Raw genomic sequence first — 70555 nt, 5'->3', positions numbered from 1 at the left:
GGGCTGACTGGGTCCCTGAGGCGGGGCAGCAGTTGGACATCCGGCCTACTTGAACTGCAGCGTTAATAAACTTAGTGTCTGTCTGCTGTCAATGATGGTGACGTCCATTTTTTGACGCGAAAGCTATACTGGCCGCGAACTTCCAATTTCTCCGTGGCGGCGCTCCGAGGAGGAACACGACGTCACAATGAGCCCCTCACCGCGGAGCCGAACCGGTCTCGCCGGGCCGGTGCCGGCTCGTGCAATCGGCGCGAAATAGAGACGTCCTCCAAGTCTCCGCCAGTGCTCAGAGTGCGCAAAGCCGCCGAACGCGTCGGCGGTCAAGCGCAGTTTTGAGTATAGAGGGTCTCGCTTTGCCCGACATGACGTCGCCGTGCAGCGCGCGCGTTTCGCCGGACAATAAATGTGCCTTAACAGAGCCTGCGCTTAACCGCTAACCAACGTATTCGGAGGCGGCATCTATAGGAGCAACCCCCCGCACACTAACTGAATGGAAAAAGCCCTATGTCGAGGCTCGCAATCGAAGCAGTGCCTTTGGCGTTTGATTCGCAGACGCTACCACTCCGGCACGACTGCTCAAGCATAAAACATGAATAAAGGTGCATCTAGTGAATGCACTCTTCCGATGCAGAAGTCACCGCGCTTTCGCTACGTATATCATGGCCTAACAGAGCTGGATCATCAGCAATTTTTTTCTTATTGCTACTTGCTGCTAGTAATAAGTGCCGCCACCTGCAAATGCACTCGTGTGGTGTAAATTATGGTGAATTTGTAACAAATCCAAGAGGCTATCATCGAGAGGGAGAGCTGTAGGCTGAGGAAAATTCAAGAGCACTCCAACTCAGACATTCCGGGGATATAAAAGCTGAATCATAAAGGAAAGAATGTTGAAAACAATTGCATTTACGCACCGCACACAGAGTACATCGTGCCTGTAACCTACTCGGTTTGGGTCTTACGTAGCCACAGCTACAGACTTGAGCAAGATGGCTAAGTCTGTACCTTACAATTGGCGCCGTAGGAAAGGGCTAGTTTCGTGGGCAAGGTCCGCGAGCAGGGCAGTTCTAGTTTACAAGAAAAGCTGAACAGTTTTCAACCCGATGTAGTTAACTTGCTGCCAGATCTTGGCACACGCCGTATTTTGTAAGTGATCCTCGAAAGATGTGATGAAAAGGGAAACAGGTTGCTAAATGACAATTATTTACACAGGAGATCTCTCGCTGACACTTGCAATGACCGTCAAATTGATATCAAGGGCGAGGACTGGTTAAATATTAAGCAAGTATTCACACGTTGCTAACCATATTACGGATACCAAGCGCAAAAGCTTAGCTGAGACGTAGCGGCAACTTTACATCAGGTCGCTCATAGGTCACTCTACAGTTGTAAGCGAATGATCACTAGACATATCTTCTTGGATGCCCACAACGTCACACACTTTCTAAAAAGTGGGAATGGAGATATTCCGACTTAAATATTATATAAATTATACAGTTAAAACTATATATATTTGTATAACACACACACACAAACAGACACACACACGTATTGTAAGACAGACAATTGGGCTTTGATGCCCCAGCGGCCAGTGCCGACGAAGGAGACAAAGCAGACCGAAGACGAAGCTGACGAAGTTCAGTTTGGCGCTCACGAACGCTTGACTATTGAGCTGCGCTGTGCTAACAAACAAGAAATGTGGACGGCCACAATCAGTCTTTGTTAGCACAGCGCAGCTGAGTACTGAAGCGTTCGTGAGCGCAAAACTGAACTTCGTCAGCTTCGCCACACTTCGCCAAACCGCCAGCACCGCCTCGCCAGCACCGTCAGCACCGTCAGAAAATTACCCGCGCCAGTTCTATCTGTCTGCCACCGGCCTACCTTCCTGAGTCCTTGGTTTGGATTTTTGTGCCCTCCTCCAGCCTGGGCCAGTCTACAAAACTGCTGAATAAATGCCAGTGCCCCCATTGCGTAGTTCAGCAACCATCTCCAGTTAATTATCTCGCCGAGCCTCTCCTGCCTTCGCCTGATCATCGCCGCCACGGCCGTGAAATTGTCCACTTTGGCCGCCTGAAACCCTACTTCGACCCCACTATCATCTCGTGCCTTTAGGCCACCAAGATGGCGCCTTTTAACCCCGGTGCTATTATAAGACACAATTGGGCTTTGATACATCAGTGGCCAGTGCTGACGAAGGAAGCAAAGCAGACAGAAAACGAAGCTGACGAAGTTCTGTTTTGGCGCACACGAACGCTAATCTACTCAGCCGTGCTGTGCTGACAAATATTGTGGCCGTCCACATTTCTTGTTACATTTGCGTCTTTACACTATATAGATAGTTATATTATATACTGCATATAATAAAATTGCACATCTGGAGCATTAACCAACTTTTGTCTCGTGTTTCCGTCTCCACCGTGATTCTGTGTTCTATGTTCGATTTTGGCGAAACATGACGATTTATGATTCGTCGTTTCTTCGATTTCATTGCAACAGTGATCGTTGTTTCGTACAGTTATCGCAGGCTTACACCAACTTGCCTTTGGATTAATTGATGGATATGTCAAACCAGTCGGCAAGATATTCCTAAACAATTTAGACACTTCGCAGTTCACATATCCAGATGGCCACTCGTCAATTGGTAAAGAGGGGTTTGTTGAGATGTGTGTGGAAGTGTCGCCGACTTCTTTTTGAAGCTGTTGTCTCTTTATAACATCACCATTATTTCATGTTGGGACACAGAATGTATTCCCACAGGCCTAAACTCTGCAGTTTTTCCGAATGGCACAAGCTTCTCTCGCAGTTCTCTATGAGGCCGCGTCCTCTATATTATCTCTCTAATCATCACCCTCTTGTAAATCAGTCTGACTAATCCCAGTTAAGAGCAACGGCTTCTCTCATATACCTCAAACTAATCGTGTCGTTTGACAGGTTCGGCCACCTTATCTCCGGAACCTACCTAATCTCATCTGCCCATCTGATTTTCTGCCACCTGTTTCGCTTGCTTCTTCCTACGATCCATTGCTACCACTTATGACCAACGGTTATGTGCCTTCACATCACACCTACTTTCAATTACATTTCTCCTAGATATCAAATACGCATTCATTTGGCCGAGTTTGTTCTCTGGCCAATTCTCATCTCTTCCTGTGTCTTAACGTTGCATCTGTCATGTTATTTCTATTGTCCGCTGTGCTGTCCGTAACCTAATTCCAAGACTTTTCGTAACAACAGGCACCTTTCCCGCTTCAGAGTAAGTACGGGCAAGGCAAAAGTGTTTAATGCTTTCGTATTGAAGGGTGTTGGGAATTTCCTATTCATGACCAGAGTGTGCGTGCTAAGTGGCATTTAATCTCCTTTTATTTTGATCCCATGGTCATAATCAGCGACTATCTGCCCTAAGTAGATGCATAAAATATTCATCCCTTTTGAGGCTATTGAATTAACTTCACACTTGGAAATACTTTGAACGATCACCTTGCCGCCGCAGTGGCTCAGTGGTTATGGCGCTCGGCTGGTGACCCAAAATACGCACGTTAGATTCCGGCCGTGGTGGTCGGATTTCGATGGAGGCCAAATTCTAGGAGCCCGGGTACTGTGCGACGTCAGTGCACGTTAATGAACACCAGGCGGTAAAAATTTCCGGAGCCCTTCACTGCGGCGTCTCTCATAGCCTGAGTTGCTTTGGGACGTTAAACCTTCTCTAACAACAAACCTTAAACCGTAACATGCATACTCTAGGAAAAACTGCGTTTGCGATTTTTTGCTCACTTGGATGCAAAATGAATTCCCTATATTTATCGCAGGCTTACGCTAGTGTCCCTTAAAGTTTAATTCAGGGTTGAGTTAAACCAATCGGCAAGATATTCCACGACTGTTTCGTCCCTTCGGAGTTCATATATGCTGATGGCCCTGTGTCGCTCGCTGGACAGGGATTTCTTGAGAAGAGCGTGGAAGTGTTGCCGACGCCATTTTGTTGCCGACGTCGTTTGAACTTCTGGAGTTTTCGTGAATTTCAAAAGCATTGCTATTAGGAAGGCCAGCCGCCTTCTTTGGTCGGCGAAAGTGTAAGATTCCTCAAACTTTTCAACGAATACCTTAGTGAATAACTTGCATGCTCATGGTAAATTTTCTGATGCAAGCTGTGCTACTCTTGTATCGAGAAATCCTTTTGTACAGCTTATCCCTCTATATGTGGTATAGGAAATCGATCATGAAATCTTTTATTACCTGTGGTGTTTTTTGGCACTCAGTGCTAATTTCGCGCTCCTTAATGCACGATAGGCGCTGCAGTGAATTTTTGAACAAAAAAAAATTGATAATGATGACTGCCAGCGCCAAAACCAAGAACATTATTGTGTTGTGTTGTGTTTTATGGCATATAGGCAACTGAGGCCATCATGCGCAAATAACAAGGTATAGGAAAAGTCTTTTGTTGAATAATATAGAAATGCAAGAATCATCCCTGCTCTATCGGCCCTCAAACATTATTATTACCCAGTGAACACATACACAAATTTTATAAATGGCCACAAGTTAAAGTTTTAAGAGGGCCGGGTAACCTCAGTAGCCTTCCTTGGCTGCGGAAGGACATTGAGGCTCCCAACCAATCAAAATATAAGCCTCAGCTTTCTTCTAAGGCATGAGAAATTGGCTGAGGCGTACTAAACTTCAAACCAGTGGGTAAAAATTTTAGTCTCTCTTGAGAAATCCTGTTTCGTTAAGAAAGCTAAAAACAAATGATATATTAACAATGGCATCATCTCCTAAAAGCAGTGCGGGATGAAAAGGAATGCATTTATTATAAAATTCAGTAAACTACGTTTTTCTTAGTTCTTCCAGTTCCACACAAGAAAATAAAATGTGGTTAAACGTGAGTTCATCTCCACATTCTTGGCAAACAGGTTTGTCTTGTTTTGTTAGTAGGAAGTTGTGCGTAAGGTGCGTGTGGCCTATTCGGAGGCGGCATAAGATCACTTCCTTGAAACGTTCTTGGTGCACACACCACTTAAATTCACCTAAAACTGGTTTTACCAAGTGTAGTCTATTTTTGACCTCATTGTTTCAAGCCGACTGCCATTTTTTTCTTAGTTTCCTTGCTACTAATTTCATGCAATCATTAAACGGCATATTTAGTTTCATTATTTCCTTTCCACGTGCTTTACCAGCACACACATCTCCTCTCTCATTGCCTTTTATTCCCACATGACTCGGGACCCAGCACAGTTTTATATTTTGTCCTTGAGCTGTGGCAGTTACTATGTTGTGTATGATGTCACCAAGCAGAGGGGAGCTTGCATTTTTAGAATGGAGAGCTTTAAGTACACTTAAGGAGCCTGTGTAAATAACAGCATTTTTGAGGTTCTCACTTAGTATTTTTTCTATGGTCATACATAATGCGTAGCACTCCGCGGGGAAGATGGAGGAACACAGTGGTAGTCTCACTATTTGCTCCGAATTTCCTCGCACCACTGCGCTTCCTACGCAACTATCTGTTTTTGATCTATCAGTATAAAATTCTGTAAAACTACTGTATTTTTCTTCAAGGGCACGGAATTCTTGTAATATATGTTGCTGTGGAGTTCGCTTTTTACGGAAATGTGCAAGAGTGAGGTCACAGATTGCAGGAATATTGAACCATGGAGACAGTGGACCACGTCTTCGAGCAACGCCAGGTAATGCATCGATTACGCCGAGGGTTTTGCACATATCTTCAAAACGCTGGAGAAGTGGCCTTATAGCTAATGGTTTATTGTTAAATAGTGTTCTAGATGGGCACTTTGTGACTGTTTGGTGACTGATATGTTTAGGTAGTGAACAGATTTTTAATACGTACTAGCATGTGAGCAAGGTTCTTCTCTCTTTAAGTGATGGTTCGTAGGTTTCCACATAAATACTGTTTATTGGTGACGTCCTGTATGCACCGGTGGAAAGACGCAAGCCTAAGTAGTGTACTGGGTCTAGCCGTTTAAGGTACGATTGCCTCGCTGATCCATAAACTATGCATCCGTAATCTAATGTAGAATGTACTACAGAGCGATGAATCTGTAAAAGACAAGTCCTATCGGAACCCCAATGTTTTCGTGAAAGTACTTTAATATATTCAGAGATTTAGAAGCTTTCTTTTTGAGTATGTTTATGTGTGGTAGGAATGTGAGCTTTTTGTCATAAGTTATTCCTAGAAATTTGTGCTCATCTTTAATTGGTAGTGCGCCTTCATTTAAATACAGGGAGGGATCAGTGTGCAGTCACCTTCTAAGCGAAAAAAGAACAGCTACTGACTTTTGCGTAGAAAACTTGAAACCGTTTTTGTCTGCCCATGTTGTTAGTTTATTTACTGTCATCTGTATTTGCCTCTCACACGATGTAACGCTAGAGGCTGTGTAAGCAATCTGGAGATCGTCGACGTAGGCAGAATACATGATAGACTTTGGGATTATTTTTGCTAGGGAATTCATTTTTACTATAAAAACCGTGGTGCTTAAAATGCACCCCTGAGGTGCGCCGTTCTCATGAATGAATTTTTTTTATTTGATACTGTGAGTCCCATCAGGGACTGTAACAGGAAGGGCTCTGAATGACAGAGTTGTAGTGCACATGTTGGTAAGTAAACAATTTGAACAATACCATATGGCAAAAATAGTTACAAAATCGGTTAGAGAATTTAATTTCAGGTGCAAATAATAGGCGGCAAACATGATGACAAGCATGCCAAAAAAGGAAATAGGCTGCAGTTAGTGTTATATTTTCAATCTAGGCACAAACAAAACGGTAAAAATATAAAGGGCAGAAAAGTGTGGAAAATGAGAAAAATTACTTGGAAACAAACAGGTGATCTTTAACCAGGCACTGAACGCATCTAATGATGAGCTGTCAGTAATATCTATGTTTAGATTGTTCCATTCTCGTGTAGCTCTTAGAAAGAGTGGCACCCAGACGTACTTAAAATGAACGGTTGGTCAAAAAGTCACTCAAGCATTTTAGCATTCCACCACGGATTCCGAGGTCTCCAATGTCCCGCAGTATGCCAAACCTCCAAGTGGTGTCATAGGCTTTCTCTAAACCTAAAAAGACCGCAAGGCAGTGTTGCTTGTGTATAAATTCTCCTCGGACTGTGTTTTCTAGGCGGACTAGATGGTCGGTTGTAGAGCACGCCTTTTTAAACCCACACTGATGAATGTCAAGAAGATCACGGGATTGTAATATAAACATTAATCTAAGGTTAAGGACGCTTTCGAAGGATTTGGGAAGTACGCTTGTTAAGGCTATAGGTCTGTAATTGCCAGGGGAGGTAGGTACTTTCCCGGCTTCAAAAACGGTACAATAATGGCTTTTTTCCATGCCTCTGGAATATCTCCTGATAACCATATTTTCTTAAAAAATTTCAGAAGCGAGTCTACAGCATGCTCGGGCAAGTGGGAAAGCATTTCGTAATGGACTTCATCTGGTCCTGGTGCAGTCTGTTTACACTAAAAAAGTGCACTGTTAATTTCTTGTAGTGTAAATGGGCTATTATATGCTTCGTGAGCACTGCCCTTTATCGGCCGTCTTTCTTTTTCGGCTGTGTTTTTATATTTTAAAAATGATTCGGTATAGTTAGAGGAACTAGATACAGTGGAAAGATGTTCGCCTAATATGTCTGCTTGTTCTTTTTTATTTGTCTGTACACCAGGGGTGGTCAGAAGAGGAACTGTGAATGGAGAGTAGCGACCATCCATTTTGTGTACTGCCTCCCACATTTTTTTCGAAGAGACTTGGCTGTTTATCGAGGAAATGAAACGCTGCCAGGATAAGTTTTGGCATTTCGACGTATGTACCGCGCTTTTGCTCTTTTTTTTAAGTTTATAAGGTTCTCCTGTGTGGGGTATCGGCGAAATATACCCCAAGCTTTATTTTGTTGTTTTTTTTTTCTTCTTTGCAATCTCGTGTCCACCACATTTTATGGTTGCGTTGTACTATACCTGAAGATTGGGGGATAGCCAATCGTGCGGCAGAAAGAATGCAATTTGTGAACTTTTCATTTATTTCATTTACATTAAGATTTTCTAAAGTAATATTTTCTAACGTGGCTGCTGTTCTAAACAGCTGCCAGTCTGCTAAATTGAGCTTCAACACCGTGGTTTTATCTGGGTGACTGATGGTGGGAATGACAGGCAGATTTTAACAGGGAGATGATCGCTTCCGTACGGGTTCTCTAAGACATCCCATTTAAAATCGTTAAAAACTGAAGGAGAGCTAAAAGACAAATCTCGCAATAAGTAGGTTTACCGGTGTTCAATAAACAAATATTTTTGGATAGTATAAAATCGTCAATAACCTGACCTCTGCTATCGGTTTTCTCACTGCCCCAGAAACAAGAGTGTGCATTAAAATCGCCAACTATCAAGTATGGCTCCGGTAACTGGTGTAAAAGGCTCTCTAATTCATGCTGTCTTACTTCGAGATGTGGTTGAAGATATACGCTACAAATTGTAATGGTTTTGTAACCAACCACGGTGGCTGCTACGGCTTCGAACCTAGTTTTGAGTTTGATCTCTCTAGCTGCTACGCCAGGTTGCACAAAGAATCCTACGCCTCCCGAGAGTCTGCTCGCCCCCTCTCGGTCGCAGCGGAAGAAAGTATACTTCTTTAGCACTTTTGTGTGCTGAGAGCCTAGATTGGTTCCCTGCACACATAAAGCAATAGGAGAAATTGTGTTTAAAATGTCATTTATGTCGTTATAGTTATTTACGAGACCTCTGCAGTTCCAGTGTATTATGAAACCCATCTTAATGTTGTGTGCGTGTGTGCAGATAAAATTAGATTAACTTTGATTTGGCCCCTTGACTCGGAGCCTCACATTTTTTTTATCGATCCAAAGACCTCCGCCGTCCGCCCGATGTGGACGGCACAGGGCTGCCCTGGGTCGTGTCCATCGCATCAGCAGAGGCGCTGGACGACCGTGCAGGATGCACCCTGACTTTTGAGTTAGACCTCGACCTGTGGGAAGAGGTCTTGAGGCCCGCTGACCCGGGGGTCTGTGCAGCCTGCATTGGGGTTGGCGGAGTAGTATCAGCTACTCCACCAGGGGGCGCGGATAGCCCTGCCATAGGCGCACTGCGTGCGGCCTGGACAGGTGCCGAAGCCTGGTGTGATGCGCCGCGCCCACGCATCACATCGGCGAAGGTTGTTTTCGCAGTGAAGGAGAATCGGTTTGTTTCGGCGTATCGCCTTCTCGCTTCCTTGAAAGAAATGTTTTCAGTGGTTTTCAGAGTAATTATTTCTTTTTCTTTTTTCCAGGACGGACAAGCTCTGGAGTATGCAGCATGGTCTCCCTCACAATTTGTGCACCGCGGGGCAGAAACACATTCATCTGACTGGTGGTCCTTGGAAGAGCATTTCGCACAAGTTTTGCGGCCGCAACAACTCTGTGAGCCGTGGCCGAACCTCTGGCAATAGAAACATCTGCGTGGGTTGGGTATATATGGCCTTACATTTATTTTCAGGTGCCCGACTCCAATGCTTTCAGGTAGAGTGCTGGTGTTGAAAGTGAGGATCATGTGTTTCGTATCTATTTCCTTGTTATCCTTCCTGATCTTTATCCGCTGAAAATTTATGACATCTTGGTCGGCAAGGCATTCAAGCATTTCTTTTTCAGAGAGGTGAACAAAATCAATTTCTGATATGACGCCTCGGACTGTGTTCAAAGATCGGTGTGACGTGATGGAGACAGGAATCTCCTCTATCCATACAATGTTTGCAAGTTCGGAGTGCTGGACAGTGTCAGTCTTGCTTGTTGTTCTCCAGCTTTGCTGTGAATGACATGAAATTTTGGGAATGACACTTATTTTTTTTTAAATCTTCGTTCCGCCCTCTTTTTAGGGAGCGATCAGGTGAGGAATGGAGGGAAGCCATAAAAAAATTTAGTTTTTCAGCCACCCAACACGGAGCCCAACAAGGGGACGGGACAGCAATTTGCACGCAAGTCTTGCCCACGTCAGTTGTACACCTCAACTATTACCAAATATGACGAAACCAGGGTACTTCGTCACACAAGGTTAACCCTAGCCGCCCATGAAGAAATGAAAAAACTAAGAAACGACGAGGAGACAGGACAGTAGTCAGAAAGAAGATTGGAATGTAAAAGATGTAGAGGACGACAGGAAAAAGCGACTGCCGATTTCCCCTGGTCGGGTCAGGCCGGAGGTGCCGTCTATTGGAAGCTGGGGCCAAAGTGGTGCGTTGCCTCCGCCGAGGGGCTTAAAGGTCCAAACGCTCGGAATCGGCTCAACCACCAGGATCCCCTTTTCCCCGGACACGGCGATGCCACGCACGGCGAGGCGCGGGTGCTCGGGTCCGTGGTGATGCACTGTGCACCATCATCCCCTGCGGGGATGTCCCTGCGGATGCTCGGGAACCCGTGGTGTCGCCACACACCGTCGCGACGCCTGCAAGCTGCAGGCGCCCCCCTGCTGGGTTATTCCACAGCTGTATCACATCAGGAAAAAAGCAACAGCCAAAGATGCTAGTGGGTGCGAAGCAGGGACGTATTGAGAGATCGTGGTTTAAATTGGCGCCGAGTTCGGCCGCAAGATGCATGTGTATGTTCCGATTTACCTTTATTCCTCACGCAGTATTTGGTACATCACTTTAACTATTGTTTGAAGAATATTATCTTACAACATGTTTTACAAAACATTTATAAAGCTATTTCAAGTGCTCCTCTCAAACCGCTTTTCTGTCTGTAAACCCTGTGCAAAGCGCAGAGTTATGTGCCAGCGGAGTTAACACGCTGAATACAATCCTTCTTTATAAGGAGCTTTATCTTTCTCTCTTTCCCTTCGCCTATCTCGCCTTATGACACTGGAATCATTCTCCCATGTGGCCATAACGTGCATAAGAAGAAAGAAGTGTCACGCGCTAAGCCACGATCATCGTTACTCAGCGTCCTTTATTTATGGTCTTAGCAGCTGAAAGCGCAGTGGAACGCCATCGGTCGCCATTGTTTCGGGGCTACCTGTGCTGAACAGTGGGAAGCCTAATCCCCACGGCGATACCTCCCGGCATCTGGCACACGCCAGGAAGGTATGAAGCAAGACTCGGACGTCCTGTCGGAGGGTGAACTGAGCCCGTGAGTTCCCGAACGGAAAACGTCATGGGCGTAGGATACATCACAAGAGCTATTATGGGGGCTAGTTGGTATTTCATCGTAAGGGAACGTCGTGTGTGTTCGTGTGTGTCCTTTCCATGCCAGTTAGCGCTTTCTAACCCTCACGCAGTATAGGTGTTTGCCTTGGCGTATCATGCAACACAATATTTAATTTCTTTAGGTCTAGGAGGAAGAGGAGGGAAATTTTGAGTGGAGCCCTCGGTCCAGTGCTCCATGTGCGACCGCGAGCCCGCAGGCCCGCTAGAGCAGCTGTCTTTGGTGTTGCGCGTTCGTGCTGGTCATAGCAGTGTTAAAAAGAAGGGCGATCACTCCATAGCCCGCTGGCCTGCGCTATCCTTTCGGCATGCTCGATGAGCCGGCACTGGTGGGTCGGCTCCGTGCTGGACAGGGCATCTTCCCAAGAGGAGCGATGGGGAAGCTTAGGAATTAATGTCACGCAGGAACAAAATGAATGGTAGAGTGTAGGTCGGTGTTGTTGGCAGCTCGGGAATTTGTACGGGTAGAAGGTAGGGAAAAACAAGTCTTTGCAATAGAGTTTAAGATGCGTGTGCAATAGCTTTGTTCTAGGAGAGCGACACTGAATCTTCGCATAGAATATTGTGAATAATCATTGAAAATAATTTTCTGTGGATAGTGACATGTTTTTTAGCGTCAGGAATATAAGATGGGTAGGAAATAAGACAGGAGGGAAGGGCGCTGCACTCGAGGGACTCAATATGTGGTAAGGTTGTCCAGCCGACGTCTTGCTATGTCTCCAGTGGAAACTGCGCATTGAACTCCTTTTCAAAAGCAGTGTTGTGAAGGCGAACCTTAGGCATTTTTACTGCACCATAAAAGAGACGAATAACTTGCCTGCATGCTGATATTGCTTCTGCAGCACCTGCAATGTTATTCCCTGTTATCCAACCAATCAATCAATCAATCACTTTATTTCAGCTTCTTTTGCCATAGTAGTGCTAAGTTTAGTCTGAATTCTAAATGGCCTTGTTGCTGACACAAGGGTTATCTACAATTTTTTTTTTCTCGCTGTATTTTGCCCCTGTGTAAATCTTAAAACCATATGAATGGATGGTGTTTTTGCACGTTTCGAATAGTGTACTTTTTTTTGCTCATACCCATATCTGCTCACAACATTCTCCAAATTAAGGCGCTGTATAAGTACTTAAATGGGTGTATTTAAACAAGAGGTCATGACTCTCAGTCTGCTAGTATAAGAATAAAACAGTTGTATTTCTCCAGTCCACTCATAAGACGCAAAAACTTCGAGGGGAAAATAAAAGCTTGCATTTAAATTTAGGATAGCGCAATGAGCTATGCGAAGGAGAATGGTAGTTATAACGTTAAGAGACAGGGAGAGCGCACAAAAGGTAGGGGAACATACAAGACTTTGTGATATCCAGCTACGATTTAAAAAAAACAATGGCCACAGTATAGACTTGTAATCCAGACGCGAGATAACCGATGGCCGCTGATGGACATAGAGTGCGTTCCAAGGTGAGACGAGGTGAGCAAAGTGATAGTGGCAGAGAATAAGGTGGGCGGAGGAGACTCAGAAGCATACGGAGCCAGAGCAGTGATACCTGACACAGCACATGGTAATTGGAGATATGTAGGAGACACGTAATGTAGGAAAGGCCTAGTTGATGAATTTGGCCAGGAGATGATGATGATGTGGAGACTGTAATAATAATAAATGTGTTCTACGGGAAAGGAAATGACGCAGTATCTGTCTCACATATCGGCGGACACCTGAACCGCGCTGTAAGGAGGGAGTGAAAGAAGAATGGAAGAAAGAGGTGCCGTAGTGGAGGGCTCCTGAATAATTCCGACCACCTGGTGATCTTTAACGTGCACTGACAACGCACAGCACACGGGCACCTTAGCGTTTCGCCTCCATCGAAACGCGATAATAATGGCAGGGAACCAGCCGGTTTGAGTGGAGAATCTTTCATCAGTGTTTGTAATCGTCGTTCTGGTCATGAAGGCGTTCTTCCATGCACACATTTTCTTTCCACCGTCTGTGCACTGAAGCTTCTCGGGAGAAATCCTGAGTGGGGACCAGAAGCTGAAGCACCGACAACCGAACGACGTGCTACCCCTGAGCCTGGCACTCAACCAGGCTGTCGCCCTGGTGTTCCTCGGAGCGCTCGCCTCTCTTGGTGCCTGGCTATTCGCTGAGCCTGACGTCATCGGTGCGCCTCCGCGCAAATGCCTAGCCTGCGAGGTGAGCTTTCCCTATTACGGCTCGTTCAGGGCTACGATAATATTCGTTATTTGACACAAAAGCTGCACGCGAGATGATGTAGACACTAAACGTAAGTGGGACGAGCGTAGACTGTCGATACGAGATTTCTGGAACAGCGCTGTCATCCTACCGTCAAAGAGCGGTAGCACTGTGTGTCTCGTCTTCCCTTCGTCTGTCGTCTGCCAGCGCTAAAATGTTCAGACTGTCGTTTGGGCTAGTTGGTGAAAGATCATGATGGAGAAAAGCGTGAAAAGGTCGAAACACAAAGACAAGAGGGAAGACACCACAAGAAGACACCACAAGCACTTGTTGTGCCTTCCCTCTTCGTGTTTAGACCTTTTTGCGACCAACGGTGCGCATGCGCAGTAAATACTCGTCACCGTCCATAGCGCCAACACCATCATCTCGTGCAACCGAGAAATTTCAACTCCTTATAGAATATATGAAACGAAATCCCGCTGACACACTTGTACGGACTGTGTTCGGATATCTTGGAGGCTTCAAGGATGTCCCGTGCCGTTTGGTCTTTTGCATAGCCGACGAACTTTGTCAACCCGACAAGCGGTAAGCAATCGCTATCACAATATTCGCAGCGTTCTGGTCGACGTTTCTCGGAATTCGATTCCGACGACTTCTCATGTTCTCGTTGACCTTGTTATTACAAGGTACCGTCTGGCCTACATAAACCAGAAGGCAAGTAAACGGAAGCCTGAGACACTGCGCCCGTTTTGCATAACACATGCATATTCTTGTGGTTGATGCCACGTTCGACGTTTCTACTTTTATCTTTATTTGTTAAGACACGCAAATGAGACAACTTGCAGGGTGCGGTTTGCCTCTTCTATGATTAACGTTTCCTGTGAAATTATGCGTCTATCCCCATCGCACGTTTCTTGAGTGTTGGTTAATTTGGGTGGCAGAAAGTGAGGTAGGCGGTTGGTATTAAGAAGTTCGCGGGGATAGGGTGGCCGCAGTTGGAACAGGACAGGGTTATTTGGAGAGATACGGGAAATGCCTTTGTCCTGCAATGGGCGTAGTCAGGCCGAATACGAATTTGAGGTCATAGTTAGAGTCCTTTGTCCTGCTGTGGGTGCGGCTGAGACGGTGATAGGCTCCGCATGCCAGTACCTGGGTTAATAATTCGACATTCTTAGAAGCCTCACTGGGGAAAAAAATGTGTCGTTGGTCAGAGAATTCGCCGATTGGCTGGAACGACGTGACGTGACCACGTCGGATAATTTCCATTCTCCCGAGTGCGTGGTAACCTCATCTGACCGGACATGACATCGCCAGATCGGAAATGACGTCATCTTCGGTGAAAGCATCAGCAACCTCTAATGCTATCGCACTGTCGACACATATTGTAAACTCTGAACAAGAATATGCCGGTTTGAGAGTAAAATGTGGGTAAGCTCCCTTTTATAAAAAGGGAGTGTGCTAGAGGACACCATACTCCCCTTTTACTTCTTTCTTTGCAGAGTGTGTAGACGGCAGTGCGCTAAAGGACAACATGCCCGCTTTTTACTCTTTTCTGCTTAGGTGTCCCAATAAATCTTTTGGACTTCCGTCGATTTCTAGTCATAAGTGTCGTCTCATCGAAACGCAGGAGGCCGAGGCGTTCCTGGACAGGGTGTCTGAGCCGTGGGTGTCGCCGTGCGACGACTTCTACGAGTACGTGTGCGGCCGATGGGGCGCCGCGCCGTCCTTCTAAGCGGCGCTGACGGCCGAGGGGCACCGTGCCCTGCGCGACGCCCTCACCTCCTACCCACGGGGGTTCACAAGGGCCTACGCCACGTTCGAGAAGCTGGCCGCTTACTACCGCTCCTGCTACATGGTAAGCTATAGTTTGTTTTAGGGGGGTTTAACGTCCCAAAGCGGCTCAGGCTGTGAGTGACGCAGTAGTGAAGGCCCCCGGAAATTTCGACCACCTGCGGTTCTTTAACGTGCACTGGCATCGCACAGTACACGGGCCTCTAGAATTTCTCCTCCATCCAAATTCGACCGCCGTGGACGTGATCGAACCCGCTTCTTCAGAGTCAGCACTCGAGCGCCGTAACCAATGAGCCACCGCGGCGGCCCCATGGTGAGCTATAGATAAATTTCACGTGAGGTCACGGGCGCCACCTTTCGGTACTGTGGCTAGCTGCCACAGTGTCCGCAGGAACCGGTTGGGAACGGCAGGTTGACAAAACGCTGAGGCTTTCGCTGCGTTTACGGATCCAGAGATGGTGGACGCTATGACTTTGGTGAAAACTACGTTTAGGCCTTGCGGTGATGCCACTGTAGCTGGCGTAACGCTCGAGTCACATCTGCTGGCTTGAATTTGTGGCCGTTCCGTTAGAACTTTTTTTTATTGAAGGCGAGGGGAAGTTCCAAAAAAGCGTGATTGATTGCGCGTGGTGTCACAGGTGCCGTGACAGTGGTTCCATAGGTAGTTCTGCGGCGGTTCCACCGTTAACACCTAAACAGATGACACTATACGAATTTGATAAGCGTGCAATGTTCAAGCATGGATTTAACGGAGGGGAGGAACCAATGTTTAAAAGGAGCCAGAATTCAAGCTAGAAGTTGCCAAATGTAACTACGCCATATATATATATATATATATATATATATATATATATATATATATATATATATATATATATATATATATATATATATATATATAATGTTGGCGCCAAATTTGTACCCAAACAGTACAGAAGCGATATTATCAATACAGTAGTTATGAAAGAACGAGACGAAAAGTTCCAGAATAAACTCAAGAAACAAAATAAACACCACAAAATTCTCGCCAATTTGCTTGATGTTCAAGCCACGTGTGCGTTAAAAAAGAATTATTAATTGATCAGTGCACGTAGATGGTGATCTTGCGAGAATAGTTGTGACATTTTCGGCAGCAGTTCAGTGGAAGGTTGAAGCTGTTTCGCATTGAAGCCGTTGACCAAACCCTACTCGTGCAATTGCCATTAGCCAGTCTAGTTTTTTTTTTTGTAGCGCATCTTCTTTCCTCACATTAAAAGAACACGCACTCAGCATACACTTTAGAAACTGTTTGGCAATTTGCAATGTTTCTTGCATAACATGTGGAAAAGGCCATTCGCCGGAAGTGTCTTTGAACGATGCCGAAGATGCATGATAAAATCGAACATTATGCGTGATAAAGCGCGCGCTAATTGTTGGCAGCTGTGTTCTGACTCCATCTCGATGGAGGAGGATCCAAAATATGAAGCCGCAGCTTCAGTACGGCTTCACGGCTCTTCGCGCATTGTATGTCATCAGGATTGATGGCGTGCTGCCTCTGAAGTGCACACGAGGCATTTAGAAGCGGCTGCAGTGGTTGTATCGCCATTTACCTCAAAAACTGAACGCAGCACTCTCAAATGGCTTCTTGGTCGAGTGAAATTTTATTTATTTATTATTTATTTACAAATACTGCGGTGTCAATGAGACCAAGCAGGTGGGCATGTCGTACAACATTTTCTTCCGATTAACATCAGTTATAAATAAGCTCTTGCGTTTAACATGTGAAAGAGAAAAAAACATGGGAAGAGAGCAAAAGTGAACAAGCACGCATATCAGTTATGTAGAATTGCTTTTACGCAATCTCACAGAAATAAACTTGCATGCGCTACCCCTTAGATAAATGATAACCTGATAAAAGTAGGGAAAAAACGTCACAGAATGTCGCGACCCAAAATACAGCAGCAGCGCATGGTCAAAATTATTGGCGGAAAAACTTTCAGAGGGGAGACCATTCCACTGACTAACTGTACGAGGAAAAAAAATGTTTATACAAGTTAGTACGGGCATGCAAAGGCAGCAAATTGTGAGCGTGACGGTGCCTTGACACGCGTGGCAGGTAACGTTGAATGTATGGCCGTCTATTAAATTCTAGCAAATTGTCATACACCCTGAAAATAAATTTATGTCGTGCTATAGTACTTCGCAATTCTAAGATAGGGATATGGTTGTCAACCATGAGTTGTGACGGGGAATCAGTGGGCCTAACTTGTTGAAAATGAAGCTCACTGCTCGCCTCAGAACCCTTTCAAGTTTATGTTTATGCTTTAGATGAAAGGGATCCCATACTATGGCTGCATACTCTAATTTCGGCAATACGTAAGTTCTGTAGGTTATCATTTTCAAATCAGAAGGTGCTGTTTTCAGCTTATGACGCAGAAAGCCGAGTTTTCGGGAAGCGGATGCGCAAATGTTATCAATGTGTCCGGACCACGAAAGAGTGTTTGTAAACGTTACGCCTAGGTATTTGTATTCTGCGACTTCCTTATTTGAGTATTATTGATGCAATATGAAAATGAAATTGCCTGTGTTTTGTTCGTGACGCGAAGTAAGACCGCTTTTTCAGTGTTTAGGGTCATAGACCAAGCCGTGCACCATTCATTAAGTGTGGCTATACTATTGTGTAAGTGAAGTTGGTCGTCACGGCCTGTAACCTGCTTAAAGAGCAGACAATCGTCTGAGAACAACCTGATGTTAACATGAGGATGACCGGCACTAGTCATATCGTTAACATAGATAAAGAAACGAATTGGTTCCAGTACACTTCCTTGAGGCACTCCGTGCGAAACCAGAAACACATTGGAGGCATGGCCATTGACATCCACGAACTGAGTGCGGTTCGAAAGGTACGCTCTTATCCATTTTATGATGAATGCAGGAAGACCAAAATTTGTAAGTGTTTCAAGAAGCTTGCCGTGAGGAACGCGATCAAAAGCTTTGCTAAAATCAAGGAAGATAAGATCAACCTGCCCAGAAGAATAAAGTGTTAGAGTTATTTCGTGAGTAGTTGTTAAAAGTTGAGTACATGTCGACAAACACCCCCGAAATCTATGCTGAAATGGAGAGAGTAAGTTGTTAGCTTTAAGAAACTTTGTTATGTAGTGAGCGTTGATGTGTTCTAGTGTTTTGCAGCTCGTAGAAGTCAGTGAAATTGGGCGGTATTTTTCCACAAGCTGGCGGTCACCTTTTTTCTGGACTGCTATAACATGGGCCACATGCCAATCGTCAGGTAAAGTTGCCGTGCTAATAGATAAAGAAAAGCTGTCAAACTCTGTGCAACAGGCTCAGCGTGACGAAGAAGGAAGGAATTCGGTATGTATGCCATCTGGGCCTTCAGAAGATTTTTGTTTAACTTTTAGCAATAATGAAAACACGCCCTCAAAAGATATGATGTCTTACACTTGGTAGCAAGAAGACGAAGCCTCTGTGACACTATCAACCTGGTTGAATACAGAATGAAAATATTCATTCATTATGTTGGAAATTTCCTGTGGATCCGCAATCACATTATCGTTCTGCCTTATTTCTTGCAGGTGTGTACTCTTATTTCCAAGGTACCGCCAAAATTTATCAGGGGTAGTTTTTATTTAGTTCGGCAAGGTACTGGAAAAATATTTGTCGGGCTAGCAATAATGCATCCGAAAGCTTAGTTTGAAATTGGCGAATATCTACGGAGTTTCTGTTCTTCCGCTTTTTTGCGCGTTTTAGCCTACGCTTAAAATGTATAATTTTTCTGTCAACCTATGGGTTTGTTCACTCTGCTTTAATGCATTGGTCGGAAAAAAGGCATCGATGCAGTATTTACAGCAAGTTACAAACGCCTGCCATAGTGAAGTAATGTCAGTTTTTGGTAAGTTGTCAACCAGCTTCCGTAGTTCAAGGACAGATTGATCATTGGCATGACTGAAGTCTTTAACAGTTTTACAACCTTTAATGTATTTTTTCTGGCAGTTATCAAGGCTGCAACTGTACTGCACAAGCTTGTGGTCCGATATTCCCTCCTCCACGCAAACCTCGAACTCTAATATTCTTGCTAACAAATACAGGGTCTAATATTTAGCCGTGTCACCATTATCGCGCGTGTTTTCAAGTACGATTTGCTTTAAGTCGCATGCAAGCATTGTGTCGGAAAGAGCGCTATCCACAAACCGTATTTCAGGCCTATGTAGCCAGTCCACTGCAGGTAGGTTAAAATCACCCGTCATAATAATTTGCCGGTTTTGCAGCGCAAGCTCGTAGTCACGCAGTGAGATCAAGAACTCGGGAGGGGATGGCGGTGGCCTATAAATTGCACATACCACAACTACCTGTCCTCAACAGTTAATCTTAACAAATAGTCTTTTATGGTTATCAATCTGAGGAAGTATTTCATAAGTAATCGTGTTTTTTTAACAGCAATACCACGGCCCCTTGATCCACGATACCGGCGAAATATCTTATGCGATGGTGATACCAGTATTTCGTCGCTAAAACCACCGTGCAGCCACGTTTCTGTGACAATTGTAATGTGTGGGTCATACTTGAGGAGAAGGAATTCAAGCTGTTCAGCCTTATTTACTTTACTTCTAGCACTGAAATTTAAAACTCTCAGAGTTTTAGAAACGACGCAGGTGTTGCGTCATTCGCCATCAGAAGTTTGGCTTTCGCGGCTGATGGCAATTCGTTGAATTCGATTATCATCTCAAGCGTAGAAGCAGCCATCAATTCTCAGTTTATCATTGATAACAAAAGCACGTTTCCTGCTGTCGACATCTGGTTTAGCAGTTCCCCATAGAAGTTTACGTTTTCTCAGAGGTTGTTTGCTGTAGTCATTCTGAATAGATATACCGCTACCTTCTATCTTACGTACGTTGCGAAAAACAGCCTCTTTTTCTAAATAGTCCTGAAAATGTACAATAATAGGCCTTTTTCCTGGCTGTCTTCTAAGACGGTGAATACGTGCGACAGACCTGCAGGACTGTTGCAGTTTTTCTAAAAATATGTCACGGATGACAGCTTTACGCAACGCCTCATCATCTTCCTTATCTTGCTCTTTGACACCGAAGACAATTAAGTTTGACCGGCGACTGAGGTTTTCAAGATCAGTCAGTTTTCATACTGTTTGCTAACGTTCTGATTTAAGGCTATAACTTTGTCTTCTAATGTTTGGATTTGGGAAGTGTTCACGGCAATTTCTAGCAGCAACTTGTCAAATTGATTCCGCCGAATGTTAACAGTGGTAATAGCTTGTTCATTTGATGTAAGACGCTCCCGAATACCAGCTAGCTCAGTTAATATGTTTGCCTGCCCCATCTGAAGGTGAGCAAACATCTCTTCAACTGTGGGGCCAGGATGTTCTTCGATGTCGCCACAAACAAGCAATTTACACATACAGAAGCAGTCGTAAGCAATTGACAATCATGTCCGTGGGAATGGCAAAACCAACAATGTAATATCATTACTGCGGATAGTGGAGACAGGCAAACTGATTTGGGGAAGCAACACAAATTGTTTGGTGAGCGACATGATCTCTCTCGTTTCGCCGTGCCCACTGGCGAAGAACTGTTGTGGACGGTCTTTTATAGGGCATCCCGATATGGTAGCTGATTTCACGTGCGCATCGTAGCGAACTTTGTGGTCGGCAGGTGGCAGAAGGGGAGGAAAATGGGGCGGTAGTCTTCCACGTCACGCACGAAGAGCACTGTCGATGAGCTCGCTTTGTACGATGAAGCGACGCTTGCCAGCAGCAAAACCTGGGGAAGCAACAGAAATTGTTTCGTGAGCGACATGATCCCTCTAGTTACGCCGTGCCCACTGGAGAAGAACTGTTGTGGACGGTCTTTTATAGGGCATCCCGATATGGTAGCTGATTTCACGTGCGCATCGTAGCGCACTTTATGGCCGGCAGATTGCAGAAGGCGAGGAAAAGGGGGCGGTAGTCTCACGTCACGCACGATGAGCACTGTCGATGAGCTTGCTTTGTACGATGAAGCGACGGTAGCAAGCAGCAAACCTAGGGAAAAAACAAATTGTTTGGTGAGCGATATGACCCCTCGGGTTTCGCCGTGCCCATTAATCTTTCTCAACATGTCGCGTTCTTTAGAGTCGCGCTGCGCAGACGTGTAAGCTCCCTAACTCCCTAGGATCCCTAATCGCCCCACTCTCGACTGTGGTGACGGTGGGATTAAAAAATGTGGCCAGTAAATACACCAAAATAGAAGTTAAGAGTAGCCGGAAAGAAGCCAGGAAGCCAAATTAAACATTTCATTGCCAGGCAGGGTTCTAATTCGCAATTATTTGGCTCAAAGCAGTCACAAACGGCAACCATCTCCCGCCCGTGGTCCTCAGAACGAAGCCACATTTACTTCCATATTTCCTGAGAATGAAGCTTAAAAGATGGATGGCACGCATGAGACATATGGCTACACGGAACTCACCGTGCTTGGAGTGGGTCTACTCTGAACAGCGCCTTCTATATTTTGGGGTGTTACACTAAAATTCCCTTTGCGGAGGCAATGTAACGCTTAGGCTCCCCACTTGCTGCTGCACGCACAATGCTCGAACAATTAAAGTTTTGCCGAGTTTTCCTTGCGTCAAGATGACGGAGCGCTTGTTGAGCGACATAGGGGGCTCGCATTTTTATGACCTTTAAAAACTATTTAAACACCGAGTTCTACTCCACGGAACATTCAAGATTCAATATGACTAACACTATCGGATTTTAGTAGTGGTTTAACCTGGTTAAACCGTGTAGACGTACAAAACCAGGTATTCATTCTCGAAAAGGAGGGGACACTTAACTCTGCCTTGAGGGTACGATGCGATATGTATTGCGTAAATACAGAATTGGTAATCATCTACCTGACGTTCATAGATGGAGGCGAGCCTTCCTGCCACTATCAGCGTTTTGCCACAGCGCTTTAGCGATGCGCCACTGCACTGGCAGTTGGCTGTACCTGTCACAGCCAGCATAGGTTTATGGCTTATGGGGGTTTAACGTCCCACAGCGACTCAGGCTATGAGACGCCGTAGTGAAGGGCTCCGGGAATTTCGACCACCTGTTCTTCTTTAACGCACACTGACATCGCACAGTACACGGGCCTCTAGCATTTCGAAAAGCGACCGCCGCTTTCGGGATCGAATCCATGTCTGTCGGGCCAGCAGCCGAGCGCCATAACCACTCAGCCACCGCGGCGGCGCTAGACACCATAGTGATTGTGCGACCAATGTTTCTCTTCCCGAAAAACTTCTCGCGCAGCTGGTGTTACGCTCCTCCCAACTTACCGGGGCTTGGATAGTAACTCCTCTTTCTAGGCAACGGCACAAGATCAAACGAACGGGCAGATGCCCGCTAAAGTTTTCGGAACGCCGAAATTAAGAATAACGTCAATTTCTTCGCTCACTAGAAGCGCAGCCAGGCAATGAGGAATGCCTTGTGCAGTTCACGCTGGGAACATCAATGCACACCCTTAAATTCATGGCCGCATATTCTTAGGCTGCCCAGTAATTATGCTTAATTGTAATTTTCGTGTTCCGAAAAATTTTGCGGGCACCTATACGTACGTACGGTGACAACATTCATGGCCTATGTGAGGGTTTCAGTGCTTTCTGACTAATTCTATGCGGAACATTCTTCTGGTTCACAAAGAACTTACTATTTTTGCAAACTATAAGGCCGCACTGCGCCCTATACGTGTTGTTCTGAGCCTACTGGTTTCATGCCACTCTCACGGCAGATGCAGACCGGACGCGTTCGCAGTGCAACTCCGCACTCTGTGAAACTCTCTCGCTCGCAGGACATGGAGAGTCGCCACGACACTGCCTATTTCGTCGAGCGCATCTCGGAGCCCACCGGCCTCCGCTGGGACACTCTCATCGCCAAGAGGAGCCCCCACGAACTGGTCGACGTGATGGTCGCCATGAGCGCACGATTCGCCGTCTCAGTGGTCATCAGGGTGGTCACGCTCGAGCTGAAGTACAGCTTCGTCGTTTCTCCGCTCGAAGACGACAAGCTGATCAGTCCGTCGAGGCTGACCACACTGCTTGAGACGGTGGTCATCCTGGTGAACCGCTCTTTGTAAGGAGATCCACAAGTAATCACGAACCGAGCGCCGGAACTCCACCGGAAGATCCTGGAAGCATACAGCAGCCGCGACTGCAACGAGTCCAGGCTCCTCGCCGACACCAAGACTGCCCTGCCCCACCTCGGACTCGGCGACACTGCGAGCTGGCTACAAGCCGTGGAAAGACACACTCGCTTGAACGACACCAATGACTCGACGGTGGCCTTGGACGCTCCCAAGCTGCTGAAGACCAGCCTGCAGCTGTTCGCCCTCGCTGACGACACGGCCCGCTCGGTGTACCTGTTCGCGCACGTCGTGAATGCTGTCTCACAAGAGTACGACCTCAACGTGAAGGTAGGCGGCCGGCCGGACGTCGCGAGCCAGACGTGTCTGCTGTGGCTCAACGCCAAGGAACTGTCCGCTGCTCGGCGCTCCTTCGAAATATCTACGCTCGCTCCGCAGCGCACCGTGATCGCCATCAAGGAGATGATGACCCTGGTCACGCTTCAGCTCGTCAAGCGGGTCTCTCTCAACCGGCGTGTCGAGACCTCGGCGCGGATTCTGCTCAGCCATAGCCTGCGCTCGTATTCTTACAAGAGCGTCTTCTCGGGACCGTACCTCAATATGAGCCGTCTGGAGAGCGCCTACGAAACGTTTCCAGCCATGCCTAACCTCTACCAGGAGGGCATGTGCACGCGCACTTTCTGGTGCCCGAAGAACTGCTCGACACTTGCATGGATGGCAAGCTGCTCGCCGACGTGAGCCAGTAGATGTGCCTGTCCCCCTACGTCCTGCTCGCGCCCATGGTGTACGGGGAGGCGGACAAGTTCTTCAACTACGCCTCTCTGGGCTTCTTCATGGCCACCAGAATAGTGCATGCCTTCCTCTCGCCCAAGACGACGACCGAAGAGGAAGAGCGCGCCGTCACCTCACTATTGGAGACGGCGACCAAGTGCCACAAGCAGGCGGGTGACGCCAAGCACCCGTCGGACGTGGTGGACGCCTTGAGCTTCGCCTTGGGGCTCCGCGCCACCCTAGAAGCGTACCGCACTTGGTCGACATCGGCGCTAAAGTCGGGAGAGAAGACCTCCATGCTCCGGACGTTCTTCCGAAGGGCCTGCCTCACGGTCTGCTCACAGTCGCCGTCGAGACACCGACCACACGGGGGCAGCTACGGACGCTTCAGCTCCAGACAGGCGTGCAACGTCACCGTCAGGAGCATGCCCGAATTCTTCGTCGCGTTCCAGTACAGGATCGTCCACAATATGAGCAGGAACGGCATCTGCACGTTATTTTAGTTTTAGTCAGATATTCTTCCGCACACGTGCTGTCTAGGTTCGCCTTGAGAAAAGTTACGTGGAAACAATCGGCCATATTTAGTTGAAAGCGTACCATGTAAAATGTATACCTGGAGTACATTCTCGCTAACATCTAAATGACAATAATCTTCGCGTGAAAAGGAGTATTCAAAAACCGATACAAACTGGCTCTGTGGGCGTCCAATGCTATTTGCCACAAAGTCCGTCGCCAGTGTGACCAGGGCTCTGTGGTGAACTACGAACCAGCGGCCCTGCGTTTCATAGGTTTCGTTAAGGACGGAGAAAAGTAACCTCCGAAGAGACTGGCTTATAGCCGAGTTTTCAAACGCTCATGCTTTTGTCTTCTGTCTACGTGCTTGCATTCTCCTGCTTTTTTTAACTGATGCGGGACTGTCGACGGATTCATAAAATACGCCGGCACTTGCGAGCGATCAACTGGATAAAATGCGGCCATTTCAACATGTTAGTTGCAGATGCTACCGTTGGTGCTATCATTCGGAGACGATAATATGTAACTCTTGTCTTTCAGCGATTGATCTCTGACGATTGGAGTTGAGCGCCCGTCCTGTCTACTGTCTATTTGCGCGTGTTTTTTTAGCGCTGTCTTACTTTACTTTTAAGTTGATTTAAGATGTCTTGGGACTGGGAGCAGAAATCATTGTATGATTACGATTTCGCCCGATAAATGGATTCGATAATAGAATTCGGTTATCACCTGACAACAAGAAACTGCCAAATTATAACGATACGGAATAACCTAGGAGCAGGAAAAGCAGATGTCACATCAGCGATGATATCTTTCGTCATCTGGAACGTATATGGCTGATCCATCGTAACGGTTGTCATCTCGGAGGCAAAATTTCGCGTGATATTGCGGAATATTCTACCTGTGCAAACCATTATAAGACAGGTTTCGAAGAGACGTATAGTCACTGTTAAATGGTTCTGGAGAAATACCACAAAGGATGCAAGGCCACAAAGTGGCAGGCTTGATGAGGCGAACGGCTGAGCGTAGGCTTCCTCGCCTCGCGGGGAGGTTACTGACTTGGATTGAAGATCCATAACTGCGGCATTTTCTGTTAAAAAAATCCATGTTTAGGTTGACGTCACGGGGACACTGCTCGAGTACTGTGAATGTTGCCAGTGACGTCTCTTGTCGAACCATTACCTTGGACCTGCTTGTGCAGGTCGGAGTGATCAAGTGACCTCCGTCAGCAGAAATCTGCGTGCCCGTACAAAGCGTAGTTACCATTTTCGAGTTGTAGCGAATGGCCTACTTAGAACTGAGTACTTGGCACCGGTGTCTGCAGTCGTTACAACGGTCATGCCTGTGTTGCTCGGACAGAGCAGACGCACACAGCGAGGGAGACTCAAGTGCTACTCATACGGCTGTGACTTGGCGATTGCCTAGTCGGTTTATTATTCGAAATTAATCCGGAGCCGTCCATTACGGCACCACTTTCTTCCTTCATTCTCTCTGTTCCTCCTTTATCTCTCCTCTCACGGCGCGATTCAGGTGTCCGTCAAGATGTGACAGATACTGCGCCATTTCCTTCTCCCAAATAAATCTTCAAGCGAAAGCTTTACTGGCCGCGAACTTGCGATTACGCAGTGGCTGAGCTCTGAGGAGGCACGTGATGTCACAACGCGCTCCTTGGCGCGGATATTTCCCTCTCTCTCTAACTCCCTAGTTCGTGGGTTCGAACCCGACCGCGGCGGCTGCGTTTTTATGAAGGCAAAACGCTAAGGCACCCATGTTCTGTGCGATATCAGTGCACGTTACAGAACCCCAGGTGGTCGAAATTAATCCGGAGCCCTCCTCTAAGGCACCTCTTTCTTTCTATCTTCTTTCAGTCCCTCCTTTATTCCTTCACTTACGGCGCGGTTCAGGTGTCCGCCGATATATGAGACATACTGCGCCATCTCCTTTCTCCAAAAACCAATTATAATTATCTCGCTCTCTAGACACTACTGCTCATGCGTCACTAGTAGCACCGAGCCACAGGTGTACCGCCGCTGCGCAGCGCCGCGCCTCTCAATTTTCAGTTTTTTCTTTCTTTCCCTCCCTCCTTTATCCCTTCCTTTACTGCGCGGTTCGGGTGTCCACAGAGATATGTGAGACGGTTACTGTGCCATTTCCTTTCCTCAAAAACCAAACAAAACAACTGAGCCGACAACGTTCATAGAGTTCATTGACGTTGACAACTTTGCAAAGGCCGTTCATTTTCGCGAAAGGAAAGGCGCACAACCAGCTCCGTGGTTCAGTGAGACCTCAATCTCGCTTTCATGTACACTGGCGTTGGTGTCCAACTGCAAAAGCCTGTTTTGACTGCCTTCCGCACACTGGATAGGCAGCGCGCCGTCCCTGTCACGCTGGGAGGTGGCATGCAGTTGATGGTTGATCGCGAGAGATTGATCACCAAATGAACACTGCGGCCCAGCTATAGCTGCAGTGCCGCCTATCAGCCACAACGCTGTCAGCGCTAATGCATTCATTTTAAACCAGCCAGAAGACGCGACACAAAGGAAGAAGCAAACAAGACGAGGCTGGACTAACAACTGAAGTTTTATTGAAAGGAAGAAAACAACGAAGACTCGCACTGAGATGCGCGCGCACATAAGCCGTATCAGTGAAAGGGCACACAAAAAATTTTTCAATGTCAGGGTCTTACTAACAAGTTATCTAAAAAGGCAAATTCCTTAGCGTGAAGGTCCTTAGCCTTAGCAATGTAGAAGGCTTCAACTATCTCGCGACAGATTTGTTTTTCATTTCTATAAACTACAGTTGTGTCGCTGAAGTCAGGCGTGCAAAGAGACAGATCATCGTCCGATTTGCATTCTCGAGATTGCATGTGCAACGCCAGAGTAGAGTTCGCCTTCCCACCCAGAGAGTTAGAATGCTCCGTCAGGCGCACATTTAGACATCTGCCCGTCTGCCCGTAGTAGCATCGACCACAAGGCAGAGGAACGCGATACACCACATTCTTTCTGCAAGGGGTGAGCCGTGTCTTATGTGACACTGTGCATATAGGCCGCATCTCTCTCTCACCACCGCCACATGTATCAAAGCACCAATGAGGCGTCCGTATATCCAGGTACCCAGATATGCGCCCTTCTTTTGCTCAAAGCCATCGCCGTCTAGAACATTCTCAACACCGATGAACAGAGCGAACGCCGACATTTTTCGCTTTGTATATCCTGGATTAGCCGAGCTAATCTGCATTAATTTTTTTTCTGGTTGCAGTGGAACAGCCACTCCCGAAATGTTGCCGCTTCTGGTTTTCCCTACGGGGTCTAGGCCACCTTCTCCGCTTCAGACCTCCGTATATAAGAAAGTACGCGGGAAAGGCGACCGGGAATAGTTATATGCTAACGGATGCGGCCGTTACTGCGCAGCGCTCGTGGCGCGTTGGGACAAAATCCTAGCGGAGCCATTCGTCACTAAATGCAGTTGTGGTACTCGTGAACAGCCCCTCAGCAATGGCAGCACAGAGGGCGATGATCGGCAGTGTGCCAGACACTGCTTTTGCGTGGGCCGACACGACAAACGGCTGCGGCGTATGCCATTGAAAATTTAAAATTGGTTTTGAAGAATGGAACTCACGCTGCAACGATGTCATATTTTGGTGGACACCCAAACCGCGCCTTAAGGAAAGGGATAAAGGAGGGATAAAGAGAAGAAAGGAATAAAGAGGTGCCGTTGTGGAGGGCTCCGGAATAATTTCGACCACCTGGGGATCTTTAAGGAGCACTGGCATCGCACAGCACACGGGCGCCTTTTGCGTTTTACCTCCATCGAAACGCGGCCGCCGCAGTGTTTCGAACCCGGGTACTCCGGCTCTGTAGACGAGCGCCCTATCCAGTCTGCCGCCGCTGCGGGTATACCATGGCCTGTGACGGTTTCGGTTGGAGACGTTCGGGTTGCGTGAGCGCCTGCTGCACATCTTTACGAATAAAGTACGACAAGGATGGAAACTGTGGCGGCTAGCTGTGTCATCGAAAAGAGCTCCTCGCATGCTACGGCCCTTAAGACAACGAAGATTTTGCTCTTGATGCCCCTCGTCAGATAACGGAATTTCAGTGCGAAATCACTAGTTCACGACGTCAAACTAGCTCACAGGTATTGTGTGAAGCTTGACCTTGGGCAAACCATAAATAAATGAAAAAACATTGCCCCACTGCGATTTGAATTCTCGAGGGCGCGAAAAGATCGGCGCAGCTTGTGCAGTGCACGAAAGCACTGTAATATCACCTCAGCCGATCACGCCTAAAGAAAAAGTTGAGGCGCGATCACACACGCGTGTGATCAACACACACGCACGCGCACACACGCAGGCACGCACGCATGGACGCCCACACGCACACAGACACGCGCACGCACGGACGCGTGCACACACACACACACGCACGCAAACACAGAGACAGTGGGAGAGAGAGCCTTGCAGCACTCTCGCGCTGAGCACTGCACATCATAATCTTCGTCAATACTATTGTCAAACTAGTGTTGCGATAGTGACAGATGTGCGCGGCATGCGATAGCGTGGACAGTGATGCAGCAGGAACACGGCACATGGAGCATGCGGGTTGGCGTAGACATTGCTGCGTAAACGCGGCGTTTTATAAATGGTAAATTGGCACGATGGTGAAAAAGCTCAAGACCCGCATAACTGGCTGCATAGGTCAGTGGACACCTCAATCGTGCTTTCAGGTACGTGACGGTGGGGCCCACCTGCAAATAACCATGCTTTCCCACAATGTTTCGTACTTAGCAATACTAAACCACCAAACTACCAGCAATTTGTTGTCTAAATTTGCAGGATTGTTTAAATTCAGCTATCACGCACTTTAATTTCCCAAAAACCCGGCTTCCGCAGCTTCGTTCCCTGCCAGGCGGCACACCGTCGGAACCAAGCTGGCCGTAGGGCGCCTCAAGGGGCCCAAACTGACGACTGGCGTATTCAGAATGATCGCACCGACTGTGCGGCAATGCGCCGAACTTCTTGGAAGCCAGTCGCAATAAATCTGCGACGACAGGGACGCGAATTGGTGTCGCAAAACGGCTCATATACACTGCGCTGCGCTGACAATCGCGCTATGTGAAGCGGGGTTTAGGTATCGAAAAGGAAAATTTGTTTTTGAGGAAAGGAAGTGACGCCGTAACGGTCGCACCTATCACGGTGGGCACCTGAACCGCACCGTAAGGGAAGGGATAAAAAGAGGGAGACCGAAGAAAGGTAGAGGTGCCTTAGTGAAGGACTCCTGAATAATTTCGACCACCTGGGTATCTTTAACGCATGGGAGTCTTTCTCGATTCGCCTCCCTGGAGAATGGGAGTTTTGACCTAGAATACCGACCCGGCATGAAAAATACTCAGGGCAGCTAACACAAGTGGTCAGGCATCTTTCTTGGTGTTCCAAATTTTGTTACGAACAAATGAAAACTTCAGCATGGGTAAGTTTTACGCAGCTTTTGAACAAATCACTTTCCTACTTCATTAAGCACCAGAGCTACAAGTATCATGCAATACCGTAACACTACACAACACGAAGCAAAGAACCCAACCACGTAATGTTTGCATAGACCGCAGCCAGGAAGCCAGAGTACTTGTCTCATGCCAATGCTGCATCAATAAAGCGCAAGTGTTCAAGCGGGAAGCTTAGTATGAGTTTTATTGAACACACTGGAAATTATATCTAAAAGAATCTGTTTGTCCAAATCATCAAAAGTGCACAAAAGTAAATTGAAGCTGGGCAACTGCAACATATGTATGATATCCCAAATAAGAAAATGGCATTATGCAAGAAGCACTTCACTGACATGAAGCCCAACATCTCTTGATACCATTTACACAAACTTCAATGCTTTGACACACTGCATCCGATATGACACAAACTCGGTAACTGCCAAGCTTGTTGAAACATCGGAAAGAATATGAAAAGTTACGCTATACACCCTTGAATTATATAATGCACGCCTTGTATAAATCACATAACTGCACTTTAGGCATATTCCAATTCCGGTTAACACCCTTCTTTCTGAAGCAATTAGCATTTTTAAGTCCTTTATAATTTTAGTTCGCATACAATGCGTGCGACTCAGGTTGGTTGCTTAGTTTCTAATTTTGATAATTTATGCTCAGATAAGGCCCCTAAGCAAAGAATTTAAAGATCCCTATGTTACATAGTAGAGCTTCCATTGCCATCTGCCTGCTCCTACTGACATACTTAGCCCTTTTGAGGCATGAGCGTTTAAACCCATCTCGTAAACTATGATGTTAAGGTAAGGGATCGGGGAAATGTCATAACATTCGACATGTAGAAACCTGGAAGTATTCGAGGGCTTTTCTGAGCATACTATACTGAAATTACGCGACTATCCTAGCCAGACCAGTACTACTGTTTTTCATAAAGTGTTTGCAGTCGCAATTCAAATCAAAATATCTATAGACAACATAAATCTATGCCGGATAATAATTCCATGCCCAGATGCTACATGGAAAAAACTTCAATTTCAGATCCTTACACTGCTTGATGTAGCACCATTCTTCCGTTTTGAAGACCTAGCTTCCCCTGCCCTCTGCCTATTTACTCTCACACAAGAAGCTAACCCCTCTTGAGCGCATGAGTGTTCCAAATGGTCCCTTCAACTATGAGACCAAGCAAAGCAGCAAGCAGAGGAATGGGGTTTGTCATCAACTTATCATGTAGGAACTTGGCAGGCTTCAGGGGGCTTTTTTTACCAGATGATAACGGCACAACTTCCCCGACCAAATCAGTTTCAGTGTTTTCTGACAACATTTACAAACAATAAGCTTCAATACAAATTTAAAGAAAACCAACATGTAAACAGAACAGAACAAAAAATTGCTTCAACAACTTTTAAATCAGACCATATGACAACATTTACGCACAAAAAGTTTCAGTACAAATTCAAAGCACACCAACTTGTAAAGACAACACAAAAACAAAAAAGCTCCTTGCACAACTTTTGAAAGCAAACCAACCACCTGACAACATTTACACAGAAAAACTTTCAATACAAATTCAAAGCAAACCAATGTGTAAAGACAACACAACAAACAAAAAAGTTGCTTCAAGAACTTTGGAATGTAAACCAACTGACAGCATTTACACACAAAAATTCATGGTGGGTGAACAGCGCAACAGAGGCGGGACAAAGGCACAAAGGCCCTCCCTGCTTCTGCCGGCGCTTGGTTCATGAACAGCCATGGCGACATGCTGTGGTCGATCCCACACACCTGCTTACCCCTTTCCGTACTCCTTAGATGCTGTGCGCAGGAGTGCAGAAGAAAGCAGAGGGCGCAAGCCTCCCTTCCCATCTTCCTCAAACCAGCGAACGTCGGCAAACCCCGAACGCCAGCAGTTTAGAGGTAATACAGGGTAGAGGAGAGGCGCGGGTTGTGCTCCGCGTGCATCGATTGGCCGGCGAGGAAGGCCAGCTTGTGTGCGTACTGGCACGGGGCCGGCACGCGGATGGTGCCCGGCCAGTTGAAATACAGGTGGGTCAGCATGTAGGCCAGACGCTGCATGTGGTCTGGCTTGAGGCCCGTCGTGTCATAGATGACATTGTAGAAGGTCGGGGCCACGGTGCCCTGGCGCACGCTCTGCGACACCAGGAAAATGTCGTAGCGCTCGGGGCGCGTCACATCGCTGTCGACCACGGTGCCCGGCAGCGGGTTGATCATCATGTGCTCACGGCCCGGCAGGAAGAAACGCGTGGAGATGTGCTTGGTCACCACCACGATGGCCAGCTTCTGCTGCACGCCCGGGAAGAGCGCTTGCAGCGAGGCCACGATCTGATTGATCTCCCACTCCTTCACCTGCGCCGCGCACACCCGAGACACGCTTCAGTCGCGCCCGCTGCCGCCACCAGCACCACCTGCCAGTGCATTTCTGCTGACAGGAGAGGGCATTGGAAGTTACCAGAAAGTGACTGGACGATTGGTGGCTCTAAAGCAGAGAGGTGACATAAGGTTAAAAGTGCATGACTGAAAACGGAGGATTGTGAGACCAATTTATAACACAGTTAAAAAAGATTATGATATCACTGCAGCACCCGCATTGGAGGAATTCGTAAGCACTGACGCCTCCTCGCCCCTCTTTCCCACACTAAATTTATTAGTTCCATCATTGCCCATTTTGATTTTATTAACTTGGTTCCACGCTTCGTTTCCTAATCTGGCGCCATGCTTCGCTCCGTCTTCACTTCCGGTTCTTTCAGATTTGGCAGCACGCATTAGCTCTGTCCACTTGCTGTGTTTTCGAATTTCACGCCACTTTTGCCCCGGCCCCGCCCACTTTCGGTACATTTTTGGCTCTAATAAATTACCCCACATGCACCTCATTATTTCTCCTGCGAACTTTTTGATGCTGAACGTTGTCACGATGACAAGATCGTAATGACACGAAGCCATGAAAAATGCCATGCAATTCTTACCATTTAATGAAAAAAACCGAGCCAGAACCCACTGCGCATGCTCTATCCAGGGCTCCAGGTAGCGCCATATAGTAACCAGGAGCTTTCACCCCAGCCCCAGAGGCAGCCATGTATACGTAGATTTATGAAACGGGGTGGAATCCCGCGCGTAAGTCTAATCTGCTTATCGCCACTTGCTCGGGCTTCCAACATCGAATTTACATGTTGCACATCAGACAGCCTCCGTCATCTCATGTGGAAAGCACCAAAAAACATTATGCTAAAACTTTCGATTTCCGCACTGTATTGCCGCGAGCCTGGTCCCAAGCAAGACGTGCATGCCTGTCAAATACTTTCTAGCCATAATGACATCCTCATGGAAAATTGACCGCCCACGCAGATGCCATCTGCAGGGTTTCCAATATCTTCAACTTTTCTCATGCTATTCAGAACTCCCGGAAATCAAATAATTGCGCACGTACATGGCAGATGCTCAGAGCCTAACCTCTTGATTCCTAATCCTACTCCATTAGTCCGAAATTCAGCCTGCCTTGCTACAAAAAGTTACCGTTCTTGAAAAAATCTAAGTTTACTGTGGAATAAATGCTTTCTGTAATCACTGCAACGCATCGGCAAAAAGTTAAGCGTGGTCCACTACAGCACTTTCCTGCTTGATCACACTTCCAACACAGAGGCCGCATCATCTCCAGTGGACACGAAATGTGAAAATACCCACGTAGTCTGCAATGTAAATGCAAGTTAAAAACAGCTTGTAAATATTGATTAGCCACTGGTGGTCTAAATTATCCCCGGGCCCTTCACTACACCATATCTCGCAGATCTCATGAAGATTTGTTACGCTCAGTGCCAAACGTTTTTAGGGGATTGAGTATACATCTCGTTCGGTCGAAAAGCCGCCGTCGTATTCGGCCCCTAAATAATTGGGGCGGTGAAAAACAAATCTTACCATGCCTAGCGTTTTCCGCACAATGTTCCGGATTGTCTCTTATGATTCAGCGTTTCGGGCAGCATAAACGTACTAAGTTGGAGCCTAGCTCGCGGCAGGAATTCTACCCGGCGTTTTATAATGGGGGGCTGCGTAAAAAATCCTATCATGCCAATTTGCGGTTCTAGTGATCGAAGATTCACTGGTGTGGGATAGGCGATGAGGAGTTCATGAAATAACTGAGTTTAATTGAAGAATTGGAATATTAAAGAAAAGAATAAAATGTAAGAAGCGGTGTTCAAAGATCTCAAATTTCTCAGGATGATTAGCCAATGCTTGACGATGCTAATTAAGACAATTTAGGGTGTGTGACTGGTCAATAATTTAACTGAAACAATTGAAAAAAAATGAAAAATGCGTTCAAAGGTGTCAAACTGCTGAGAATGGAAAGCCTAACCCACTCCGCTATCGCGTTATACCATTAATGCGAAGCTTAAGTGTCCGCTCCCATTTCTTTTAATGTGATAGCATTAAATGGACCATGAAGGCGAAAAACTCGCCAGCAGTGTCTACGTGAAGCATCCACCTGAAAGGGACTTCCCTCTCTCCACCCTCCACCTGTCAACTGTCCTCCTGCAGGAGAGGAGCAAGACGTGGGTCGATGAATGAGGATAAGGAGCAGACCCCCGCTCAGAATATATACCCTCCCAAAGAACGATGTGTGCGAAATTGAAGCTTCCTGGATCCATTCCTTCTCGCACAGCTCAGGAAGAACATCATGGTTCTCAAAGGCTGCGTTTGAAACGGCCACCTTCCAATGCAGAAGTATCCCTTACAAAAAGTTCTTTAGACAGTCAATAGACTGGCCATTTACTTCTGTTTGCAATGTCTATAGACTCTTTATGAACAAATGCTATAGACTTTCCACAGACATCTGTCAATAATGTCTTTAGACTGTGTATGGACAAATGCTACAGAAAAATCTGTAGGCAATACTAATCCTATAGGAAGTCTATGCAGATGCTATAATTTTATGGCCATACACTTTTTGTTGACTATTGTCTGCAGACAGTCTTTAGACTATGAATAGACAAAAATAAATATCTATAGGAAGGCGATAGAGTCTATAACAAGTATATAGACTATCTATAGACCATTTTGTAAAGGATATCGCATAACCACTCCCGCACTGCGCCGGTAGTGGTATGAGGAATCGCCTCATTCTCAGAATTTCCATAGAAAACAACTGGAGTAGACTGGGTAGTGGCAGACAATGGACTCAGAACTGGAATAGAAATATAATTAGAATAAAATGAAAAAAGAAATGGACTGGTGAGGCAAAGAAGAATGCTGTCATATTTCTTCTGCCTCAATCCAACTGATCGCTCTAAAATGTTTTCTCTTCCCTGCTACGAAACACGCTATAGCAGAAACGTTTATCAATAACTTGCAGTTTAACGGGGCCAAAATGACGAAGTCTGTCTCGCCAGGACGGTTTAGCACCCACAAAATGCTTGCCGAGATGCAATGAATCCTCGCGCCCATGTATTTATTACCAGTGGTGGCGAAGGCTACAAAACAGGTCAATCATGCTATTATCTATAAAAATGGTTAGACATATTCTTTCTGCGACCTTCAATGGCCGGTCCAGGCGGGAGAGATTTGATGATGCGACGCCTGCACCATCCAAGCCACGCAGTTTTCGAGGCCATACGGTGCCATACATCAGGCTATAATCACGTCTTCGAAATTCGATTTTCTAGAAGCCACAAAGAGAACGTGGGTGTGCTTCTCGACCAGTAAATGTAGGAAACTCTTAATAGCTGATATCCCCTGCAGAGAACTCCTGCTGATAGTAATAGACTTTCGATGTATTTCTACTGAAATTCGACGGAAACTCTTGGAATTTATTTAGGGAATGGCATTAGCATCGGCCAGCTACGTGTCTCTCATTGAGACTACCTGAATAACTAGAATAGTTATGTAGCAAGCGATTACAATTTAGCTAAGCAGCTTACCTGTAAACCTGATTCGCTTGTATTTGGATGTTTATGTTTCGCGGATTACCTGGGTTTAACGTCACAAAGCGACTTAGGCTATGAGGCATGCCGTACTGAAGGGCTCCGAAAATTTTGGATGTTCGCCACCACTACAGTTACAGCGCAAAATGCCTGCACTACGAACCTGCATTACGCTCCACATGCACCTACATTATTTGATTTCATCTACATAATACTGCAGAGCTCAAGTGGTCCAGGAAGGATGGGCAAAAACTAGAAAGAATGAGCATTTGTAAAGCCAAGAAATAAGAATACAGTTCAATGACGACAGTACAAATATTGGAGAGAACATTTAAGCTCCGCCTTAACGATATGACGCGACAGCATAAAAGGTTGATTCCTATATATGCAAAAGGTCATTCTCTTCATTCATAGAACCATGGGACTCCTCATGCCCCTCCTGGCGTAGTGGTTCAGCGGTTAAGCAATGAGAAACGTGCCTGCGCCCTTGTGCGCCCCAGGTTTCTCTTTTTGAGCGACCAATGATTAACTGCCATCTGGGATGGTGAGTAGCTTGCTCCCTATCCGGTAGGCAGGTTGCGACGGCGCCGCAAGGCCACGTGACCTAGATGGCCCACCTGCCTCCTGGGTTGCTCTGTGGGCGCCACCTGCCAAAGTCATGCTCGTGAATTTACTTACGTTTGTCAAGGACGCGTCCGTATGCAATGAAATCAAATTGACCACAAAAGTTGCCAGGTGACCTCGCTACATTACAGCAAAAGTAGTTGCGTAGCGCCTGAATAGACACCTATATTTTCGACTCGTTATATATGTGCTAGTATAGCGGCACCATTTGCATAAATTCTAGTGGCCGCCAGCAAGATGCAGAATGTTCAATGTGGTGCCAAATGACGTGACATGTTCCGAAAGACAAAACTGCTAATTGAGATGAAGCTCAAAATATGTGCCAGATTCGCACCGATGATCTTCCCGCCCCAAACTGTACATTACGAGGATGTTCAGGCGGCCATTGCGGCCGAACCGCCTGTCGGAGGGGGTTCCGGTTGGTGTCAAACGATTCGTCCTGTTGTGCTGCACACGTTTAAAAGATTCATTTTCTGATTTAACCAGGAAATATACCGGATATAGCGAAGCTGGCTGTACATTGCAATAGTAGTGCAAAATCCATGAGGTAGACGGCGCTACTTGTGTCTTAGAAAGGATGTTTCCGCGAACATTCGTATTTACTCTTCTTCATGTTTGCTGAGCATACCGATGCAAATACGAAGTTCCCGTAGCTAACACCATGAAGTCGTACACTGGGGCAGCGTTGGCGGAGAATGTTTTCGCTCACAAGGCCAATGCCTGGTGTTCCGGGTAACAACGCCTCTGACGCTGTCCCGTTAAAACTGCAGGTAAACAGAGTACCACCAGAAATGCTCACCTGGGGGATCTGTCCGTCGGACACCCCGTCGCGGAAGAAGATGATGCGGTCGGGTGAAGCGCCGTCATTGCACTGCGAGTACTTGCACAGCGCGTCACGCAGAAGCGAGGCAAGCGAGTGGCCCAGCCCCTCGTGGGTGTCGTGGAAGGAGACGCGCGAGTACCACCGCGTCAGGCTCTTGTTAATGCTGACCACGAAGGCGCCCGCCGAGCGATGGGGTGAGCTCGAGTCGCGGTAGGTGTCGTAGCCGATCACCATGGTGCTGACCAGAGGGATCTCCAGGCACCAGGCCTCGCCGCCCAGCTTGCAGTTCAGCTGCACCGCCACCTTGGTGGCCACCGAGCGGATGTTCTTGCGGTTGCCGATGGTGCGGGCGAGGATCACCTGGAAAGTGTAGCGAAAACAATGAGGGCCATCGGCACCATTATGCACTGTACTGCATTAGCCATGGCTTTGCTTTCTTCAGTCTACTTGCCCCATCTGTCCCAGTCTACTTGCCTCATCTGATCCCACAGCTCCTTGCTACGTTAACACTTACATACACATCGACCAACTTTCACACCCAGACAGCCCTCGCATCGCTTTTGGCGTAACTGTTTACAGCGCAGCGAAAAGAGGCAACAGCTAATCTTGACAGTAATATAGATTACAGCACGACCAACTTGACAGTGATGTTCCTGGCCAGAGAATTTCTCGCTGCTCACCACGTCAAATGAAGTGATTATTCTCTTTTCGCACGGCGTTCTCGCCAGTTATGCCTAATTGGAGCCTCCGTTTGTACAAATGAAACCAACCGAAGAATTGAAATGAGGCGATTATAAATTATTAGAGTCTTGAAAAGCACACCACATCACAGCACACCACACCTTTCCTATTTTGCACACAAAGAGCGAAGCGAACACTCATTCCAAATGATTACAATTGCGTTTCAAGGAAGCTGGACTCGGCGCTCTATAATAATGATAATAAGAACTCTTGTTGGTATAAAATACAATTTAAAGGAAGCCAGAGGTCTGCAGAAAAAGCTGTAACGAGGATAGCTTGTTGAAGCCGCAGGCCCCATGTACAATGGTCATCTTACAACACCGCAAAAACAGACTCCGGAGAAGTCTTGAAAAGCGAATCGAGAGTGTTTACTGGATCTCGCTACCCGCTCGGGCGACAAAGAACAATAGCCTCGGCCGACCTGCATGTGGAGGCCGAGGTCGACGCAGGCCTCCGTCTTGATCAGGTCATAGCGGTCCTGGCTAGCTGGCGCAGGGCTTCCACGAAGCCGCTGGGCCGGTCGTCGTCCAGCAGCACCAGGCGTGGTTGGCTGATCTTGACGCCCATGGGCGGGCACACAGACATCAGGGTGCGCACGAACTCCGTCACGTTGGCCTCCTCGCGCCGGTGGCAGAGGACGATTCACGACTCGACGGCGACGGCCACGTGCAGCGGCCGGTTGCGCGTCTCGCGCGAGAAGTCGGCCGTGGCCGCGCTGTAGCGGTACGCGTTGCTGCCCTGCATCACCTTCTCGGGCGGCAGCACGCGGGCGTCGATTCTGACGAGCGAGTCGTCGAACCGGATCCCCCAGCTGTCCATATCGTTGCGGATAGCGTCGTTGTTGTTGATGCGGTCCATGAACTTGAGCAGGTTCCGCACCCGTTTGGAAGGCTCCACGCGGGTGTGCTGAGCCAGGTCCCGCATCACGGACACTTTGGCGCGCATCTGCGAGGCAATTAAGGGCCCGTTAGACAGCAACTGTGGTTTGCGGTCTATGGCCGCCCCAAAGCAACTCAGGCTATGAGGGAAGCCGTAGTGGAGGGTCTTCGGATAATTTCAACATCCTGGAGTTCGTTAACGTGCACTGACAATGAACGGTACGGGAGCCTCCATAAATTCGCCTCCATCGAAATGCGACCGCTCCGGCAGGGATCGAGCCCGTGTCTTTCAGGTCAGCAGGCGAGAACCATAACCACTCAGCCACCGCGGTGGCGGACAGCGACACTTATCTGGGTAGCTCCAATGGCTCAGAGTCCGCCAAAGATTTTCGGTCGGGTCCCCGACGGCCCTTATACCCATTTTATGCTAAACCACTTTTAAAAATGGCGCAAACTAGCCTTTGTACGAGCACATGTGCCCTTACCGACCACGACACAGCGCGGGGTCCGTAATCTTCAAGTTCTCACAAACTGCATACATTCATGTAGGCATGGCTTAAGCTGGGCACGCTTTATGGTTCTACAAGGAACGGTAAAAGATGCTGACGCCTTCCCGTCTTCAAGCCCGTTGCTCCAAAAAAGTTTGTAGCGCATTCAAATCAATTCGAACACAAACCTTATGAAGAAGAAGCACAAACCCCCATTTCTGCTTTCCAACCTTTCCATTTTAATTTCAGGTTTTTAGTACATACTAAGTCCTAAGCATTTTGCGGTAACAGCTTTGTAATGCAGTAAAACCTCGTCAAGCCAGCTCAAGGCGTACTCGAATGAGGAAAACGTGCGCTTAGGAAGTTGCAGCACGAAATGCCCGCCTCCGCTTCCATTCAGCCTCATATCTTGATGCCCGCTCACGGCGTAGTGGCTTATCGCGAACGTTTCGGTTAACGCGTACTAATCGCGTAAAAGGTTGAATGGATATCTCGTAGCACACCCACGAGTACGCCGCGCATCGTAACGAAGCAAGCTTCACGGATAATACGTTGATGCGGATAGAGCGTAGCACGCTTGAAGCTGCTGACACGCTCGGAGAGCGATCACTTATGTGACCTAACAAAACACCTCTCCTTCGCCCGCGGGGTGGGAGTAAAGGGAGCGAAGCTCGGAATGCTTACCACCGCCGAAGATAACGCCTGCGAAGTACTCGTAAAAGTTTACACAGGAAAGGTACTCTATAAACTGTCGCCTTTTGCATGCATACAGACAGACAGTCCATTTGAGGCATCACTATACATGGCTTGCACTGACGTCGTAGCTGGGAACCCTGGGATACTGTTCCGCCATGTTGGTGCAGTCGCAGCGGCCGTGGTGCACTTGATGCAATTCGCGCGTACGGTGTACTTCGACGGCGTTGCGATGGTTATCTGCGCTGTTGTTGGATGCTCCAACCGCACTTGTTGGGCGAAATCAACAAACACAAACTTTTTTCGTCTTCCAAAGGTCATCGAGCATCAAGGTGACCGTACGAAAGCTTTATGCGCGAAGCGACGGGAGGTGTGGCTGGCTCGTATAAAACGTGCCGATCTCAACACCGAAAGGACGGGCATACGTGTTTGCGGCGCCCACTTCGTAAAAGGTAAGTCAGTTGCATATGCACAGTGTTTATTTAGGTGCATGACGTACAAGCATAGCGGAAAATCTCATTTTAAACAAATTTTTCTTGCATTTTGTAGGCAGACCATCAAAACTGTGGGAGGAGACGGATCCGGACTGGGCCCCTACGCTTTTGCTCGGCTACAGCGCAAAACATGGTGATCCCGGTCGCCACGCTCGCGCGGCAAGACGACGGACCCAGAAACGCGCGGCTCAAGCGGAGTGTCAGGCTGAGGAGTCGGGAACAATGGAGGCTACGAATCCAAATTAACGTTGGGCACATCTCTGCGAAGGCACATCTCTGCGAAGGCACACGTCACTGTCGAACTTGTCGCGCTACCGTCGAAAACGGCAACAGCGATGAGCTTGATCACTTAATGCGGGCCATAGTGCGCGACGCAACAGGCGAGACCTAAATTGTTGGTCGACAAATCTGTAGCGAGAGATAACAATCTCTCCACGCATGACCGTTTCTTTTTTGCGCAAGATCTTGTTGGGTTTCCAAACTAAGATAAACCAGCAACGGTTCCTTTCATATGCCCATAAAAATAGAATAACTCGTGATTTAATCTGAAGTCGTCCAGGTTCAGTACATATGAAGAAATGAATCACTAGCCTGACAGTTTGTAAACAGTTCTTTTTAAAACTTTACTGAGTGATTGCTTACACTCAGTCACTTGTGGATTTAATAACCGTTATTTCTTTACTCTAATCCTTACAAAGATCAATGCCCTGCGGGTTACCTCTCCAAGTAGAAGCACCTTGTCCCCTTGCAGCTGTTTTGCCGACAGTCCCTTCACCCAGCCGCTAGTGAAATAATTATGCGCCTCGGTGGACTTAAACGCCTTCATTTCTTCAAGGGTCAGAAAGCTTGCAGAAAAAACAAGGTAATTGACGATGCCACCGTAACAAATCTCTGGATATATGTCGACATCGCTTGTGTCCGTTCCCGGCCGCAGCATGAACGGGTCGATATTATCGTAGAGACGCACTTTTTTCACATACCGAACCCGCTCCGACCCCGTAAGATCTAAGCGGTAGGTAGCGTCTAAAGGCTGCTTACTGAGAAGCGGCGGCATGCCACACAAAAGGCAACAAAATTGCACGTGTTACCACTAGCGAGGAAACGCGTGTGATACGCACTCCACCGACTCCACACAGACTGCACCAACATGTCCGCCGCAGCGCGCGCCGCCGGACGTGACGTCACATGCAAACCATGTATAGCGTTGTCCGATAGGGACACTCTTGCCTCTGTCACTGTCGAAACGCCATTTTGAAAAACTTTAGACGGGCTTCGCCTGTTCAACCAAAACGGCCGAGGCCTAGCGGTGAAATCAGCCGGCGTCTAGTGGGGAAATTTATAGCCGACTGAAACGCCCTGGAAGCTGCGCAAGTATAGCCTCCAGGCATATAATAGAATAACGAATTTATGTGGTCATGCGCGAATAAAAATGATAGAGAATTTTCACCTAAATTGATTAAATGTGGCGAAGCAGAACTGCATAAACCCTAGCTATTGAAATAGAACCGCATAAAAAGACACGGCATGGCATGAGCTGTTGCTCACGAGATTCCGACCCTGACGGCTGTAGCGCGCTGTGTGCGGGGATGGCGAAGCGCGCAGGCGACGCGTTATGGGTGAGAATATTGGCCAAGCGGTGGCGCTAGGATTGTAAACGATGGCGGCACCGTCGACAGTGATGGCACAAAGCCACAAACAGCGCAAAATCTTGCTCCAGGATAACCCATCATAATAGTGTTTTCGAACTAAAACGGTACAGTGCGGTACTTGGGGTTTAGCGTCCCACAGCAACACAAGCCATGAGGGAGGCCGTTATAGAGGGCGCGAAGCAATTTACATCACCCGGTGTTCTAACGGCGTCCGTGTGTTCCGTCCTTGGTGCAATGACCCTATTATTGGTGCAGTACTAAGTTCAACACCATAGTAATATGGCGTAACATGAAAAAATACGTCAGGTGTCGCCACGCAGCCGTCACGCCCGCGTTTCGGGCTGGAACCAACCGGTGCGGACAGAAGTGAACCTGCCCGTTCCGTGAACACCTTCGGAATACAGCCTCAAGTATCCACGCCACGAAGTAAAATATAAATTGTAAATTGAGGGAGTTTAAGCTCCGCATTATTGTCGACCACTTGGTTTTCTTTAGCGCCCGCTCACATCGCACAGTACCTGGGCACCTTCGGCGTTCCGCCCCCATCGAAGCGCGCAGCCATGAGCCCAGGTCTTAAGGCTCAGTAGCCGAGCGCTCTTACCACAGGGCCACCGCGGAGGGTGGAGTAGCATTGCATTCACAGCAGACGCGCTCTACTCTAAACAGGACGACTGGTACTTCAGTAGAGTAGACTGGTGCATTCGATAGACGACGTCACGAATGACGCAGTGGCAGATGGTAATGCGCTGCGACAGCCATGCTCCCGTTGTCTCGAGCGCTCTCCTGCCTCTGATCCTGTAAGCAACAGGTGGCACTTATTCTATATAAGCTGACTAAGCAGAGCTACCCTGACCAGCTTAACCACTTAATCGGCGAAAGCTGTTATTCCTTTGGCCCGGGAATCTCCTTTCTCAATCATAAGCGATAACCTACAAGACAAGAAAAAAGCGGTTTTCCCCCGTCACAGGACCCACTTGCGACCACTGGCATCAGCCGGTGGTTCTCACGACCTTTTTAGCGTGACAATGCAAGGAGTCGCAGCTGAAAAAGGGATAGTTTCCTCACTGCAATGTGGCGCCGCTCACTCCATTGTCATGAGAATAGGCCGACGCCGTTGGCTGTAAGGATGTCCTTTGACGGCGAGAAGTCGCTTCGTTCTTGAGGTGTATCCGACTCTAACCGTGGTCATGAGAATAAGCGAATTCTTATCTAGCGACCTATCACCTTCCACCTTCTCTACCATCCGTCTAGTACTTGCGCTGCCCCTCTCCGCTCTATGCGAAAAGCTGATTTCCCTATTTGCACACTGCAACCTGTCAACTGTAGCAAGCAGGTAATATGTGAATTGAATTAAATTAAGCTCCTAAGGCTGACGCTGTTGTAGATCACGCGGTAGAATGCAGGGCTTTATGACCAAACTACATCTATATCTGCTGCCGCTTTAACAGCTGACGCTGACAAAGAAAAAAAACGAGTGACAAACAGCCGAATAGGTGTCGAACAGCCGTATAGGCATTGTTGGACTAGATTTCCTGGCACTATGGCTTGCTGAATAGAAGTGCCATGAGGTTTGCCACATGACAAATTGACAAACGTTTCCGTTTGCCGCGCATTAAAAGAGAACACAGCTGCAACTGTTACGGTGTTAAACTTAACACCATTTCCACTTAGCGCACTGCGCCGTCATTGCAGAGCCCTATGCGTCGTGCCGCGGTACCTCATCCTCTCCCACCACTCTGCGTTGTATTTCCAAGTTGTTTTTCCACGCTCGCCGAGCAGCGCATCAATGGCCTGATCCCTCCCCGCCTCCTTCTTAAACCCCCGGCCAAGTCGCGAACACAGGAGTTATACGCATTATAAACAGCGGCCGCCGTAGAAAAGGTCAAACAGCACTACATTCAAACCGACTGCCCACCTCGTCAGTGAGTCCCGTCAGGACACACAGCTCCGGCACCAGGTAGATGCTCTGCGTGCGGCCGGCGCGCAGGTCCTTTTCCTTGGGACGGACCACCAGCAGCGGCTGGCGCATGTCGCGGATGCGCCTCTCGTACTGGTTCTGCACATGGCATCGACCAAGGACAGACGGGGTCAGTCGTACCAGCAGCAATACTGCTAAGCACACCAACACTCAAATACGCTGGGCTTTGCAACACAAGGATAACTGTTTGAGGAAACTGAATGAGCTGCATGCCAGATAGGTAGTGGTTTGTCACAGAAAGACATCAAAGGACGGAAAACGCGATTCAGTCAGAGGCGGCTGAGCCAGATGGAGAGACAAATTTGAAAACATTCGGGTACCACTTCGGAATGGACCCTCCTGGCATAATGCATTGGAAGAAGTTTCTGATGTGATGTCGACGACGCCACCAGTTAATTGACCACTTTGCACATAACCTATAACATGCCACTAGTAGCAACACGTACCCGGTAGTAGTCGGCGTACGTCTTGGGCCCCTTCTTGGTTTGAAAGGTGCAGGCCGGGTTCATGTCCCAGTCAATGCCGTCCACTTTGTAGGTCTTGTTGTTGTAGGGCGTCATGACAATGCAGCCGGCCACCCGTTTCACGCACTCGTTCTTGTAGTTTTGGGACGTGCTGGATCTGAGACATGAGGTCGAAGACGCTGTCGCGACGCAGCACCTTGTGCAGCGTGTCCGTGACCAACAGGACGCCCGCATCGTGCTGACCAATGGCCGTGACGAGCCCCTGCCACAGCTCCAGTGAGTGCTGCGGAATGCTCGCCACGGCGCGCTTGTCGAAGAAGTACCGGTTGATCTGCACAAAGTCCAGGCGCTCCAGGTTGCGGCGCATCTGCGTGTTGAGGAGGCGCAGCAGCTTCGGGTTGAACGGGGCCAGTTCCTGGACCCACTTGAAGCGCACGCAGATGATCATGCCATCGGTGCGCCGCTGCGGGAACACCTCGGTGATGTCCTGGTTCAGCCGCTTGGGCGACTTCAAGTCAGACATGCCATCGAACACGAGGCACTTGTCGAACATGTCCATATAGTCCACGAGCAGGGCGCACCGCATGCGACTAGACTCCACCGTCGGCGTGAACTCCACGTGGTACTGGTGTATGCAGCACTGGGGCATGGAATGCAGCCGGAAGTAGTTGGCCACAACCTTGATGGGGCTGCCCGAAGTGCCCCTCTTGTTGTCGATGTGCGCAGGTAGCGTCTCGACGACGGCGAACTCGTCGCGGCGACGCCGGGTTTCTTGGCGGCCGCAGTCGCCACTGTCGCCAGGTGTAACGGCCGGTGCGAACTGGAACTGCTGCAGGCAGACATACAGAGAGAGTGAAGGAGACAGCTTTGCACACAAAGCCGCCGCTCACAATACGGATATACTTAAATTTACACGAATGCGCAAAGTCTGCTTAAGAGCACAATTACGAAACCCTACCCATGTCCTCTGTCCTTCCCTCCATTTTTCACGCGCCGCGGTGGCTGAGCGGTTAGGGCGCTCGATTATCGAGCAGGAGTACCCTGGTTCGATCCATCGTGGGCGGTCACGTTTCGGTGAAGGCAAAACGCAAAAGGCGCCTCTGTGCTGTGCGATGTCGGTGCAGGTTAAAGATACCGAGGTGGTAGAAATTATTCCGGAGATCTTCATATGGCACCTCTTACTTCCTTTCTTCTTTCACTCCCTTTATGAATTTCCTTACAGCGCGGTTCGTGTGTACGCCGAGATATGTGAGACAGTTACTTGTCGTTTACTTTCCTCCAAAAACCAGCTTTCTCTCTATTTTTCTATATTTTTATTTTTCGTCGTCACTTTTGTTAAATTTTACTATTTCGTTTTTGTAATATTTGTTTTTTTATTTCTCTTTTTTATTTTAACGTTTTTGTTTTGTTTTATTTCATTGCATATACGTTAATTGCTTGTGAACTGTTGCTTAGCTTTTTTTATTTTTTAACCACACAACTTGTGATTGACAGTTCGTGCTAAAAATTTCCGTGCACAACTTCCGTCCACGGCACTCATGAGCGAAGATAGGCTTACGCCTTAACTCATACTCCTCTTGAATGGATCAACGAGGTGATCTTGAATACTGCAACAACCCGTACAACCGTTACATGAGATACGCGCTGCTGTAAAAACTCCTGCTCTTTTTGACTGCTGCAAATATGTCCAAGCAATATGGCTGCCAACCAGATCGAACTAAGGCTCTAAAACAATAAAAGTGCCTACAGTGTGGGCATCGCATATTAAAAAGCTCAGAACCACTTTCTGGCTATGCTGAACCTGTGCACCCAACCTTCACGAAGAAGAGTCGCAATCCTGCACACCGTGGTGCTAACACATCGGAGGGGACCACCCCTTTCAATACGAGGTGCTCTGTCCGACAGCGGAGACCGAGTTAGTATACAGGCGGTCTATGGTCACCGAATTCATCTTCGATGAACGCTTGTCCTTACGCTTGCAACCGACACCCATTATGACGCGGAAAACCCACAAAACTCAACCTACCTCACTCCATAGCACTCCGGTCGGACCACACCTCAAGTGATCGCTTGCCCCATCCGCACCTGGACACAGATCGGAAGGAGCACCGACGCTCGTCCTGCCTCATACGGCAGCTTGGGTCCTCAGTCATACGGCAACTTGGGCCAGATTATAAAGATTTCCAGTGCAAATTACCTCACCGCAACCCCCTTCCCGATCACACCGGACACCTGCGCCGCGGAACAAGCGGACAGCAGCTGAGGTCTCACCATCCAATCCCACATTCATTCATTGAAAAGCTCACCTTGTTCTAGTGCGGGCTGCCCAAGTCAACACCTGCTCAGCCAAGTATCATCCTAGCCAGGCACCATCCTGGCCTTCTCCCTGGCTTTGTACCACCCAAGCTAACCTCATCCAACCACCCTTCATCAAGTACTTGTCTCGAACAGCAGTGAGCTGCCTTTAAGGAGTGTTTGGCATCATACGAACAACAAATCTCCTGCATAACGCAAAGCATAACCAGCCTGAAATCAATGGTCGCGAACATTCTCAAAGCCGTAAATCCTCTAGTCTCCCTCATTTTCAGGATACGATCTATATTTTTTAGGACTCAGGCAAGATTGAGATAGGGCGGCAATTGTTTATGTAATCACGCCGGCCTCCTTTATTTATAACTATGACTATAGCTATCCTCATGCTATTAGAGAATTAAATCTTCTTTACCAGGCAACAACTCAGGCTCGATTCTGCCTAAACAATTTACACGAAGCTTCTTTCCATCTCCCCAGTCAACATCAGACTACAGGACACCGGTCTCTTCTACCTCTTACCTGCCTTCCTGGCGTTCACCGGAACCGACAGATTGCATGATTATCCGGCGCCTTCCAAGGGACCCCTGGCTACTTCGTCATTTCCGCCTTTCCCCATTCGATCTCTCTGTTCACGTTACCAATACCAACGCCTCATCTAACCTAGTATTTGCCCCCTGCCCCATCGCATGACATCAAGGCTAGACGAAGACCGGCGGCTCGTACGCGCGACACATCACACAACTCAGTGCCGCAACCAGATGGTGGCGTACAATGACGTGGTGGTCTCATATTCACACTGACTGGGCACTGCAACGTACGCGATGTGTACAGCCCCACACGCTCTCGTGTCACATATACACCTCCAGCCCATACGGTCAATCTCCTAATGCTTCCACCCTGGAAACTATCCCAGCTGGGCACATCATCATCTCCTTCACTCAATTACCCCATCATCAGTATACACAATATACACTGACAACAAGGATATGCTGCTCTTTCTCTTCGAAGCGCACAATCTCAGCGGGCATATACGGCGACCTCAGTGAAACCTTCCGTACCCCATACACGGTGACAGTGAGGTAGATTTCTGGCCATGCTTGGACCGCAGGAAAGGAGGTGATACTATGAACAGTATCGAAGTCTCTTCATTTTGCCCGCGAAAACAGACGGCAAAGGCGACACCTGCGCTCCACGGCCACCATCTTAGCGTAGAAAAGCTCCGTTTCCAGTTGAAGCAGCTTCTCGTCTTTAGATTAATGCAGTAAGACGTTTAATGTATACGGGCGAAATTCGGCAAGTTGTGTTCTGTGTCACCACTGTGAAATGCCAGACTGAGGGCCAACTGGGGGGTTATCTTCATTTCATTATATAGAGTAAATGAATTTGAGAGCAACATGCGCATGCGCTTAGTTACAGAGTAACACTTAAGTTCTCGTGTAGCACTACGACCCGAATCCCAGGGTAACGGGCCTTTAACAGATGTTGTTATGAATTGAAATGCCCCCGATTGCATATTCTTCCGCTCTATCCATACTTTTCACATTCCGCGTTCACCCTCCCCTGCCTACTGTAGCAACTCTTCGGACGGTTTCCGTGGCAGCCATCTTTCAGTTGCGAAATTCTACTACTACGACCCAAAACCCAGGGGTGCCGCGGCGGTGGCTCAGTGGTTATGAAGCTCGGCTTCTGACTCGAAAGACGTGGGTTGGATCCCGTCCGGCGTGGTGGAATTTCCATGGAGGCGAAATTCTAGAGGTCCGTGTACTTTGCGATGTCAGTGCATGTTAAAGAACCCAAGGTGGTCAAACTTTCCGGAGCCCTTCACTACGCTCATAGCCTCAGTCGCTTTGGGATGCTAAACCCCATAGACCTAGGGCTAAAACATAGGCAACGGCCCTTTAACAGCTGTCGCTGTAAACAAGAGATAACTCACCTGCGGCAACACAGCTGAAGGTGCCATCGCCGCCATCTGCTGGTGGTGAGCCCAGTGTCCGATGGCTACCCTGTCGATGGAGAACGACAGGCCCTCCACGCTGTCGAGGGCGGGCATCGACGGCGCCACCGAAGGCGCCGGCAAGGACACCGCCGCAGGCCTGAAAACACCAGCAGTCCTTGGCAAAGCCGCTGGCGGCGCCATGGCAGCAGGAAATTGAGGCACCGTAGGTGACGGCTGTGCTCCGGGCAATACGACCACGGCCCCGTGCCCTGCCGCGCGAACGGCCGCGAGCGCGACCGAGGGGCGGAGGTGCTTGATCGCCGCGGTTTTTGTCCATCTGGCTCTACAACGAGCCGCTGAGCTACAGCGGTGCCCACTCGGTGAAGTGTTGTTGAAGACAAGACCCGCCAAGGGCGAGACGGCTTAGGTCTATGAGCTCACCTCTTTGACTCGAAAGCGGGAATGGTGCGCAGCAGAAGCCCTGCGGCGACGAACAAAGACACGATCGTCACTTTCAAAATGCAAGAAGGACAAAAGGAGCATATATGGGGAGGCAACTGCATGGCACCCGTACACGAGCGCTGATGTTCAGAACACGCGTTTTTTTTTACCTTCAAGGGATAACACAATCTACACCTCAGCCGCCGCGGTGGCACTGTGGTTATGGCGCTCGGCTAATGACGCGAATGACGCGGGTTCGATCCCGGCCGCGGTGGTCGAATTTCCATGCAGGCGAAATTCTAGAGGCCCATGTACTGGACGTTGTCATCATACGTTAAAGAACACCATGTGGCCGAAATTTACGGAGCCCTCCACTACGGCGCTCTCATAGCCTGAGTCGCTTTGGGGGATTAAACCCCATAAATCAAACCAAACCAAAGCAACTTTACCTGAAAAGGAATGTTATTCCGTTCGATGCAGTGAGACAGGCCACAGCAGCAGAGGGACAACATCAACGAAGCTTACTCACGTGACATCGTGCTTCAAATGGTGACATTCACGGATCAAGAGCGCTACCTGCGTGTCCAACTGGTTCGCTATAAGGTCAGACCGAAATATGGCTTTCCGTGTGAGCCTTAGCTGATTTTAATCGAAAAGAATATTATTTAGGCACTACCTGCACGTTGCATTCCGGATAGTTTGGGTAGAGGTACAACGCATCCAAGGCGTTAGCTGCGGCGTTTAATTCCCTCTCTAACGAGCATACCTCAACTGCTAAGTCACACACTAAGGTCCACAACATCTTGGCACAACTGGAACGCTGCGCATCAATGGTCTGACAGTCGGCCCTCGCTCTATACTAAAGATTTTAGTTCCACCAGCCAAAACATATAGGCATCCAGGCAATCACTGAAATGCACTGCGAGGCTAATCGTTTCGGCGGATATCCTTCCTGCGAATCAATTACGACGGATGGACTGCGCACTTAAACGTGTCTAGTTCAATGGCTCCTCCATAACCATTTAATATACTGCATTGAATCCTGGGGTTTCACCTTCGCATCTTACTTAGCAAAAGTTAGCACTCCCCAGAAAAGGGCTGTCAGAATAATATCATATGCACCGAGAGCAATACCATCCAAACCTCTTTTTGATGAATTAAACATAATGCCCTTCACCAATGTACGTGAGTACAAAACGGCCATTTTAGTCCGCCAGATAATTAGCACGAACTCTCCACATCCTTCTTCCATATTCATCTCTCCCAAACGTGACACTAGGCAGGCACAGCACAATAATTTTAATTTACCCATAGCTCACAACATATACGGGCGGCGCTCAATTTCTTTTATCGGGGCTAAAATATGGAATACCGTGCCGTGTTACATGAAATACACGTCCAACTTTGTTTCTAAACTAAAACGCCACTACCTTAACAAGCAATCTGATGCACCAAGCTAAACACGTGTTGTTGCTCATAGCAATGCTCCATATAGTGATTGTTTAACTCTGACAATGTTTGTAATGGATCCATCACTAGCCATAGCGGCTAAGGATCCAGATGACTACACAGCATTTTGTGTATCAATTTCTGCGTGAATAAACGTTCTGATTCTGATTCATTTCCACCAAGAGATGTGGCTCTGAGCAGCGCACCGATAGCTCAAGTACGCGAGGGCGTTGCTGCGCAGATACTCCTTTTCGCGTCACATGAAACACGCCCGGGATCCACGAGCGCTGCACGCAGCTCGCAGCTACGTACAGCGTCCTAGAGCGTTTCAAGCGCGTGGCAGCCTCTGACGACAAAGCTGCCCGAACAGCAAGGCTCGGGGTGCAGGCAGTTGGTGACCACGTGACCGCGTAACGGAGTAGCGGGTAACTCGGCAGGAGAGCCGTCTTCGAGTGAAAGAACGCCAGCGACAGAGGACCTACCTCGTCTGTTTTAACGAGGTAGATGAATTAAGTTAACGTAGCATAGAAAATAAAAGCATTGGCCAAACAAATTTAACAAGGCGGCACAAATAAATTGGAGGACGCTTATGCTTCGCCTTTAAGAAACGAACCCGACAGTGTATTGCAGATCTGCCAGGAAGTCCACGGAACGCCTTCGCCCGTTCGGCGCAACGCCTTGCCCAAGAAACAAATGGCCTTGAGTCTCTAGCAGGCCTCTGAAGAAAGCCCGTCCGCCGCCGAAAGATGTCCGAATTGGCTGCGGAGATGCTGCCCCTAATTGGCGATTGCGCGTCTCCGTTGCGATTTTAGAGGAAAGGAAAGGCGCAGTAACTACCTCACATATTAGTGGACACCTCAGCCACGCCGTCAGGTAAAAGGCGGAGGTATGCAGTGAAAGACAAAGGATGTATTGGAGGTCTGCGTCCTCGTTTGCGTCGCATTCGTTCAACACAAGGGCACACGGACAGCAGCTACATCACAGGCGCTCGCGCGGTGGCGCCCCACGACATTGCAATGGTTGGCCCACTCACAAAACATGACGCACGCAGGTCCGGCCACCGCTGCCTGCCCGTCTGCAAAGACCGAAGAGGTCGCGATGTGTTGCACCCACGCTGCCGCGCGCAGGGGCGGAACCGTCATGTTATCACCGAGCTCAGCGTTTGGACCAGTTGACGTCTTCAATGATTTCGTTTGCTGGTTCCTGAAATTGAAATCCACAACCACTATACGATGTGAGTCCACGTTATTAACTCCAGATCAGCGAAATTACCGAAGCCCTCTACTACGGCGTCTCTCATAGCCTGAATCGCTTTGGAACGCCTAACTCCATCAACCCAAACACATAACCCAACTAAAACCCCATTGATAATTTGATCAAGGAGCTTTAAACCCAACACGGCCATTTTTCCACCTATCATGCCTCAGTGCAACCTATTTGCATTAACTTCATGTCTTTAACAGAGATGGCGCTGCGTTCAAACAGCTCACGTGAGTAAATGGTGGTAGTGGTTTTATTAAAAATAATAGTAAATAGGAAGGAAAGGATTTTTGCTAGCCCCGGCATCTGCCATCGATACTGAAGCACCTGAGCTGGGGCAGTGGAAATAAAGGACAGCAGGCAGAATGGAGAAATGAAATGAAAGAGGTGAGGGGACAGGAATAGAGGACAGGGGGAGAAGTAATATGTATAAACTATTTACACAATAAGAAATGTGTCAAGGTTGTGCGCGTGATTAGTTCATATTAGAGTAACTTGAAATGCATTATAAAGCAGAACGCGATTTTTATGGGGTCCCGTTTAAATATTTGCACACACATAATTATTCATGAGCGCATCAGTACACAGACACTTCACGAAGTAGAGACCACAACGCATTCACTAAGTACAAATTCTATTCAGTTCGAATCAACGAGCCTTCTTAGCGCGTTTGCCCGTACTCACCTCGCAATCTGAGTCCTTGTTTCCATTCCCACTGTCTAAGCGGTTTTTTATGGCGAAAGCCTGTATAGGCTCATGACTCGCCATCGGGGATGTAAGCAGAAACGTGTCACACTATATCTGTCAATCAAACTAAACACGTCAGCATACTAAAACCGAATAAAAAGCAAAAAAACTTAAAAATAAATAAAAAATAAAAAATAAGAAATAAAAGGAAAATGACAAACATAGGTAATAGAAAGAAATAAAAAATAAACAAATTGAAATGAGAAATAGAAAACAAAAATAACAAAAATGGCCAGGCTTAGCTTGGTTAAGCCAAGAATGCGTTGCATATCTCGATGGAGTTCCGTGCTGCTCCGTTGACTCGATAGGCTATTGACTCGATCGCCATTGAAACTGCCCGTGTAGCAGCGCTCGATCGCCTTTGAGTCGATAGACTATCGGTTCGAGGGCCCTCGAAATTCCCGTGTGACAGGGGTATAAGACTGTCCCGGCGAAGGAGCGCAGCTCTTTTATACATATGCCGTGACGTCAATCATAGCGCAGCGCCTCTAGCGGGAGCAGCGGGAGTCAGCTGGTGGCTGCGGCCGCGCGTGACCGCGCGAGTTGGGGCCCAGCTTTTCCTCCGTGACGTGACGCGCCGGCGCAGCGCCCCTAGCGGGAGGAGCAGGAGTCAGGTGGTGGCTGCGGCCGCGCGCGACCGCGCGAGTTGGGGCCCAGCTTTTCCTCCGGCTGTCGTGACGTCACGTCACGTGGTTTGGTGGCTTCCCGGCCGCGCCCAAGGGCTGAACTGAGTGATTGCAATATGCAACGCATAAAAAAAAATTTGCAGATACAAGGCCTACTGGAGTCGTGGAAAAAAACCCGAGTTCTGTTCCATGCGTTCGCATTATCTGCGTGTAAGCAGAATTAAGTGCCCTCAGAAATTTTATTTTTACATTCTCGTGTTTCGTGTAACAACGCCAACGGCCCACAACGCCGACTTTTCTCCGGAACGAGCTCCTTACAGCCATCGCGTTAAACTCCGAACGGAACGGCACAACCAGCCAAGGGCATGGTGGTGGTGGTGAAAACATTTATTACGGATGAATAGGAGGTATGTTTGGATCAGCCCGTAAGGGACCGATCCGTACAAGCACTAGGTGGAGGTCCCTAGTATGGGACCCCAGTGGCGGTTGCCGCCGCCCGGGCGCGCCCGACTAAGGCTTGTTGGGCCTGTAAGTCGTGGCAGCAGAGCAGGGTCGCCTCCCAGTCCTCCCGGGTTGGGTTGGGGATGGGGGGAATAGCGGGGTTGGAGGGGCAGGCCCAAACCATGTGATAGGTGTCAGAACACTGCACTACAGTGTGGGCAGCTGCCACTAAAGGAGGGGTCAAAATGTTTTAGCGCTGCCGGGCACAGCAATGTATTGGTGAGAAGGCGGAGAAGGAGCCGCTCATCCGCCTTCTTCAGGCCTTTACATGGACTAGGGTAAAGGCGATGACAATTTTGATAATATGTTGTAATATCTTTGAATGTATAGACCGGATTAAAATCGGGTTCCTGATCGGATGGGGAGGAGAAAACAGCCCGGTGAGAGAGCGAGCGGGCGGCTGCGTCTGCTGCCTCGTTCTGCCAACCCCTGATGAGCAGGGGCCCATATGAGGTAACGGTGTGCGGGGGTCCGTATCCCGTATGCAATTTTGGTATATTCGATAGGATAGGAAGGGAGTGCAGCCTTGTTCGACGTTCCGACAGGCCCCTCGCGAGTCGGTAATTATGTATTTTGAATTGGAATGTGAGGCCGCGAGAGCAATCGCGACCTCTTCTGCTTGTGTTACACTGCGGGCTCTAAAGGTTAGGCCGTTAACTGTGTTGCTGTTGTGAACTACCGAGGCCGTGTATCATCCCCCGTGGTGAGGGCCGGAGGCGTCCACGTAGTAGACACCTGTTTTGTTGCCATAATATCGGGCTAGCGCTTCCGCTCGTGTCAGGCGCCGACCATTATGGTCTTCGTGTGACATGTTTGCTGGAAGAGGCCGCACGTGGAGGGCACGTCTCCACAGTTCCGGAATGCGAAACCTGTCTTCCATTGGAGGGTGGGTGTGTTGGATATGGAGTCGAGGAAGAAGGCGGCGACCCGACTCCGTTAGCGACAGGCGCGTGTACTGGTTTGTAAGGTGCGCCTCCCGGAGCTCCCGGAAAGTGTTCACCACCCCAAGAGCCATAAGCCGGCTGTTTGAAGTAGTGATGGGGAGGTCAAGGGCACGTTTAACAATTTTGCGAAGGATGACTTCAAGGGCGTCCTCATCTTGTTTCCGTAGGTGGAGATAAGGAGTCGAATAGAGAATTCGACTAGTTACGAAGGCGTTTGCCAGCCGCAAGGCATCCTTACTTCGTAACCCTCCGCGTTTGTTGGAAACCCGGCGGACCATGCGGCCCACCTGGTCCCCCACCTTACGGAGTTTGGCCAATGTAGTCTCTGGCCGCCTGTGTTTGTGGATGTAGAGTCCGAGTACCCGTATCTCATCACTTTCGCGTATGGGACCGCTCTCAAGAGAGAGAGATATTTTAGTTGTGCACTTCTGTGAGGGGCGGAGGTGCACAAATTCCGATTTTTGAGGGGAACATTGAAGACCGCAGCGGCGGGCGTAGCGGTCTACTATCATCGCCGCTGTTTGCAGGCTGGTTTCAATGTCTCCTGTGCTGCCCTGTGTGGCCCACAGAGTGATGTCATCGGCGTACAGGGCGTGCTGCACGCCGGCGACACCACTCAGCTGGGCCGGCAGGTGCATCATGGCCAGATTAAAGAGCAGCGGGGAAAGTACCGCGCTTTGAGGTGTTCCCCGCGTGCCGAGTAGGTAAGGACCATGGTCTCTATCTTGAATTCGAATGTAGGACTGACGATCCATTAAAAATTGGCTTATGTAATGGAATGTGTTGAGGCCACAGTCGGTGTGACTTAGGTTAGTGAGTATGATCTCATGTGTTACATTGTCAAATGCCCCTTTAAGATCCAGGGCGAGTACTACCCGGTCATTATGGGGGCATTCGAGGGGGTCAAGGACTTCCCGATTGAGTTGCAGGAGGACATCCTGTGCGGATCTGTGTGGGCGGAATCCGAACATGGTGCTCGCAAAGACTGTTTGTGTTCAAGATATGTAGATAACCGATCCCGCACCATCGTCTCCATTAGTTTGCCCACACATGAGGTGAGAGAGATGGGGCGGAGGTTATCTGTGTCAATTGGTTTGCCAGCTTTAGGAATAAAAGTCACCAAAGCCGTTTTCCATTCGATTGGCAGGGGGGTGTCCCCACGCCAAATCGCATTGACGTATTCCAGGAGGGACTGGTATGCCAAGTCGGGCAGGTTCGTCAAAAGCTTGACGGTGACCTTATCCCGTCCTGGCGCAGTGCCCCGTTTCATTTTGGCGAGAGCCGCCCGCAGATCATGGAGCTGGAAAGGTTGATCCAGCTCCGTGTTCTCTCTGCCTACATAAGAGTACGCAGATCCACGGGGGTCTTGGGCTGTACACAGATACTGGTCCCGAAGTTTCTGTGCCAGTTGAGTCGTGTTGCCAGGAAAATGGTGCATGGCTCGCTGCAAATGTTTTGTGTTTCGGTTCGTGTTTGGGTTGGGTCGAGTAGGGCTCGAAAGAGACGCCAAGTGTTTCGGCTGGACATTTGTCGCGCGGCCGTGTTGCATCTATCTACCCAGTTGGAGTCGGCGAGTAGGGCCGCGTACTCTGCCGCTTTCTGGGTAAGCTCGGCAATTCGAGCTTTAAGCTTTCTGTTGTGTTTCTGGCGTCGCCAACGGCGGACGAGGCTGCGACGGGCTTCCCAGAGGTGTAGAAGGTGGTTATCCACGTCCGTGACCGCCTCTGAGAGCGGGATGTGTGTTTCATGCGAGGAAAGGTGTGCCAGCAGCTGTTCGGGACCATGCTGTGTAGCCTTGCGCGGAAATGGGTGTATTATCAAGTGAGTTAAAATTTTGCCTGAATTTCGTCAATCTGGGATATGGGCTTGTGTTCTGGGACGCTTGAGGGGGCGTGTGCGTAGTGTAGTGTTAATGATGGCAGTGGTCGCTACCGAGGGTCTCTTCGGTGTTGAGCCAGTCTGCGTGTTGTATGTTGCGAGTGAAGGTTAAGTCCGGACACGTATCCCGTGTCACGGAATTTCCTAGCCGGGTTGGGTGGACAGGGTCCGTGTGGAGGGTGAGGCCCAACGTGGACGCAAGCTCCGCCAGCGTACGCCCGCGTGACTCCTCCTTGCGATACCCCCATTGCTGACTGGGAGCGTTAAAGTCGTCCACAATAAGCAGGGGGTCGGCCCGCTACTCTTAGCGCGCGGCTAAAGAGGTCCGCAAAAGTCACTCGCTTTAGTTTGGGAGAGCAGTACACGTTGAGTATATGCAACGGTGGGTCCCTGCGGCGGACAGGTAGGAGGGTCACCATTACATAAGAGTACTCTAGTGGGAGGTCGAGATCCACTAGATTTGCTGTGTAGTCTTTGTGTACAAGAAGACAACACGCGGGATCCTGTTGGAACGTCGTGTAATTTGAAATTGTGGCGCCCAGGCCTGGCTCTTGGAGGGCAACCACGGCTGGTAAGGACTCGAAATTTTCAAGGTAGAGGCGGAAATTGGCCCGCTTAGTGCGGTCCTTAAAGCCTCTACAGTTCCACTGTGTTATTGAAGTTGACATAGCCGAAATGGAGATGGCGGAATTCCTTTGATTAAGGTGTCTCGCCATGATTTAAAATTCTTGGGGGGGGGGGGGGGAGGAGGAGGGATTGGCTGCCTCAGAGCCAGCTACTTGCGCCATCAAGGGGGTGATGACGGAAGGAGCGGGGCAGTTGTCCTCATTGTCCGAATCAATAATCAGACGGGTGAATTTTGAAGGGCGGGATACGTCCCTAATGGGTCCGGTCCGACGGAGGAGGCGGGGGTTGTCCGAGATGTGTTTTGAGACCACCGCGGGGACGGCAGATTTGACCTTTGTCAAGATCTGGTGCATGGCGGTCTCGATCATATATCGCAATTTAGAGGTTAAGCGCTCCTCCATCGCAGAGATGGCTGTCACGAGGGCAGGCGAGATCTCCGCGTCGCTCTCCATTGCGTCCGACTTCTGCGGGCTCGGTGCGGCGGACGCCAATTTTGATTCTAAATTTTGAATTTTGTTGAGCAAAAGCTCATTCTGTGCCGGAGCACGTCTATCTGTTTTTTGTATTCCGCGTCGAGTGCGGAGACGGTTACGGGGGAGGGTGAGGGATGGGAGGAAGAGGAGGCGATCTCAGCCCAGCTGCTCACCTGTTTGTGGTGTTGAGGCGCTGATGCCCGGGCGTCGGCAGCGCCAATTGTCTTGAGGGCCGGGAAGTGGCCAGTGTCTCTGCCGCTGGGGCGGTGGAGGCGCCGTCTTCTTCCCGGGCGCTGGTTTTCACCGACGGTGAAGAAGGTGACGATGTCTTGTGGTCGGTGCCGTGAGCACCACGCGGCGTTCCGCCACCGGGCACCTGGTTTTGAATGACTCGGCTGCTTGCCAGGTCGCTGGTTTTTTGGCACCTCTGGGCGCTTAGGCCTTGGGGCCATGCACCTTGAGCTGCCGGAATTTTCCCGTGCAGTCGCGGGAGTTGGTAGCGTGTGGCTTGCCCACAGACTGCACAGGACAGACTGCATTCATGCTGCGCCTTGACTCCGTCGACGGTCGGCGCCGTTTGGCCACACAGGCCGCACTTTTCATCCGGGCAGGGGCAGGTGTCTGCTCGGTGGCCCACAGTGCCGCACCGCACGCAGGCCTGAATGGTTCTCTTGTACGGACGCACAAGGGTCACCTCAGAGTTGTAATGCACATATCGCGGCACCACTTTTCCCACGAAGGTGAGCAACGCGACGTCGGATTTGCCAAGCTTGCGGATATCGGCAAGCTCTCCAGCACGCCACTGGATCTTGTTTTGGAGGGACTCACTGGTCTCGTGCTTGGCCACGGTGATGACGCCGCGGCACACGTCTCCAGTGAGTTTCAACTGGCCGTACATGGAGAGCTGGCCCTTCGGTGATGTTAGTTGAAAATCCCGCAGAAGCTTGTCCGCGACGTGCGGCTCTCTGGTGCCTGCGACGATCAGGTTTTGCTCCCATGTGGGGAGCAGGCTGAGGGATGCTGCGGCCTTGGCGCCCAGGTAGTCCGCGAACGCTGCTCCCAGCTCGCCATGTTGGTAGACATCCCTGAGAGCGACGGTCACCCGGGGCTTCAGGATGATGACGATGTCTTCTGGATGAAGACGCGGCAGTGGCTTTGGTTTCCAAGAGGGTCCGGTCTTAGACTGGGCCCCTCCGTGAAGCGCTGCAGCGCGCGCAGCAGCGCTGTGCCGTGTTGAGCGGCCTGCCGACGTGGCGTCCGCTTTCTTGGAGGCGGCGTCCCGCTTGCGGGAGCGGCGTTCCACTAGTTTGAAGAGCCTGGGGTTCTCGATGGGCGCAGAATCCGTACTCTCAGGCGCTGGAGCTGAAGGAACCTCGGACCAGGCCATGGCGTCCGGGTCGTAGCCGCGTTGTACTTTTTGGGCAGCCATCTTGACACGGGTGGGCGACTCACTCACGGCCGAGCGTCGGCGTTGGCGTTAGGCCTAGCGCCGTCGCCACGAAACGCAAGTGAGGATCGGCCCTAAAATGCGTAAATATTGCCCCACCTGTGTGTGAGTGGTGTCCACAGGTAGCTGTCGACTTCGCGAACACAGACGCGGCTGTGTTGACGGGGGTTCCGGCCGAGGGAACCGTGGCTCCAGCCAAAAGTTGGTGGAGACGATGCGCTGTATGTCCACTCGCTTCGCGCGCTCACAGCGCCACCCAAGGGCATGCAGCGTTCGAGGATGATATAGCGCGCGCAGTACTCGAACGCAACAACGCCAAACGGCATCTGGATCCAGGGGTTTAGGCAACGCACAACGAAGCTTCCGACCTTAAAACAACCAAGATCGCACATAGGGAAAAAAGTGGCGAAAACCTTTGAAATAAGAAGGAAGAAATAGGAAGAAATAGGTGCCCTAGTGGAGGGCTCCAGAATAATTTCTACCACCTGGGGATGTTTAACGTGCACTGACATCGCACAGCACACGGGCACCTATGTGTTTCGCCTCCATCGAAACGCTGCCACCGCGGTCGGATTCGAACCTGGGAACTCCGGATCAGTAGCCGAGCGCGCTAACCACTGAGGTTCTGCAGTAGTTAAACCGCAGCTAATGTTGGAGCGGAAAGCATTACTATGCCAAGTAAATCAATCTTCGGGTAGGCAGCACAATGACCTTCATCAAATTTCAGCCCAGCCAAGGATAGCCGTCTATGACCATATGTGACACAGTTCTGGTTTCGAATCCTTGAGCCCTGACTTTGACTCATGGCCTTTAGTTGACCTTTCGCTCTAGGTGACCTTTTGACATTGAGAACATCCGATGGGGTGTTGTGAAGCACGTGATGACATACGATGGGTGTGTCGTAAGACGATGTAATATCACGTCATAGCCACGTGGTCGTGTGTTTATATATAGAACGGCTGTCGCGAGCGTGTAACGGAGCTTCCATACACGAGCCTCAAACGCTTAGTAAGTCGTTGCTTTTTGCTAAATTCCAGGGTTGCGTAAGTTAAACCACTGCATATTTTTTTAAGTGCGTTAGCTCTTACTCAACACCTTTCTCGATTTCTTCGGGTCTGCTACCACCTTCCTTCGGGGTGTGAAATTTTCTAATTCCAAGATGACGGCCCTATACTAAATAGATATAACAACCCATTAGGTGATTAATTAGGGACGTTATTATTATATCGAACCGGTGATTGATTGGTGACGTCACTGATATATCTAATGAATGACTGATTGCTGACGTCACTTATAAATCCAAAGGTGTTAAATTCGTAATTCCAATAGTGTACCTCACATAAATCTAAATGTAGCAAATTTAATTTACATGTAGTAAACCAAGCAGCTAATGCTCGTTACTTCGTCTTCCATACGGTGGCGGCATCTTTTTCTCCTCTGTTCTGTACCTGGACGCGTCCACATACTAAACCATCTGTTTATTCTTTTGGAGCCTGCCCATCTCCGATGATCTCGCCACCCTTCTTCCTTCGTGGTTCTTCGTGTCCATGTTTCTGGGCACCGGTTTAACAAAGAAATTGCTCCTCCTTTTGTTGTCAATGTCGGTCTTGTCTTCGCCCTCGTCTTCTACTAGGTATCCAAGTTGCGCTCTATACCAGCGGACGATCTTCTACGTCTTTCCAGTTGAAACCTGAGCATGGTTTCGCTTTACATGCTCCTCATATGTGCCGTAGGCCCCCCCCCCCCCCCTGTTTATCAGCTTCTCGGTCGAGGCGCTGTTCATGACGCCAAAGGATTTCTTATACACCTTTCTGGTGAAATTGTGGGTTGGGGTAGGGCAGTGTGGTGTCAGTGCATGTTGAAGATCCCCAGGTGGTCTAAATTGTTCCGGAGCCCTCCACTACGGCACCTCTTTCTTCATTTCTTCTCTCAGTCCCTCCTTTATCTCTTCCCTTACGGCGTGGTTCAGGTGTCCAACGATATATGAGACAGATACTGCGCCATTTCCTTTCCCCCAAAACCAATTATTATTATTATTATTATTATTATTATTAATATTATTATTATTATTATTCAGGTGTCCAACAATGTATGAGACAGATACTGCACCATTTCATTTCCCTCAAAACCAGTTTTCATTTTCATCTCACCATAGACTGTGCTGGGCTGTCAGTCCGAAGGACCGCTCCGGCCGCCTCGCTCAATAGGGCCTGAGCCTCCAGCAGTTCGACATGACGATCGTCTCCAAATCTGCACGCAAGCACGCCGATGCGGAAAGCCTGTCAACAACTTCTTCAACAGGCTTCTACAACTGAGGCTGCTTTAACAACAGCCGTGTTAATTATTCTTCATTTCCCGGCGGCATTAGTAGTAGTGGTTTATTAAACAAAAATGTGAAGAAAAAACAATATCTTAAGCAAGCAAGATGCAGCCGGGTGAAAGGGGAAAAGAGAGGATAGGTTGGTTTATGGGGTTAAAGGACTCAGGTTATGAGCGACGCCGTGGAGAAGGGGCCTCCAGATAGTATCGACACCTGGTGTTGGTTAACGTGCACTGACATTGCACAGTACACAGGCCTCTAGAGTTTCGCCTCCGTCGAAATTCCACCGCCGCGGCCGGAATCGACCCCCGTCTTTCAGGTCAGCCGCCCAACACCGTAGCCACTCAGCCACGGCGGCGGCAAAAGGGAGCGATTAGCGAGAAGTATAGGGGGAGCGATAGCAAGAAAGGACAGGGGAGAGCTTTGTACACTATTTACAGAAAAAAATACAGCAAGTTTGTGGCAGGATTGCTTAGCTGCATCTACGTGTAATGCATGGAGGTTGCAGTCACACTCAACTTTCAACGCATCAGCCCTCGCTCTTCGTCTGCCATCGTGTCTGCCTCTCAAGCGTATTCGTAGGTATTACTTTGACGATTAGTCAATGTCGGAAGACGTCCGACATCAATTCAATCAGAAAATGAACAAAAGAACAGCACGGACAGCATAAACATCACTGTGACTGAGAATCCGGTGCCGGAAGTCCCGGTTATCAGGGTGTTAGGTATGTTAATCTAGCGTAATACGTACAATGGCGAAGCCAACAAAATGTTACAAACGACTGCACGCCAAATTGCCGGACTCATTAAGAGAGCGGCCACAAAGCACCGTACGATGGACGAGACTGATCTATGCATGCTAACCCAGGATTTTCTTGTTAGTCGAATCACACCTTCCCATACTATCACCTTCGTCTTAATGAGCAGGACTCTGTGAACACTGTCATACGTACGGCGTACAAAGCTGCTCAAGGACTGCCCAAATTTGTCAGCACTGAGACAGATACTGCTTCTCGGGGTAGGAGTCCATTATACCCTAGACGAACTAACTGAGGCTCACAAGACATCACAGACTGAAACGCTGTCTCGTACTGGGGCTGGGAGACACATAATAAGCAAAGTCAACAGTAATCCTATAATGGAATCGGGAGGCCGAACGCCACTTTCGGTCGTCTTCCGACATCAGTTATTCGTCAAACTAATACCTAAGAATATGCTTCGAGGCCGACACGGTGGGAGATGAAAACCGAGTGCTGATGCGTTGAAAGACCCGGAGGACTGCGAGCCCCATGCAGTATACGTCGATGCAGCTAAGCAAACCTATCGCAAAGTGACAGTACTTATATGAGTGACTGGGGAAGGAAGAATATTTAACGCGGCTGTGGTTAAAGCAGCCGCAGCTGTAGAAGCCGAAGAGGCTACAGTGCTGCTAGCCATCACGGATGCATCGACGCACACCGTGTTAAGTGATTCCAAGCGGGCCATTACGAATTTCTGCTAAGGCGCGGTAGCAAGACGGCAACCCTCATCTTGCTGGGTTGCACTCAACAACAATTAATACAAATGGTGTGGGTCCCAGCTCATTCAGGGAATCTGGGGAATGAGGAGATATATCGTATAGCCCGAGGTCTGACGAACCGGGAGATTAGTCACTCAGACTCGGACCAGCGGGGTGAAGCACTGACCAACTAGCATGACATAACTACTATAAGGATGGAAGACGGATTTATCCGCCTCCGCATGCAGAACTTAGCAAAGCACAGGCCACGATGCTAAGAACGGTCCAGACTCGATCCATTCTAAGCCCCCACAGGTATTCGTTTATTACGATCGGGGAGTATAACCCCGCCTGGCTAAATTGCCAGGAATGGGCAACCCAAGACACATATCACGGGGATGTGAAGCCAAGCCTCCACCTCGTATCCTCGTAACAGCTCCCTCCGGAGAGCTGGAATCAACTGCTGCTGAAGCAGGAGAAGACAACACAGTAAGCTCTTGTTAACGGGGCCTTGGAGGTCACCTCTGTATGGGGGTCACACTGACGTGCAGTCGTTCACGATCTACATATCCTTGGCAATAACGTAGTTCCTCTCTCTCTCTGATCTTGCTGAAGACAAAGAAATAAAGGTGAACCAAAGCTAAACCATGCCTAACAATGCTTAACTGAGCTCTCGCTCAGTACATCCTTGCTCTGGCGAGTTAGCCACAGCCACTTTTTTTTTCACATGACATTATGATCACGTGACAGGAATGACGTCACTCAGCCACCGCCGTCGGCGTTCATTGTGTTATTAGAGAGTTTTAGTTTCACGTACGTAGAGGCTTCACGTACGTAGAGCTCTTACGGGTGACCAGTGCGCATGCGCAGAACGCAAAGGATATGCGCTAGTCTCACGTACGTACGTGAGATTCGGATTTTTACGTTGCGGTCTTTGCGTTGCTTGCGTACATAGCGTTGACAAACATGGCGGCACCCTGCCCGCCGCTTCACTTCGATAACAGCTTCGTCGCTAATCCCTCGAGGCGATATGGTGATCTAAACTGCTGTATTCGCCTTCGATTTGCCCATTCTTACCCTCGCATAAGGTTCCAAGCGACAAATAGCTTTTGTTTTTCAGACAGAAGGGCGATTTTTCAGCTGCTAAACCTGAAGAAGTAGCGTTGGTCGTTGTCATAGCAACGATCTCGCTATGAATGGCTTCGCTTAATGACTTGTCTTGGATGATTTTGGCTACAACCAGTGTCTGTGTTTCTTAGTAGATGGCGCTAGGCGTAACGCGCGGCGTGTTTCGCGTACGTGTAACTATAAGGGCTTCAAACCACCTGCGTGCACGCTACGTAGACTTCTCACGTTTGCGTGCGTGAACCCTCTACGTACGTAAAACTAAAACTCTCTATTGACGCCGGCGTTGCCAACGTCCTAGGCTCCAATGATTTTCAGGAAAGGAATGGCGCATAACTGGCTCCATGGGTGAGTGGACGCCTCCATCACGCTTTCGAGGCATGTGGCGGAAGTGAGAGAGGGGGCTGCATGCATTAGGACTAACAACATTGTGGCAAAACGACCTCGGCTAGTGATCCGGAGTACCCGCATCCGAACCCGAAAGTATGTTGTTGCCAGGAAGAAAGAAAAGGAAAATGCACAGGCCTGCTCACTGGCTCAATCCGAGCGACAATCGCTACCACGTGCAGATAGTAGGAGAGCTGAGAGATGGGATAGAAAGACAGGATACTAAATACGCGCTAAGGCAAAGACGATCCCGGAGGTAGTCCGAACCCGACCACGGCGGCTGAGTTTCGATGGAGGCGAAGCAATAATAATAATTGGTTTTTGGGGGAAAGGAAATGGCGCAGTATCTGTCTCATATATCGTTGGACACCTGAACCGCGCCGTAAGGGAAGGAATAAAGGAGGGAGTGAAAGAAGAAAGCAAGAAGAGGTGCCGTAGTGGAGGGCTCCGGAATAATTTCGACCACCTGGGGATCTTTAACGTGCACTGACATCGCACAGCACACGGGCGCCTTAGCGTTTTTCCTCTGGTCAGATCCGTCATACACGAGGAGCTCCAGGACCATCTCCTCGTGTACACCGACGGCTCAGTGGCCCGCGACAGCTGCTCTCTTGCAGCGGCGGCTACCATCCCCGCCCTGCGACTGCGCAGCCAGCAACACGCAACCTTCCTGGGCTCCTCCACCACGGCGGAGTTTATGGTGATCCGGCTCGGGCTGGACCTGCTGCTCACCCTCAGCGCGCGCATTGGCTGCGTGTGGCCCGGGGTACGACGGGTGCGTCACTGAATCGCGACGAGTGATGTGTGTGACGGATGCGGTGCAGTGGAAACGACTAGAACACCTGCTCCTTCCCTGTGCCGCGTGCGGCGATGCTCGTCGCGATATGCTCGCGGCCTATAGGGCGCAGGGCCATACTACCAGACTCCATCAAGACGCTATTGTGGCCGCAGGGCAGTGCGCGCACTCGTGAGCGAACATTGGTGAGTCTCTGTGCATTCCTCGAACACACGGGCTTGACGTTCCGTCTGTTCTCCGCCAGGTAGTTACGCGCAGTGACCGAACGCTCCGCGAGTTCTACCTTGAATGATTGCCAGCTGAACGCCCCACTCCAGCTGTAGTCAACACGGTGCTGTTCGCGTGTTTTTATTGCTCCATCATGAACTAATCACGCGCACAACCTAGACACATTTTTTATTGCGTAAATAGTTTGTATATCATACTTCTCCCCCTATGCTCTCTTCCTGTCCCCTCACCTTTTTCATTTCATTTCTCCACTCAGCCTGCTATCCTTATTTCCGCAGCCCCAACTCAAGTGCTTCAGTATCGATGGCAGATGCCGGGGCTGGCAAAAATCTTTTCCTTCCTTTTTACTATTACTTCAATAAACCAGTACCACCACCGCTGTTGGGTTCAAACCCGAGACTCCAGATCAGCAGCCGAGCGCCCTAACCACTGAGCCACCGCGGCGGGTAACGTGCGGACCTTAGCAAAGCACGAGCAACTATGCTAAGAAGGATTCATACTCGATGCATTCGAAGCCCCCAAAGTATGTTATTTATTACGAAAGGGGAGTATAACCCCGCATGCGTAAATTGTCAGGAATAGTCAACCCAAGTTCATATATTATGGGGATATGCAGTTAAGCGTCACCTCGTATGCTCCTACCAGCTCCCTCCGAAGAGAGCTGGAATTAACTGCGCCTGAAGCAGGAGAAGCCAACACAGGAAGTGCTTGTTCACGGGGCCTTGGAGGTCACCCCAGTACGAGGTCACACTGAGGTACTGTCGCCCATGATCTACAAATATTTGCCAATAAAGTTGTTTCTCTCTCTCTCTCTCTACTCTTGCTGAAGTCTTGAAGAAATAGAAATGAACCAAAGTTTTACCGTATCTAACCATGCTTATAAGAGCTTTTGCTCTGTGTATCCTTGCTAGGGCGAATTAGCCACAGCCACTTCTTTTTTAAAGCGAAAGCTGTACTACTCCCCTCCATAGCTTCTTCGCCGTGTGCGCGAGCTTGACCTCGAACTATTGAGCAACCACGTGACAGCTATGACGTCAGTCGGCCACCGCCGCAACCGAGCGCGGTATTGCGCTGCCTCTGCGAGCGGCCCACGGCTTATTAGCGCGCGCCTTTTCTTTCTATCTTTTTTCACCTATCCTTTATCTCTCCAACTTTCAGCACGCGGCAGCGAGTGTGGCTCGGATTGAGCCAGTAGGCAGGCGTGTGCACTTTTCTTTTCTTCTTCTTCTTCTCAGGAACAGCAACAGCTTCCTGAAAAGTTTTGATGCCGGCACCTCTTTCTTCGGTTCTTCTTTCACTCCTTTATCCCTTCACTTATGTAGCGGTTCGGGTGTCCACCGACATATGTAATACCCCATTAATGTGTTTTCCTAAAAACTAACTTTCATGCTCAGTGGTTAAGGCGCTCGTCTACTGAGCCAGAGTACCCTGGTTCGAACCCGACCACGGCGCCCGCGTTTCGATGGAGGCGAAACTCACAAGTCGCGTATGTGCTGCGCGATGTTAGCGCACGTTAAACGTATACAGGCGGTCGAAATTATTCCGGAGACCTCCACTACGGCACCTCATTCTTCATCTCTTTTTTGACTCCTTCCTTTATTAATTCCCTTACAGTGTTGTTCCGGTGTTCACCGAGGTATGTGAGACAGTTAATGCGCCGCTTCCTTTCCTCAAAACCAAGCTTCATTTTTTTTTCAAACACGCGAGGACGTAAATGTGCATGCACTGACATCGCAAAGAAAAAAATAATGTGGATTAGCCCAGCTAATTCAGGATATACAAAACGAAAGCCAGATTGATGTCTCCACTGACTAGGAGAACCGGCTCGGACGTGGCGTGGATCGGACGCTCGCGCGAACGCTCCTCGCTTCACCCATGCCCACCGCTGAATTCAGCGACGGTCAACACCGCTCTTGCCTGGATTTCGTCTTCGAACCTCGGATAACGCCGTCGGACGCATCGGCAAATCCCTTTTTGCCTGTTTCTGCTGACTTTTCTGCGTTTTGGCTCTCGCCGGTACGCACGGCCCGCTAGGCCCACGCCAGGCCTAGCGACCCCGCTCTGACGGGGCTGTGCCGCATTATCTGAGTGGGATCTTCCTCCAACATTGGACATGGAAGTCACCGTGGAGGGGACTGACATTAGCCCCGAAGAAGTTTCGCACCAATATGGTTGGTTCACCGTCGGTGAATCGAAACGCTCCGGTCACGAACGCCAAAGGAATAACCCCGCGGCACACAATGGAACCGATCGCGCCCAGTGACAGGGCAGCATGCGGCACTCTGCCGACTCCTCTGCGAAAAAGTTTGGCTGACGACTTGCTCGACAATCGGTGGCGTCGAACCTACCTCGCCTACCCAAGGGCCTAACCAAGGTGATATTCCGGCCATCGGGCGGCCTCCGTATACTCGACAGCTGTGGCCAACTCGGCATCTTTCAACTCATCCGGGACGCCGCGGGCCTCACCTTGGCAGAATCATCTGAAGACTGCATGCTACTCAACTTCAAGCAACACACCATACTGGTGGCCACCCATTCCGCGGTACGAGTGGAACGCTACTTAAACATCAAGGAGCTCATCTACGGCGAGAACAAGATCGCCATCACCTCGTATGTCGCCACGCCAGATGGCAGTGGTAAAGGAGTGATCCAAGGCGTTCCGAAACATCTATCGGACGCTGACATCCTTGCGAACCTTCAGAATCCAAGGAATCCTCCAATATGTGGAGTCCGGCGCATGGGTGTGCAGTCGCAGACGGTCCTCATTCTCTTCAACGGTGAGCGAGTTCCCCGTTGGATCAGCTTCGGTGGTGGCATGATTCGCTGCTGCCTCTACAAAAAAAAATACGAAGTGTGTTCTTTGTGCGGACAACTCTGACATCGCAGAGACGTTTGCCCGGACCCGAAAAACGCTCGCTGCCGCGGATGCGGCGTGGCCAATCCTCCTGAGACACATAGCTGCGAGCCTGAGTGTGCCTTGTGCGGTAAGGGCCATGAACTGGGCAGCAACAAATGCCGCGAAATCTACCGCACTCCATACATTGTCAGCAAACGCCGCTGGGAACAGGAACGCCAACATCTGACCCAGCATAGCCAAGAGTCACCGCAGTCTAAAGAGCGACGCAGCCGCTCCAAAAGCAGGGGACGAACAAATCGATCCAGCTCCTTTCCACGACTGGAACCGAGAGGCCGGTCGGCCTCCAAATCCAGGACTCCTTCACACCAGCCACGGAACCCCGGTTTGAACCAGGACGCCGTCGGCACGCAAAAGGTAGGCTGGGCAGATAAAAGCCTCCCAGAAATCTAACTCCAACCCCTCTGAGCTAGCAGACCTGAAAGTGCTGGTAGGGAAATTACTTCGTGAGGTCGAGGACCTAAAGAAAGAAAATGCCGCTCTAAAACAGCAACAAATGCAGGCTGGGTCACCGCCTACGACCGATGGCGCCAATACCCCTACCCCCTCAACCTCCGCCGGAGCGGACATGCATGCTGAATCAACGCGGGCACCCCCGCCTAAGCGAAAAGCAGGCGATTCCCTGTCCGAAGGCCAAACATTAGCCGACACCATTGACAAAATTGAAGAAGCGCAAACGCACACTAACAGCACCCTCATTCAAGTGCAGATTACAATGACTTCCATCATGGAAGAATTATGCAGACACCGGCAGGAATTAATTAACTTAGGCAGCTGGCAGCAGGAAGCAGAGAGCAGGCTCCTTCCTCACAAAATTCGCAAACCCGCTTCTTCTGAAGCGGTATCCGACTAGCAACAACATGGCGCCACAACCCAATTACACCATCTGGCAGTGGAACTGCCGAGGATTTAGCCGCAAACGAGCTGTAATCCAACAATTCCTCAACAATAGGGACGGACCGGACTTAATCGCACTACAAGAGACACAAACTAATAGCAAGCTAGCTGGGTATCAATCCTTTTCATCGGGGGTGGAACGCTTGGAGTCACGACTCTTGCCAAACGAAATATTACGGTAGTACAGCACGATACCCCAGTCACAAATGTCACACACGTGCTAGTCGAATTAATTCCGCCTAGGAAACCCGACCACAGTCTGTTTGTGCTGAATGTCTATAGCAGCCCAAAGTTACGGAAAGCAAGCTTCAGCCCGCTTTTTCAGGCGACCCTGAAGCTCGCAGGCAATCACCCCGTCATTTTCACGGGAGACTTTCATGCCCAACACTCGGCTTGGGGTTATGCACAGGAGGACATTAAAGGTAGAAAACTGTGGCTCACCGCACAACAGTGTGGGTTGACTCTTCTTACAGATCCACTAGTCCCCACCCGCTGCGGTAACAGTGTTTCCAGGGATACGTCTCCCGATCTGACTTTTGCTAAAAATTCAGGCACTCCAACATGGATAAACACTCAACAAAATTTCGGCAGCGATCACTACATATTGGAAAGAGTGACCTCAACTGGCCCCAAACGTCGTAGCGCTCGAGCCCCCACCCTTGTCGATTGGGACACGTTCCGCGCTAAAAGAGCCGCCCGAGAAGCTGATACCCCCGAAATACTAGACATAGATATCTGGGCAAAGGATCTTTGTCAAGATGCCAAAGCAGTCACCCATATGTTAGACCAGGCTGACCACCTGGAGATTGCGGACAGCCGGCTTCTTCACCTATGGGAGGCAAAGAGAGGACTCGAGAGCCGACTCAAACGACAGCGGTGGAACCGCAATCTGCGCAGAAGAATAGCTAGGCTAAACAAGGAGATCGAGGATCATGCAGCTAAACTTACTCAACAAA

At 49.0% G+C, this 70555-nt stretch overlaps 1 long non-coding RNA gene and 1 pseudogene across 1 annotated transcript; one reads left to right on the top strand and one right to left on the bottom strand.

Moving 5' to 3' along the window:
- Positions 1-13317: 13317 nt before the first annotated feature.
- LOC144110415 (uncharacterized) lies at positions 13318-50052 on the top strand. Its single transcript, XR_013309833.1, has 3 exons — positions 13318-13370; positions 14998-15225; positions 49964-50052. It is a non-coding gene; the product is annotated as an uncharacterized LOC144110415 (long non-coding RNA).
- Positions 31943-49243, bottom strand: LOC144110803 (piwi-like protein 1; annotated as a pseudogene).
- Positions 50053-70555: the final 20503 nt, after the last annotated feature.

Source organism: Amblyomma americanum, chromosome 11, assembly GCF_052857255.1.
Source record: "Amblyomma americanum isolate KBUSLIRL-KWMA chromosome 11, ASM5285725v1, whole genome shotgun sequence".
NCBI lineage: Eukaryota > Metazoa > Arthropoda > Arachnida > Ixodida > Ixodidae > Amblyomma > Amblyomma americanum.
Note: the sequence above shows the minus strand (reverse complement) of the source record. Positions and strands in the feature narration are given on the sequence as shown.